Source organism: Dipteris shenzhenensis, chromosome 20, assembly GCF_047967505.1.
Source record: "Dipteris shenzhenensis isolate YYH24624 ecotype China chromosome 20, Dip_SZ_1.0, whole genome shotgun sequence".
In the NCBI taxonomy this organism is placed as follows: domain Eukaryota; kingdom Viridiplantae; phylum Streptophyta; class Polypodiopsida; order Gleicheniales; family Dipteridaceae; genus Dipteris; species Dipteris shenzhenensis.
This window is the reverse complement of record NC_141615.1, coordinates 18,079,187-18,151,275: the sequence shown is the minus strand read 5'-3', so window position 1 is coordinate 18,151,275 and position 72,089 is coordinate 18,079,187. Positions and strand designations below refer to the sequence as shown.

The following is a 72,089-nucleotide window of genomic DNA, read 5'->3' as shown; positions in this document are numbered from 1 at the left end:
TTGAATTTCATTCACTTATATAGCCTGATTTCTTCCTAGCTTGCCATGCTTATTAGAGCATTCATGACAGTCTTCATCAAAAGGCCAACAAATAACGAAGTCAAGGAATGGGGGATTGGAGAGTGTTTTGTGATTGATGGTAGCTAGTCTACAGGTAGTTGGTGTGCACAATTCTATCTCCCAAGCAATAGAACAAAAAATGGTCCACATGGCTCTTCATTCTATAAAACTTAATCCCATAGACTACTTATAGGCACTAGGATAGGTAAGGTATCGGTATATCTAGATCATAAGTTTCCTTGGCCATTTATATTTACAACACATGATTCAATAGTTCCTTGTAGTGCTCCCCTCTTCAATATTCCTATTGGAATGAGTCAAGCTTTTCTCAAATAGCTTGTTATTTTCCCAGGAATATGATGTCTGGAGTGTAAGAGAGTGTCAAATTGATCAAAATTTCCTCCTCATGATCATTTTTCCCACGATAGACAAAATCTATAAAAAACAAGGCTACACTTTCTCCAAATACCCTTGGCTCATTAGAATGGGGCATCAAATCTCTCAATGTTTTGGTTTAGGGTCGACCTCAAAGGCATAATGGCATTGGGAGCCCCATACCACATTACTAAATATGTGAGGCACATGAACTGAATGAAATGATTTTCATGCTAACATTGTAAATAGATTCAAAGAATGGGCCAAGTAGAAAAAGGAAACAAAATTGGGTACTGCACTCCAATATAGGATGTGATAGAGATGGGCATCATCCTCTAAAATGTGACAAACAAGCTATGAACCACTCATTGTATAGTTGGAATGCAATATAAATTAATGTTTTGTTTGTAGATTTGGTATATCAAGATTGATGAGTCCTACAAAGACACTAATGTGTACATGTGGTCATTTATACTAAGATTCAACACATACATATTAACTATAGGATCTTGATATCACCGCATTCATTATGTGAAATTTACATCAGTTACATTTGTGGATCATTAATTAAAGTTGAAGCAGAATCTCAACATAAAATGGTGGTATTTGCGACAACTTATTGGCCAACTCAGATTTGCCATAGTTTTTAAATTAGTTTTGTAGAGTGATAGAGTTCCAAATAGACGGCCTCTTTGGAATTATATGGTCTTCCTAGACTTATGAGAGCAATAAGACTTACTATTCACAAACCCTAACTTGTGACTGGAAAATTACTTTGTGAGAAGCAAGGAGCAATTCTATTTGAAGGGATTGCCAAAGGCCTGCTTTTCAAGGATCCATTCTCAAGATATTAGATCATATGTTTTAAGAAAAATGAATCCAACACAACAACTCATTCAGTGGTGTTGGCTTCACATGGCCAATAAAACAAAAGATCAATTTATATGTGCAATTTGAAGTTATGGGTCCATGCACACCCTTGATGTGCTCTTAGTGAAAGAATACAAAATGGCTGCGAGAGGCATTCCCCATCATAAATCGCATATCCAATGCTTCCATGGACATATGCGAACTTTAAGTTGCATGATGTGGATAAATTCACATAGCTGAATCGTTGTATTAATGACAAAAATAAATACCGTGAGGAGAAAATTTGCAAAATAGTAAACACAGAATAAAAGCTTTAGAATTGACGTCTGCAAGACAAGATGCGGCATGAGTGGGATGCTCACATTGCACACAAGCAATGTACCATTATTTCGGAGACTTGCCAAAGCATCATTCGAAAATCCCTAGATCCAGACATGGGAGGCGGTATAGGTGGCCTCTTAAGTGCGGATGCGAACAATTTTGCAGAGGATGAGCCGCAATCCGAGTGCCACCATCATCGGCGGGTGGCGCCACAGAGGGTGGTGAGGGTACATTGGATAAAGTCAAGGCGATAGCGGACAAGTTCACGGAGTAATGGGAAGATCGCTACAATGCCCTTGCAGAATCAGGAGCCCATGTTCTTAGAGGATGAACAACCCAAGTCAAAGCCCAAGTCAATCGACTGAAGGAGAAGATGCTGTGACTATGCTTCTAGCTGGAGTGCACCATGCACTCTTTTGCGCTTACCTTACTGCCTCAACCCCCTTGGGGGAAGGCAACCAATCTATTTTTGGAGGTACACTATGTGGATCAGCACATGCCATTCCCTGCGCTTCTAGATGCTCCCTCTCTCTAGCCATAAGAATTCGAGTGCTCGGCATCACTTCAAGAATGACAAGACCTCAATCTACTGCTAGGGGTGGTAATTCAAGAGCAACTCCCATGCAAGTAATGGTTTGAACCAACACAGGTGGACCCAACATAGAGGAACAACTGGATGCAGTGGCTAGTGGACAAGGAGGAGACACACATGCGAGAGCGATGCGAGCAGAGATGCAATCGATGATGAGCAGGTGTATGTGGCCCTAATGATGCAAAACTAAGCGATATCGGTGGTGTTTCTTTGAGTCAACAATAGAGGCATCACTAGAGAAAAGAAGAAGCCCAAAAAGTTGGGCTTATGAGCAACAACAATACAACCACCACTTTGTTGGCCGCGGTGGGGAGTCAATGGGATTAGAGAGTGTTGATCTTGATGCAATCATTAAAATGAACGTACTTTCTTATTCCACAGTGGGGAGTCGACGGGATTAGAGAGTGTTGATCCTAATGCAATCATTAAAATGAACATACTTTCTTATTTGGCTACTGATAAAATGAAGGCACTTTTTTAGTTGGTGCTGGATCAAGCTATGGTCTATGGATAAATCAGATTTCTACTTGCACAGGATCTCTACCTTGGCATAGCCCAAAATGATTGTAATGCACTTCACACCGAACTAATCTGACTTCTCAATCAAGTATAGTAGTCAGTGTGGATTCACACAATCCACCATCACTACCATGTGTTAAGGCATTAATAATCTACAGGGTTATCATGGGCTTAGTGTTGATTCCTAGAGGTGCAAGTACCCACAACCCTTCGGCCAACGGTTGCAACCACATGTTGTATATCCATGAGACCAAGTGTCTTTTGATCATTCTATGCAGATTCACGTATTCGGATTACACACTCTCTTTTTCTATCTTTCATATCACAGAGTGTGATTTGCATGTGCATGAGCATGCATGCAGCTTATCTTTCCATAGCTCCTTTAGCTTACTCTCACCCAACAAATCTATGGAAGAAGGGTTGTTGTTTTAACATAGAGCCCTTGGTAATATATTTTGGTTGGTTTAGGTGACAAAAAATGTTAGCTATTTGAAGTGAGAGATAAGTAATAATAGTTGTAAGTGTTAGTTAATTTGACAATCGTAGCTTCTTTGCAAATTTTCAAAATGTATTAATTAGCGTTTTGTTGTTGGGGTACTCATGCTCCATCACTTGTACAAATTTGAATCTACCAAGTACACACTATTTTGATAATATGGACAAAATATGTGATAAAAGTTGGGGGGTCACTCAACATAAGTAAATATAGAACGTGGTGAGGAACTATTCAATAGAAGGGATTTTTAAATAGCAAAAACTCATAAATTATTACAAAATAATACTTATAAAAGGCATTTTTTAATTGGAGCATTTAAAAAAAATGAAAGGGATAATTTTAAAGCCTTATGATAAGGGGTTTTAATAGCACCCCTTAAGAACATGTGATATGTAGGGTTTTCAAGTAGTGAACCCCTCAAGATTTTGTGTTGTCTCTTTCTTATATATAGACGTTAACAAATTCAAGATTCCCAAATAGACCTTAATTCTTTTGGTAATAACCAAATGGTTCTTTAAAGGAAAAATCACTTTGAACTAGAGATCATTTTCATCAAAGAAAATATATATGTAGTGGCCTTATAATGCATGTGATACCATATATAATGTTGCATATCTTGTCACAAATCCATTGGATAGAGAATTATTTCAATTTCACCAAAAGACTCTACTATTAATGGGGAAGGCATGATATGCCCATTGAAGTCCTTTCCTAGTATTAATGGGAAGTCCTTTTTATCAAAAGAATCTAAGATTAATGGGGAAGAAATTAAATTCCCATTAAATGCCTTTTTCTAAATCCAAACTCATTATTAATGATAGAATGCCAACTTCATGATGCAATAGTGGCACAAATTCTTGAAGACCATGTACATAATATATTCCAATGTCCAATAAAGTGCTAGCATTGTATAAAGTGCTAAATTGGTACAATCCCCCAATCATGGATTAGTGTGTAATACCCTTAGTGGGTTATAAAAATCTCCCTAGTATGGATTAGTGGCTAATAACCCTTAGTCTGCTATGAGAATATATTTAACGTATTGAAAATATATGTGCAAATTCGTATTCAATTAATGGTCTCATATCTTTGATCTCACTATCTTTCATATTCTTAAATACTCTTATGGATTTCTATCTAGCAAATAAATTATTTCATGGGCAAACTTCAAAAATAGCTCCATTAGTTAGGTCTTCGAGTGTAGAAACGATCAAGAAGGAGACCAATGAGCCCATGGGCTTGGATATGAGTGAGCTAGCCTCCAATCTGCTAGATTAGCTAGGCTAGTACTAGAGGATAGGAACCTCCAAGGAGACATTGAGCAACCCCCACTTGTTTCCATGAAGAGACAACATTTGGTGTGGGGTATGCAATGGCAACCACCCCTCCAATGAGTGTCCATGCCTAAGGGCAAGGCTGGCACTCTACTGCACACATTGCCATAGGTGGGGAAACCATGATACCTCCCAATGTTGATTTTTGATGTCCCTTCCCCAACCCATGTATCAAATTAGACCCCCATTAGCACTAACAGATCTGCCTAACCCCCTGAACACACAGGGTGGCCCTGTGGCCAGTTCAAGCCAGTATAGAGCTTAGCTAGAGCTCCATTACCACCACCCATATTGGGCCCACAATCTCCACTACCTCGTATAACTCCAGTCAATCAAGTGTTGGTGGAGGAAGTGCCTAATGACTGGGAGGAGATGTATCCAGATCACGGACCTCATGATTACTACCCCTACAAGGAAGGAAGTGGCACCCTAAGCCACTACCTCCCGCCAAAGGATCAATAGGTCCCTATGTTCTAGACTACTCCCATGAATGCAAGAGACCTAAACTCAATAGGTCGAAGGCCCCCACTCCAATGTTACACCTGATAGGGTCCCCACAGAGCAAGTGAATGCCCCTACTGAGGTACTTCAAACCCTTTGGTGTCATGCTTCAAGTGCCAAGGGCCACATTTCTTGAAGGATTGTCCCTATAGGGATCGTACCCCTGCCACTCCACCCATGACCAACCCCACACCCTTGTGTGTGGGGTGTGGGATAGAGCATCTATTCTAGGACTATCCCAAGAGAAGATCGACAACCCCAATCATCCCGCCAAAGAGCACCAGTCTTAACTTGCTTAGCATCGAACAAGGCCAGGTGGCCCGCAGTGCCCCTACGAGTCATCACAAGGCAATGAGGAAGCTGGCAAGGAAAGATGAAGGGCCCCTATCATTTGCTAGGCCTCGAGATCCCCCAACATCCCCTAACCTGGTCCAAGAAGGCCATTCGGGTAGGTGATGGCTCTGACTAGGTGCTTATCTATGACGGTTCCGATGAGGAGACAACCACTCTCGCCACCTCCTCTACTTCTAAGTGTGCTTCCACCCAGGGTGACCCTAAGGTGCCTGTGAGTCTAGAGGTAAACAATCCACTGCATGCCCAAGGCCTAGCACCCTCGCACTCCTATAAGGAGACCTATCCTAACCCGGTCTTAGAAAAGCAATACGTAAAAGATGCCTAGAACCTAGTACAAGACTGCCAAGAGAAGTTCAAGCATCGATTCAAAGCAAGTAGAGGGTTAGATACTATTCATCCATCCCATTTGATGGGCCATAGAGGGGTGAAATCACTCAAGGTGCTAGAAAGAGTGAAGGAAGAGGAACACCTCAGCTTCAATCAGTCAGAAGCTTCGGATCTGATGCAAAAAATGTTCTAGGAAGACCCATTATTGCAAAACCTCCAGGAGGAAGGATACATGTATGGCTTCAAGGACCTCTTATCCATGGAAGGAGAGGCTTCACAAGAACCCTGCAATAGTTTTGGGTTTGTTGCCTTCCTATCGAGAGAGGTAAAAATGCCAATCGCTTCCCTACTAAGAGGAAATCCCATCCTATGGTGCGATCTATCCAATTGGATGAATAGACTGCTCTTGCCCCTAGTCCCTGCCAGCCCTAAGCCCAACCAATCATTGCCGGAAAAGGGGTAGAACCTACCTGAGTTTCCCATCAACAAGCTAGGCCAGTACTTTGAGGGTGATGACATGAATGTCACTATCCCCGTAATCTATCAACACCAAAAGGTTGATGCCATCCTGGATGGGGGGGCGGGAGTGAGTGTCTATACCAAGGAATGCTAGATGAAATGTGGAAAATCCGCACTCGAGCAAACCCATCTGGTAGTAAAGTTAGTTGATGGGGGAACTGTCGAGCCCTTAGGAGTGCTTACTGGCATAAACATTAAGGTATTTGGATTCATGTACCCTGTCAATAGGTTCGCACTCATGGACTTCACTTGGTAGCTATGATATGAAGCTTTCCTAGGCAAGCCCTTCTTATGACTGTCTAGGCTCATGCATGACTGGCGTACTGATAACATCTACTTGCGGCACGAGGAGAAAATCATGCGAGTGGACTTGTAGGGCCTACAAGGCCTACCCATTGTCATGACACCTTTTTGTCGCAGAATCCAACACCATCGCCCAAACCACCTCCGTGAAGCTATTCCAACCCTCCTGTTGACAGGGAAGAGGATGAGAAGGAGTCTGATTAATTCTGGTATATGCACCTCTTCTCGAGCAAAAATTTTCTCAAAACCGGATGCACATCTTAGCCAATATAGATGCCCCAGAGAAGATAGGGTTTCAGATCACCACCCCAGAGCTCGAGAGTCTGCTGACCCCGATGGTTCCCTTAAGAATGTTTAACATGCTCGAACCCTAAGAGGTAAGCAAGGGAACCGTGAGGGTAAAATCAAATCTCCACTGGCTGTCATACGTGGGGGCCACGAGAGCTTCACGAGGAGTTCTCATCTAATTAGGGGACTAGGAGGGTGATAAGCACAATGGAAGAGCCCCCTTCAGGTTTGAAACTCCCTATACCCAAAAGGACCATTGATTCGATAGAAATAAAGGAGACTGAAGAAAAAGAGGTACTAGCCCATTACAAGGTCTACACAATTGAGGATTACAAGATCTTATACCAACAGGCCAAGAGATCTTGGGAGGACGGGTGCTCCCAAGGGTATGACGGGCCAGCCTTGGAGGTCAAGGACGTAAACCTAGCCCCAAAAATTGCCGATGATCTCACCCCCAATAAGGAGAATGCCTTAATAGCTCTCCTACAAGAGTACAAGGACTGCATGGCCTGGAAGTACACTAACATGAAAGGGGTTCCTACCAAAGCAACACACAATCCCCATGCTAGATGATGCTAGGCCGGTACGTCAATGCCCCTACCCTATGAATCCCAAAGACATACTCATAGTGAGGGAGGAAATTCAAAAACTCATAGATGTGGGTTTCATCTATGAGATTGAGCATATGGACTGGGTATCACCCATCATGATAGTCCTAAAGAAAAATAGAAAAATTAGAGTATGCATGGATTTGAAAAAGGTTAATGTTGCCACTAGATGTGACCATAACCCCTTGCCATTCATGGAACATGTTCTAGAAAGGGTAGCCGGAAAGGAAGCCTCCTAGATGGATTTTTAGGTTACGACCAAGTGTCTATCACCCCGCAAGAATATTTGAGAGACTTTGTGGAAGTCTTCTTGGACAACATCTGCATATGACCACCTAAAGTACCTCAGGCTCATCCTTGAGAATTGCCACTTATACCGCATATCCCTGAATCCTCTTAAGTGCCAGTTTTGGGTCAAACATGGTGTCATTCTTGGCCACATAGTGTCCTGGAATGGAATCTCTATGGACCACAATAAAATCAAACTCATCTTGGAGTTACCACCCCCCACCAATGCCGAGGGAGTCCAACGATTTATTGGCCACACGGGCTATTACAGGAGGTTCATCTTGTTCTACACAAATGTAGCCCGCCCATTATACAAACTGCTAGTATCCTTTGAGTGGATCGAGGAATGCCAGAAATTCTTTGAAACCCTCAAACTAGCTCTAGCCACCACCACACCGGTGTTGAGGTCACCCGACTGTAATCTAATATTCCATGTCCATATCAATGCCTCCAACTTTGCCATTAGGTGTGTGTTAGCCCAACTCGGGGAGCATAATCTAGATTACCCGGTATACTTTGCGAGCCGCCAACTAAAGGAGATCGAGATTAACTACACCACAACCGAGAGAGAAGTCTGTTGGCCATGGTCTATGCAGTCAAGAAATTCAGGCACTACTTGTTGGCTAACAAGTTTGTCTTCTTTGTAGACCACCAAGCATTGTTGTACTTGGTCAACAAGCCCTTTATGATGGGACGCATCACCAAGTGGATGCTAATCCTTTTGGAGTTTGACTTCACATTCGTTGTACATAAGGGGAAAACCCATGTCCTAGCTGACCACCTGTCGAGAATCCCAAATAGTGAAGCCCCATCAGGAGTTAAAGATGACTTCCTTCACAAACTGATTAAGGATGCAGGACCATATCAACTGATAGGAGGCCAACTATACCGCAAGGGCAAGGATGGCATCCTACAAAGATGTGTGTGTGGGCACGAATACATCTACGTGCTTGAAGAAGCACAGTCGCAAGAGGTCATTTTACCCATTAATGTTATAGCATGTAAAGTGTTGTAAGCTCGCCTTTGGTGGCTAACTCTCTTCGAAGACGTGGATGAATTCATCAAACGATGCGACCCCTGCTAGCATATCCGAATCCCACACAAGATGGACATGATGCCCTTGATCAGAATCCAACCCTTTGAGAAATGGGGCATCAATTTTACTGGACCCATAAGCCCAACAGCTAAGGGAGTCGGGGCCAAATACATCATCCTGACCACCGATTACTTCACCAAGTGGGTAGAAGGGAGAGCCACCATGAAGACCGATGTGAGATCCACCTCCAAATTCTTATATGAACAAGTCATCACGCGGTTTGGATGTCCCTTGTAGTTAGTCAGCAACCGAGGAACTCATTTCCTCAACGAAATGATAGCAATCTTGACTAGTGCGTTTATGATTATACATAGGAACTCAACACCATACTACCCTAGGGCAAATGGCTTGGCTGAGAGCTCCAATAAAATGTGTTGTAAGATTATAGTCGAAGCCAGTTGTACCTATTGGGAGCATAAGCTCATAGCTGTGTTATGGGCCATAGAACCTCCTCCAAAGTGCCCACGCACTGTACCCCCTCCAGCCTAGCCTTCGGGGTGGAGGCGGTGATGCCGATGGAGTATGTAGTGCCTAGCCTTTGCCTTATCATTAAGGAAAGACTTATAGAGAACGTGCTAGCAGAACAGCTAGTTGACCTTGAAAGGTTAGAAGAGACAAGGTTGCATGTAGCATACTCTCTCTGGGTAGAAAAGGCCCAGTGTAAGAAGTGGTTTGACCGCAACCTCAAGAACAAGGACCTGGCATAGGGAGATTTGACACTCCTATACAGTGTCCATAATACCGAATGTAAGCTAAAGTATCGAGGTATGGGTCCCTACTGCATGGTTGAGATCACTCCCCAAGGGTCGTGTCGAATAGCCACCCTTGATGGGACAGAAATGGATGGCTACCTTAACGGTAGCAAATTAAAAAGATACTATGGGCCACTCACTCTCTCTACCCTTCAAGCCATGCATAGAGAAAAAGAACTCAAGGCCAAGGTGGCCAGGATGAAACAATAGGCCATTGAGGAAGCCAGATCCTATAACGCTAAGCTCTCATGGCATAAGCAAATGACACTACTTAAGGCAACGATTGGACAGGTGGAATGAATGGATGAGCTAGCAGTAGAATTAGCTAGGTTGCTTGTCCAATTGCAGGTTCCACACATGCGCATCAAAGCACTCGTAGATCCAGGAGTGAGCCACAACCAACTCATACAAACCTTGGGTTTTGTGAATTTAAGTCTAACGGTTGTTCGTCATGTAGTGGAAATACGCTTTTATGTTCGCCCCACAGAAGCAACTAACAAACAGATTATATTGAGAAGTACTTGGTGCTACACTGTAAACTATCAAATCGATTGGTGTGCCTGGATTGCTTCACTCACAAATGGTGGTAGAACAGCAGTAGTCTCACTTAGTGGACCAATTCTTGCTCCTTTAGCTCCACCCTCACCGATCCATGACAACGAAGCTACACAAGAGGGCAGACCAGAAGCCACATCCACCTCCAACGCCCCAATAAAAGTCCAACCCCAAAGGGAGAAGAAAGCCAGTCGCAGTGGTAAACCGGTGCCATTGCCCATTTGATCGCCATTATTGTCCTCCACTCAGGAAATTTATGAGCAGCAAGTACAAGCAGGTATCCTCTGTGCCCAACGCCACTTCAATTGGACCCAACACCCAAAGGAAGTCCAAGCAACATAGAAGACCCCAGTCGCCCCAAGAACATCTCTTCTAAAACCATTCGTTCCAAGAAGAAGAACACACTGCCAACTTGCGCTTCGAGCTCCAAGCTCCAATCCACCTTCTCCACTGCAACATCCGCCCAACTACTATGTCCCTACCAAATACTTGGGAGATCGAGGCAACAAGGTCGCATGGATGCGAAAGATCTTGGTACAAGCTGTGAAAGTTTCGAAGGCAACAACACAAGAACTTGTGTCGACTTAATGTGCAGACGATTCGAATGTGGTAGAGCAACCCCAAAGTCTCAAATATGCTTTACTACCATGAGTAGTCCAACTCAACACAAATATTGCCAAGAACGGCCAAGGAGCAACACAAGAACCGACCCCTCCACTTGGGGTGTTACACAAGAACCTCCCTCCAAATCCAAAAGCAAATCCTCGAGGGTAATTGCAATCGTACAGTCTCTGATGGTACCATCCTTCTCACGAAAACAAGGATCTATGCTAAGGGCGATCACACAAGAACCCGCTCCCCCCATGACAACGGACCATGCTACGATAACTAGTCCCAATGCCAATGTGCCTCTAGCATCCAAGGTAAAACACAAGTTGGACACTTACTCTACATGGCTTTTAACACACTATGTGATAGCACGGCATCTGTTTGCACCGCATTCCTCATAATCATCAAGTACAGGTCTAGGTGAGTCAATACGATAGGCATCTCACCCTATGCACTCGCAGCCCATGAGTCACTACCAAACACACACATGCACACACATCCATAGTCAGCACTAGCTGATTAGGGTCAGTGCATCCTTTTTTGCATTTTTCCACCTCACTCGGCTCCTCTCCCACTCACCTTCCCACTCCTTCACACTTCTAATCTTTTCCTTCTCTACACACAATCAGTATCCCGCCAGTCGTTGTTATAGAATTATCCCGTCGACCATCGCCATCTCATATCCCATCGGTCGTTGCCGAAATATCCCGTCGACCATCGCGATCAAGGATCATGCCGATCGCGGCCCTTTTCATATCACGTTGGTCGCCACTGTCAACTTATCCCACCGACCATCGCCATCCCATATCCCACTGATCATCGTCGAAATATCCTGCCAACCATCGCCATCAAGGATCACTCTGCTTGCAACCCTTCTCATATCACGTCGATTGTCACCATTGACTTACCCCGTCGACTGTTGCCATTCATATCACGCCGACCATCGCCATCCTATATTCCACTGACCGTTTCCATCAGAAGATCCCACCGGCTGTGGGGATGCAAAATCTATATAAACAGGCCTTATGTTGTCGCCATAGCAGTTTCCCCTAGACTCATGCCAAATTTCCTGAGAATTCTCACAGCCTCATGCCCTCTTCCACTGCCATCCAAAACTGTCTGTTTATGTCCTCCCACTCTTCCTCTTCCACTGACTCCCTCATCACTCAACTGCGATCACCCTTCCCTATAGATCCTGAAAACGAATTCTTCAAATTCGAAACGGAGTTGGGACTCCACCCCCACCCTATGCCACACGCCACTGGCCCCTCAGATTCTCAAAGCACGCCTTCTGTGACAATCCATATGCCTGCCAAATTCCCCATCGAATATTTGCAAGGGGAAGAGGAAGTGTCCAAGATATAGGTCACCTAGGAGGGTACAATAGTAGCCGGTATGCCACCCTCGAGATCAAGAAAGTGCACCTCGGCTCCCACAGAAGGCGAATACAAGGTCATGCACTCCCAATCGCACTCACCGCTTAGAGAAGCCTAGCTCCAAGAATCGAACGCGTGCATCATGCACTCATGCTTCACCTACAAGGGGCATGACTACACCCTCCATTACCATACAGTGGTAGTGGCCTATGCAGCACTTAAGGAGCCAGAGGTGCGGGATGCACTCAGAGTTGCTCGCCTAAGTAGAGTGGTAGACCACCTCCCATGGAGGATTACCAAAAAGCAAGTCAAAAGAACCGAGCAAAGTAATTAAACCGAGCAACAAAAAATGAGCAGACCATCCATTATCAATTCATAAATTTAATTGAATCTCAATTAATCTAAACAAAAAGTCCAACTTTCCTCCTCATTTTCTCAAACATATAAAATCTTTATTGAAAGTTGTTGGCACCTCTCTTGCCTCCTATTGCCCATTGTAGCTACCTTCTTTCTAATTGTTGGATACATGTGATGGGTTAAATCAAATGTCATATGTTGATTTTTCTTGCTTGATTTTCATTGATCACTTCATGAGGCTTGCTCGGTTTTCACACTCGAACTATTGACTACCTCCCTCCCATGCACTTGGACATGAAACTTTTGGCAGAGTTCCTCCCCACGTACAATAGCAACACCAACATTGGCATCTTGCAAGATGCAATAGGCAATCCCCACCACTACCACATCAATCAAGATGTGATATGTGCCACCTTCGGTCTACCAATCATCGGCAAAAAGTACTCCACAAAGGACAAGTTGGAGGTCCTTAGCACAGTCTGTCACTATGACCAACAGAAGAGCAAGGGTCGTATCCACTTCATTCGCCATTCACAAGCCCGAGGTGGAAAGACCGGCAAGAACCTTGTAATGGCTAATGCAAGTGAAGCACATGGACCACCATCAGTCCGTTGTGCCCAATATCTTGCTACGCTTGGTGGAGCCCCAAGCTACAAATTGGGCTAACTATTTCTGCAGCCAAATGAGGGACGACCTCAAGATGCAAAAGGAGGTAATTGGCAACCCAATTCTCTACATGCCAATTCTATACTACTTGCGGCAGCAGCATCGACTAGTTGGCTATGGGTTGGTCGAAAAGTCCACCACAGGGCTAGCTCAGACGGAACCAAAAGAGATAGAGGTCAAGCCCAAGTGAGCAAGGACAACCCCAAGCGCCAATCCGGCCAACCATGAGCAACAAGACCCAAGCCAATTGTTCGCGCAATATGAGGACCACCAGATGCAAGAATTCATGAGCCGACAACATCGACTCCAACAAGCAGAACCTCAAAACAGGGACAAACGGGTTCAGCAGGAGCCCATCCTAATCGAAGACCTCCCAGGTGATGAAACAGTCACCATTGGCCTCTATCCAAGAGCTAAACCCATGCCGCCCACTCCCACTATGCCCTATGTCTCGGTCTCCACAATAGCCCAGGAGACCACCTCCTTTGCCACTGGCACATCCTCCTCTCCATGGGCAAGCCTAGCAAAGGCTCTATAGTTTTGCAGAGGGCCCCAATATAGGGCTCCAGGTGGCTATAGCCACATATCGGCCGAGCAACTATCGAGTATGGACTTGATGGAACAACACCTATTTGAAGCCATGGCACAGTTTCCACAAGTCACATGCACAATTTTGCAAAGGAGGCAGGAACAGGCCTCACAGCTCTCAGCAAGTCTCCTTTAGGCACAACTCTCTATGCACGATAGTCACACCATAATGGTTGTTGCCCAACAAGCCACGGGTCAAGCAGCCATAGACAGAGCAGAGGAGTATCGTGCAAAAGCTAAAGAGCTCAACCTAGCCCTAACGAAGCTCAAAGATGACCTCACCACAAGCGAATCCCTGGTCCAAACTCTCATGGACCAAGTCGACAAGGCGAAATCTGACCTGCAAACCACATTGTAACAAAAGGTGCAGGCAGAGGCATAGGACGCTAGAACACAGGAGCACCAAGAACGACAAATTCGATCTCTACAAGATCTCTTGGCACAAGAACGGGCACTTACTATGTCCCTCCAAGAAGAGAACGAATGATAGCGTGCCCCCGACCAATTAGAAGAGTCAAGTTTGGAAGACTGGGAGCAACAGGTGTTCTGGATGTATAGGGAGGTCTCCGCACAGCTCGCCACCTACATACTCACACCACACACCATCCCCAAACACTCCAAATGCACTTCGATGCACTCACGCACAAAACCTCATCTTCCACCTAGACCTCATAGCTCCCCTTCCTCCTAACACCCTCCAAACCATCCAACCCCAACCACTGCCACCCCATCCTAGCCATGTCATATTTTTTGTTAGATCTCCAACCCACTTCTCTCTCTCTCCTCTGCCCCTCCGACCTCTAGATTCTAGCCGCCCATCCTATCCTTCTCAATTTCTAGGCCTAGTACTACATCATCACATGGAGTCCCTTAGTTATCTAATGGACGATGAAGTGATGCAAATTGCACCCCCAAAATTCTACAAGCAAACATTAATTAGATGTAGACCTATGGCCGAACCTCTACAATCCAATCTCACGGGCATCTTGCGGCATTCCAGTCCACCACATATAGCCCCCTTGACATAATAATTTTCTTCAATAGGGTACTACAAGCTCTCCAAGACTCACCTGAGTCCTTGGTGAGCAATTTGGAAACAATCCATGTAGCATACCCGAGGAATTCACCAAGGAAGAAGGCCAAGAATCCATCACCCTCTTTAAGTCTACTGCCCCTCCTACCAAAGTTCCACCACCACCTCCTTTGGATCTCGCCCAACCCACCCAACATCCCCTCCCTCAAACAACACTTCCCGAGTATTCATCTAACGCCTCTAACACCACCACCGCACAGCACAAGACCTCCCCGTCCATCTCCTCTACAGCTCCAGTCGACCTTCCTGATGAGGCCTTCAACACGCTGCTCAACGCAATCAATTTTGTCCAGGCAACCAAGGAGACAATGCCAATAGGCACAACAAAATCGGAACCCATGCGCATTGCAGATGACGAGGCTCCTCCTGCCTCCCTCCCTGAAGATGTCCAATGGGCTCTGATTTGTAGTCATGTCAAGAGCTGCCAGATAGTGCGCTTATGCATCATTGGAAGCGCCAACTCGAAGGCTCCCACCTCCATCTATACGAAATCCTAGAGATGTGCCCCCTCACACAATTCATCACCTAGTCCTTCGACGACTAGCGACACGTGCATCCAAAGCGCACAAGAGGAGGATACAACCTCGCCCCCGATGCTTCAGTCCCAATGATCGATGCAGATGCTGGTCTACAAACAATGGAACCTCCCCTTCTTGAAGCTAGAGAAATTTTGGCAATACTACCACAGTGCCCACATCGATTGCCGAATCCACCTCCTGTATATGCCCATGGAACAACAATGGACTTTGGCCAAATTCAGAGGACTCCAGCAAAAGTACCCCAATATGTTGTACAACTTTTCAAAGTACAACTTCCCAAAGAGATGACTCAGGAGGGATTTTGCTTCCACCTGCAGTCATTCAACGATACGTACAGCTCCGTTCTCGATCCCGCCATCGTAGTAGTGGTCATAGCAGTGGTCCACTTCAACCGCCTCCTCCTCTTACTCCTCTACGATCTCCTCGCCCATAGTCACCCCATCGATGATCGCTTACACAATTTGACACAATAGATTGTCTTCAATCCCAACATCGGTCCTATGCAATTCTAGAACCTCCACCTCTACCTCCGCGTCCACAATCTCCATAGACACCACATCCGCACGTAAAAGGATATACATGCCATCCATTTTTGGAAGTATCACTCGTACCTCACTCGGCTCACTCCATGACATCTAGACTGCTATAAATGATTCTCACCACATACCTCCTCCAGTATGGCTGACCTGAGGTGGATTAGCAACAAGAAGGGGGACATGTTAACATTCACAAAGTATAGTCGCCGAATGCAGGTGATTAGAGGTGCCATGGAAGGAGTACAGCACAAGCTCAGGGAGTTTGAGCCCCAAATACCCCAAGGCTAAAGATTGTAGACAACGTGCACAGATGGAATGTTCCAGCTACCGAGTTATAGGTTCCAAGCACCACATTGTATGTTCTAGCTGCAAGCTACGATTAAGTGTCGCGGAAGTTAAGCCTCACCACTCTAAGTTTTGAGCCTCATGCATAGGGTTCGAACCACAAATGGCTTAAGGCTTGAGGGCACTTAGGGAGTTTAAGCCCCAAACAGCCTAAGCCTTAGAGGCTAACACAAGCGCTATTGGGAGCCGCTTAGGAACACCTCCTAACGCCAAGCTCTCGTCCCAAGCGCTCTTACATGGTTAACATAAGCGCTATTTTCACTAGTAGGGAGAGATGGAAAGAATAGCAATATGCCTTGGCACCCTACGAGCCCAAGAGCCTTTTATTGTAAAGAGAGGGAGAGTGCTAAAAGGAAAAGTGTTGGCCCTCCCTTCAAAAGGTGACTTGTATAAAAGGCCAAATGGTTGACTTTGGTCTTCATTGTTGTTTGCACAAGTTTGAATACAAGCTCCCTCTTCTCTTCCAAGAGTGTTTTGTGTGTTCTCTTGTTTCCATTGTAATGCCCTTGTGTTGCCACTACATCCCCCTTCTCCCCTCTCTTCTCCCCTCTCTTCTCCCATCTCCCTCTTCCATCTTTCTCTCATGGAAACACATTGCAACAATCACTTGAGTGACACTTGCGGACGGCTTGTGCCTTGCCTTGCTCTCACAAGGCGTAGCTTGGAGTGGAGGCTCCATCAGCATCTCTTCAACATCCCCACAACACATGAGTCACCGCTGAGCCCCACACATACCTTTTGAGTTGTTTTATTGGCATACAAGTAAGCCATAGTAGACCTAGCATCCATTGGCAGGTAAGCCATAATATAGACCTAGTATCCATTGAAAAAATAACTTGCAAAATAAGACGCAAGACTCCATGACATTGCAAAAGCTCATAAGCAGCACAAATAAGTACTTAAAATATAGTAAAACATATACTACATATAGAGATATGAAGTGCACATATATAGATTCTTAGTGATTCAGGATATTCAATTCCCAAAACCACAGTAGGCCCTCGATATATCAAGTGTATGACTCAATCACATCATTTGGCTAGGGCTAGATATCACACCATTTGGTTGGATATCAAGTGTATCACACATTTGGTTAGATATCACATTTGAATCTTACATTTTCACTTCTGCCACATTTTCCTTCATTCAAATTCCCATTGGTGGCAAATTTCTATTGACCGTGAAGTAATGGAGCAATTCTTGGTTGCCCCTTGAATGAGGATCTTTGGTAAAGCCTACCCCAAACAAGCCCCCATGCTCAAATTGAAACACAAGGAAATGCTTTGGCCTCTCTTCAAGAATCTTTTAACCCAAGAAAATGCAACTCCTTGGGAGAGAAAATATTATCCATTTCATCTTAATCTCCCACTATTATGACTAGTGCATATGGTGAACTCGCTCACAACAACATCAAGCTATGCACAAGAGACTAAGGATGGCATGAAGCTACAAAGAAGATGTATACTCCTACGATGTACATCTCACCATTTTTGCTAAACAAATGAACAAGTTGATCACTAAATGTAAGAAAATATGACAAATGAGAGAGGTGTATTACTAGTACATGTATAGGTTTTTAGATGCATAATTGAGTCGCGTGAGGGATCCTTCCACATGCTATAAGGTCAACTTGATTCAAAATACGTCATTGTCAAAAGTGGCTCGGGAAGCCAGTCTACTCGCACAGATCTAGCTAATGGAACATCACAGCATGGTACTGCCTCATATATTCCAACCAGAAGAAACGAACTAGGAAGACTTCTTCTACAAGGAGTTGGTCGGCCTCTGTACGCACGGGGAAAAGATAAAAAATCCAATGTTTATTATGCCCATCATCTATCACCTGCCCAATGACCCAATTCTAGATGGGAATGAAAATGTGGCAAGGGATGTTGCTTTGTTATCAGCCCCAGTTGCCCGATCTACGTCAACCAAGCCATTGCCCAAAAAGCGAAGGGAGGAGCCTAGCTAGTAGGAACATGAAGAAGCAGCCGCCGCTAAAAGGCAGCAAGAGGAAGAGGCCGCTAAATGACAACAGGAGAAGGCAAAAGCCAAGAGACTCTAGGATGAGGAAGTGGCCAAGAAGAGGCAGGAGGACCTCCTTCATCAACAACAAGCAGAGTTTCAAAGGATCCAAGAAGAAGAAAACAACGGAAAGGAGACAAAAAATACGGAGAGGCTCCGCCAAGAATGCCAACTCAAGAGAGCCATTGGGGACAACAATCTACAAAGAGGTCATTGATATGACACAGGAGCCTCAAGAGCCGAATCCTGCACTGCAGCCAAGGCCAACAGCATAGAGCCCTGTACAGCAGCCATTACAACCCCCTTATTTCCCTGACGAATTTTCTATCTCTAACTCATATCAATTTGTCGAGGGATACCACAAGTTGATGATGGAAGATAATCAGACTGGGCAAAAGGAGCTTGCCTTCCTAGAATCTATCAGGATCACGACGGTAGTTGCCGAAATCATCTTGGTGAGGAAACATGAATTTGCAGTACGCCAAAATATCTCCACAGCCAAGGCAAACATTAAAATCCAAGAATCAAAGAAGGCCTTGCAAAAGAAGAAGGCTGACCAATTGGTCATGGAGGCCAGCGGGTTGAAGGCCAAGGCCATCGAAATCGGAAAGAAATTTGTCCGGGAGCTTCTACAGACTCAAGAAGAGTTGGCCATCGGGAGCACTGACGTAACAACACCCTCCAAGCAGATTATGAGGCCTTACAATGACTAAGAGACCATGGATCAACAACAATATCCCCGGGTCCAAGAGGAGGAGGAGGCATTGGAAGCACGAGTGCAGCAGCAAGCCCAACTAATCAAACGGCTACATGCAATAATCCAACAATGACAACAACAAATTGTATCTTTACATGTGGCAAGGACATCAACTCTACCACAACAAGAGTCTGGGGACCTCCACGAGTGGCTACATTAGTTGTCATCCCGTGCCTCCACACTCTGCTTCACCTCACGCACAGTTGAAGACACCTTCAACTACTTTTTCCAAACACTCTCTACGAGTGTCCTCAAGCACAATATCATTATTGATAATGCACTCACTTTACACAACCTAGAAGATATCTTTCGCCGCTCCACCACTCCAGCCCATCCCCTTATCACCATGGCCTATTTCCATGAAGACATCATAATACTCTTCTATCACCCCATTGTATACAATTTTATGGTGTGAGTGAAAGTGTTGTGTGATACTCCTCTGCTTGAACTTATCAAGCCATTAGCCGTAGAAGACCACACTTGCAACCATGGTATTCGAATGGATACAAGGATATGGCCGAAGTGATGCTAAATTCATTTTCAACCGCCTTTTTTGAGTTGGTAGTGAATGGTATCCTCCTAGTGGCATAATAGTCTTATATAACAATATCCTCGAAGACCTGAAGAAACAGATTCAAACCGACATAAGCCATTTTAATGATTCTAACATGGTGTATCCCACTAATGTACAGCCAGAGGATATGGGACTCTTTTTAGTTCCGCACCCCAACCACCCCATCACATCCTAACACTGCACCTGGCACTGACCGAGATCCCATTGTCACAGGCACATGCCTTGCATCACAGCATCCACCTCATAGCATGACATTACAGATACGTAACAATGGCAGACTGTCAACCAATAGGGATCTGCTTCTAGACATACCTACCTTGGACCCATTGTTGGCAGAAGAAAATCATCAATAGCTTCGGGAAGAAATTATTTTCAACTTGAATGAGGGGCCCTTGTTCCCTCAAGTCATGCACCTATACATATGTGTCTGCAATCTTCATGATGATCATATTCAAACCCTTAAAAGATATGTTCAAGACACATTTTTGGAAGCCGCTCCACCCATTTTACCGCATCTCCCACAGAACCTTCCATTGGTACCAGATAATAAACAATGCCCTAAAGTCAAAAATCATGCATCGAACACAATCTAGGGATGGATTGTGAGCAGGAAGGGGGGAATGTTAACTGTCGCTTCCAACACGTGAGTCACCGCTGGAGTACACAACAAGGCACATAATATATCGAGAATGCCTAGTTAAGTGAAAGGATAGGCGTAGAGAGAGTTCAACATGTGAAAGGGTAAGGAATCTCTATAAGAGGTTTCCAAATTTTGTTTTTAAGAACATAAACATTTCTTTAAGGGAAGGGAATGCTATATAATCTATAATACCGAGACCATGATGTAAGGGAGAAACCAAGAGGGCTTGATAGTGTTTGCATCAATGGGACATTAATGGACTTGAACATTTAATAGTATAAAATCATAATATCAAAACGTTGGGGTCTAGTGGTAATAATCCTAGGCCTAGGCAATATTATGGAGTGCAATGCTAATGCCTAAAGGGGGCATATATGTACTACAGTCCATTAGCAGTCAAATATGTCCCAAATGGCAAGAACTAGGTTTAGGGGAGGGTTCTACATAGTTCTAAAAGAGATTGGTCATGAAAGAATGAAGGGAAGGTCAATGACACTAAAAGCAACATAATGAGGTGTGGAACCTATGGCTGGGTGGCAAGAAATAACAAAGGGGGAAGGAATAGCGGGCGGAGGGGTGTATAAAAGAGGAGTGGGAGGGGGGGGGGGTGAAGGAAGGGGCTCACATCTAACAACAAAGGAGTGGAAAGGGGGGGCTAGGTTGGAGAAGGGAGGGGTTCACACCTAGTGGGGGTGGTCACAAGGTAATCAAAAAATGCTACTTGGGGGGGTAGGGGTGCTACGGTTGGTCACAAGGCTAGCATTTAGTGTTGGCGATAAAAGGGTTCTTACTTTGAACTTCCACATCAAACAATGGCGGTGTGGAAAAGTTATCCCCACAAAAGTGGGGGAATAAGTAGTCCAAGCCATTAAACCATAGGCTTTATTCCCTTGATGATGATGCATCCTAGAGCCCTAATTGTGGTAGGGCTCCAAAAATATAAGGTTCAAGCAACCAAATACTTTCTTAAAGATATTAATTAAATGCTTAAGATAGAGCAAGAAGTTACACAAGCCCACTATAGAAGAAGAAAATGAGAAATTTTGGTGCCTATAGAAACCGTAAAGATAGGTAGATTCCAAAGTTATCTCCTAGGTATTGTGGGGGAAAAGTAGTCCAAGCACATTCCCCATACATCCCCCCCCCCTCCCCCCCTCTAAACATAATTGTATATGGGATTAAGAAACTTAAAGGGAGGGCTGCCATGTGCATATCCTCAAACACCTAGCTTAGCATGTCTTGTCATGTCACCATGCATGCATGTCGAATGTCCATGCATGCTATTAAATGACACATCATTATTGTGAGTCTCCATATCACATCCCTCAATGGAGGTAATTGTAGAACATATGCATTCTCTTGATACTTCGACTGAGGTATCCATGCCATGTGGATGATGTAGTACATTGGAAATTTCTCAATGAATCAATCATAGTATGTAATGACACATCAACATGCTTTGGCATGCATGTGCCACCCTTTACCACCCTTTACCACCACCACCTAGACCAACCTAATGTCCCAATCTAGGTATTGGTACTCGTGCCTTGATTGGGGTATGGAATTCCACCTTTTTTGACACATCATTAATCTCATTTCCACACTTTAATTCCTCACATGCCACCTCACATGTAAATTAGGCCATGGTAACACTATAATCAAGGTATATATTGAGAAATGAACTAACAACACACCTCCACATCATAATAGAATCAAGGTATGATGAGGTGGAAAATGAGACACATGTGCCACCTCATCATCCTTATAGGATTCCAATACCTCAGTCGAGTAATTTTATCCGTCCTATGGATGACCCCAATAATTTATACATTAATTGAGGTCTACCACCTAGGAGACTCAAGTATCAACCTCAGGACATGTGTCACGATGAATTCCTCAATTGAGGTAACGATGCCACTATTCATCTTTTGTATTACTTTGTGTTAGGGAAGTATTATTAAAGCAAACATGGACACCCTACTCTTTAAACCAACCACAAGCTACATACAAGTAGCCATTAAAGAGCCATTAACAACATATAAGAAGTCAGAATTTGGTCACGAGTTTAGAACTCTAGTTAATTTGCCTCCTAACAAGGTTGAAGTGTATAATGCTATCATTTTTTTCCTTTTTGTAACTAGGGGATTCAAATTATAGGTAACCCTTTGAGCTCTAATCTATGGTCCATTTTAACCAATATTCATTGACTACAATAAACATTTTTTGGGTGTTTGAATTGGAAAACCAAATTTCTAAGCCATTAAATTAAATGGGGATTCAAATTATAGGTAACCCTTTCAGCTCTAATCTATGGTCCATTTTAACCAATATTCATTGACTACAATGAACATTTTTTGGGTGTTTGAATTGGAAACCAAATTTCTAAGCCATTAAATTAAATGAGCCACTCAGTATCCTAATCACTTTTACCCAAATTCACTTGCTAGAAATTATATTTAAGGCTTTATCATTGGCCGGCTTTATCATTGGCCTCAATTGAGTACTAGAGCTACTTCCCAAAGACAATTCTATGAATGAAGAGAAGTGCTGGCCAGCTCAAGTTGTTTGTTACAAAAGCACATTTGCCTCAAGATAGGAAGCTCTTTCATAAATTTATGTCAACTCCATAATTCTTTCCAACCTTCCATTCTTCATGACATATCTAGCAAAAGGAATTCTCTATTCAATTTGGAATTTGACTTTGCCAAGTGACACAACGAGGTTGACTAGTAACATGACTATTTATAAACATATGCTAATTAGGTGATAAGAAATTTATGTATAAATACAATGCTAATCAAGTGAACAATTTGGCTCAAAATTTGTTAAGAAACAATAAGTTACCTTAGCCTACGTGTGGGCCATGTATAAAGGGGCACAAAGTTGCGACCCAAGAAATCAATTTACTATTGCTCAAATATACATGGTTAGTACTCATATTATGTGTGTGTGTGTTCGAATATACATGTTTAGTACTCATATTCTGTGTGTGTGTGTGTGGAAAGGTTATTCTGTGTGTGTGTGAAAAACTTTACAACACCTTTGCATAGTGAAATGACAAAAGAGCAAAGCTAGACAATGAAACAAGACTAATTGCATTAATTTAAAAGTTTGAACAAGATGGTGAAACCCTATTTATAAAGGAAACTAGCAATGGGCACTTTTGTAGAAATAACTTTGTGGAATATGGAAGTTGAGCTTGGATAAGCCCTGGCAAGCATCACTTTTATTGAAGAGGGGAGTCTGCCTATCTACCACAATCCAACAAGAAAACATGATAAGAACCAATTTTAACTTTACTTGGGAGGACAAGTGTCATGCACCCTCCTCCCTTGTTATCTGGGTCACAATAAATTAGAAGCTTAGCCATAAACTTAACTAGTAAAATGTAAAATATTAAGTGCAAAGGATGGGGTTTTTTTTTTTTAAAGGATTAGGTTGAGGAGTTAGATAGAAGGAAAAAATAGGGAGAGAGGAAGGGGGGGAAAATAGGGAGAAAAATATTTTGTAAGGATTGAAGATTAATAACGCCTATTAGAAAAAGTAAAGAAAGGGTGCAAAAAAAGCCTTAAAGAGAATTTCACATACGGCACTAAAGATGAAAAAGTATTAAAGAAAAAATGTAAGTAATCTAATTGAGGGAGAATAAGGGAGAGAATGAGGGACAATACAGGGAATGAGGGGCGTAGGGAATAAAAAAATTATGGGGGAAATAGGTGATGGCTATCTATCAGATAGCTAGCACAGTAAATTAGAGGGGGGAATGAGAGAATTCGGGGGAAATAGGGAAACTTATGAGAGAGGACAATGAGTGGGAATGATAACAAAAAGAAATTAACTAATACGAGAGTAATTAGTAGGGTAAAATTTCAAAAGGGAATTTTTTTTAAAGGGGAATTTTTAGGTGAGAAAGTAGGGGATATTTTAAATTAAATTTTTTAAGAAGTAAGAGCAAGAAAAAGGAAGAAAGAAGGATAAATAGGTATGAGGAAAAAAGAGGGGGAGAGGGGAGGGGGATTAAAAAGTAATACAAGGGGAGGAAGAAAAAAATAATGCAAGGAGGGGAAAAAAACATAGAAATGGGAAACTAAAAAAAGGAGGGGAGGAAAGAGAGTTAAAAGAAAGAGGAGGGAGTGTATTACATAACTATAGGGAAGAAAAATACTATATACGAATTATATGGGGCTTTAGGGAGGGGGTTTAACCAAAAAAAAATCGAAGAGACTTCGATGGAATCGTGTAGAAGGCAGAGGAAGGAACGAGGTTTACCGATCGTAATATTCATGTTAAGGGTCACATGTACCTGAGTGAGAAGAAGGCACAATAGACAAGAAAACCCAACCCCCAAAGAGATACTGCACAATTGAAAACAAGCGAATAGGAGGGACAAAAGCCCTACACCTTTTAAGGAACTGAAGGTCCTGGAGGCACTAAAAGGCACGAGGTAACAGGGGATTAAAAGAAGGCTCAAGGGGTGAACATAAAATGACTAGTACGAGTGACAAAGATCATTGCACAAGGTACGAGTGAATAGCTTCGCATGGGGACACTAAGGGAAATGAAAGTTTGGACAAGGGGAGGAAAGGCCTACCAACAGGAGCTCAACCTCGACTCATTAAGAGAGGAGGTGGGGAGTGTATAGGCCATGGGCAGAGAGCAGTTTAGCTTCCTGTCAGACAGAGAAATAGTTTAGGAGGTTAGGCTATATATATATAGAGGGAGGGAAGGTTAGTGGAGGAGTCAAGTGGCTAGTGATTAAGTTGAGAGAGGCCCAAAATAAGTGGCTTAAAGGCGAACGAGGGGTTTGGTTAGTGTAGGAGGAAAATTTAGTAGTGTATAGGTTTAGGGAGTTAAATTTAAGATTGCATACATGGTATGAGATTTAATAATCGTTTAGTAAAAATAAGGAAATAATTAGGAAAAGTTTTAGAAAAAATCAAGGAAAACATTAAGGGAAAATTTTAGGAAATAAATAGGGAAAATTTAAGGGGGATTAAAAAATTTTAAGAAATAATTAGAGACTTTAAAGAAAATAATTTAGAGAAATTAATGAAAATTTTATGAAAAAGTTAGGGAAAAAAAGGGAAATGAATAGGGAAAAAATAGAATGTTTTATGAAATAATTAGAGAAAATTTAAAGAAAAATAATTAGAAAAGCCTATGAAATAATTATGAAAAATAAATAAATTTATTAAATAATTACAAGGAAGAAAATTCAAAGAAAGATTAAAGAGAAATTAAGGAAAAATTTTTAAAAAACCAAAGAGAGAGAGAGAGAGAGAGAGGCCCAAAAAAATAGGGTAGGAGATACTTTGTAATGATGTAATGATGAGGAGATACTTTGTAATGATAAGGTCATCAAGGAAGGGGGGCAAGGAGAGGTTAGTAAGTGCTAGCATGTAGGAACTAGAACAAATAGAAAAGGTTTATTAAAAATATTTATTGAAAAAAAATAAAAAAGGGGATTAATATGAAATAATGCGAGCAAACAAATGAAAGTAAAAGAATTAATATGAAATAAAACTAAGGGGGGTTGTTGAGGGGAGCTCTAATGAGCAAGTGGCAAAACAAATGAAGGAGAGGATAGTAAGTGTGTGTGTGTGTGTGTTTCCTAAGCTGTAATCTATCCTACCGTTATCTGCACTTCCAAGTTATAGCCATGGCAAAGCAAATGCACTTTTTAGATTCAATGCTCTCTATAAATTTTATACAACACTCTATAAATTTTATACAACACTCCTTTCTTTTTTACTACGAGTAATGCATCACATCCATGCTACATTCTAGTGCTTTGTTACGCATGTCTCTCATAGCTCTTTCCCTTAGGAAATCAAGAACTTTATGATCCCTATCATACAATGTCATCACTAAAAGATAATAAGTCACTTCTTAACATGATAAATCTGTTTGAAGCTTCAATAGCTTATATACTTAATCCATTTTATATTGTGCTACCAATAAGAAGTTCTGCATTTTCCTATAATCTTGTAGACATATGAAAGGTAAATATCAGACTTTTGCAAGGTAGTTAACTATAGGGAGGTTTCCTTTTCAATAAATCTGAAAATAAGTCAGAAAAAAAATGGTCAAAATGATGCCAAAATGCCGCAGACTGTTCCAACATCAAGATGTACAGATCTCCCATGCTGGATGATAACTGGTTCTTCAATACATATGCTAAGCATTGTCAGCTATGAACCTATGGATAAAGCGCATCAACTCACCTGCATCCATCTATCAACACATGCATGTAAGAATATGAACATCATGTGAAGTGGGACTACAGGCTTCGATGCTAATGCGCAATTGTTATCTATGTCCTACCCATAGAAATATGACAACAAAACTAAGTAAAGAACTGTAGTAAATTATCCCATATTCTAGATCCAGAATGATCAAGCCGTACAATTTAATGCGCAGTAAAGACTGGGACAGATCTTTCCAAAGCTCTTTTTTCCTTTATCACAAGGTCCGAGATCGTCAAGTTTACTTACTAAATTGCATTATCTCAAATAATCCAGTGAACAGAAGATCAGTATCTCTACAGGGTTCAACTCTACAGTTCTTTTATCTCTAGCTTACGTATCTGGTCGAGCTACCTTCATATTCGCATCGAGGATCCATCAGAATTCTTTCTACTATATCCCACTAGTTTTGCCTGTGTATTGTGTATGGGGATGATCAAGGATGAGTTCCCTTTCTATTCGCGATGTTCCATTCTCATCTACTTCACTAGGAATCACGGGGACATATCGTAGGTGGCAGTGGGAAACTATTATCTTCAGCAGATTCCTTCCCAAAATAACCAGCATTCTTATATCGACCGATATCGACCGATCAAGCGCGCCTATATTCAATGGTTTCTATTTGAGGGCACGACAGCTTCATATTGATCATCGTAACCATCAAATCCCTTCCAGGATTATCCCATGGTTTCTAACAGAACCTGTCACCGTTAAACAATTTAAAGGAAGTGTAGTCATCCATCCGTAGAACATAGATGGTATACCAAGCGATTACTAGACAGTAAATCGAACAAGTGCGAGAAATGCATCGGCTCAGTAGGGGGTTAGCTCTTCAGAGCTTCGAGGTATAACTCAAATGCCTCTTCAGCTTCATTCCTCGATACTGTGCTACACTCACCGCATGCGAGGCGGTTGGAAGGGCCTCGAGGTTGTCTTGTCATGGAGGGGTGCCAGTAGGTAGCATCCACGGTTTTTTAGGGGTTCAGACAGATCAAGCAAGTTTGTAAACCGCTATCGCTTTCCTCTGTTTCGTTGCAACCATCAAATCCCTTCCGGGATTCTCCCATGGTTCTAAAGGAACCTGTAATTCGTAAATGATCCAAAAGGGTGCGTTGTCTGTCATGCGTAGAAGGCAGACGGAATATCGACCATAGTTTAGCAGAGAAACGAAAAAGCACGTCAGTATTTAGGGAGCGCAAACGTCTGTTCAACGGCTAAAAATAATGTACTACTCCTTTCACATGGGAAAGCATGAACACGCCCGTCACATTGCGTAGTCCCCTAAGGAAGCTAGCTCTTCAAAGCTGGAGAGTAGAGAACAAAAAGTATCCGCTGCTTCCATCCTCGTCCTAGAGCGAGCTTAACCTCACGTAAGGCATCACGAAAGGCCTTGAGGTAATCTTGCTTTTGGGGGAGTGGTAGTAGGCTACCTCCACGGTTTCAAGAGGAGCTCCTACAGATGCTGGGCTATGGAACAACCCGCCATGCTCCCTTCTCGTCATAAGCTAGTTTGAGTCTCCATCGTGAGCCATGGCAACCTTAGAAAGGCTTTGCTCTGCCAACAGCTCCTCAATGATCCTTCCGTTTTGAGGGGCGAATGACTGCGCCATTCGATATTCCTCTCCTGATGGATAAATGAGAGGGAAGCGTAAGGAGCCTCTCTTATCCCTCTACACTCGTGAGGCATTACCTGGAGGGTCTCCATTAAAGCTTCAAGCTGAAAGAGTGCCATTTAATGCCTCGAGCCCAACGCTGCTGGGGGCAGCAGCTTGTGTTCAGAACCTTGGGGAGAGGATGGGCTCGATGGCCGATGGGCTTGTAAGACTGCCAGTGTACATTCCCTGGTCTCTATTACTACCCCCAAAGGGAATCCAATGTCTTCAAAACGTTCAAAAATGGGGGGAACGGTGTCATTATCTTTTCATAATGTGTAGCAAGGCACGGGTGTTTCGTGCATGTGGGTTTACTCATATCTCCCTTTTCACGCCATCATTTTCAAGGTATTTCAAAAGAGGACTAACCTTATAATGTCCTATATTATAACATATACATATCATTGTAATGTGTAAAAATAAGGTCATATTATGCCTTAGCAAGCCATTGGTGGGTACCAATCTCTCCATAAGTTATTCCCTTATGGCTCTCCTCAAAAAACTAGTTTTTGGATTCTTGCCGAGCCATCTCCTTGACCTTATGTGATAGTGTTGGCTGTACCATTATTAGTCTGCTAGCCAAGGGCTTGGCAAGAGTATTCAAGGGGTGGAAAAGTGTGTGTGTGTGTGTACACGTGTGTGTGCGTGAGAGAGAGAGAGAGAGAGAGAGAGAGAAGAGAGAGACAGACAGACAGACAGATAGAGACTGAGAATCTCTCTCTCTCTCTCTCTCTATCTCTCTCTCTATCTCTCTCTCTCTATCTACCTATCTCTCTCTCTCTATCTGTTTGTCTCGCTTTCTTTCACTTTATGTATGTATGTATGTATGTATGTATGTATGTATGGATGGATGAAATTGACTATGATATGAGTACCATCCACATGCTGCTAAAAGAAAGGACAAAACATCAAGTTTTGTAATCATGAAGTTAGTGGTGTCAACATTAAAATTTAGGTTAGACATTTGATTTGTTTGGGGGTCAATGGTTTCCTATTTGGTTAGTGGTTTCTGTATCGTGTTAAACTCTAAGAAAGTAAGTTAGATAACACGATCCCATCTAATCTCCTCTTATTGTCAAGATGTCATATAATTGTTTTGGTTTGACTATCTCTATTGTACCCAAGACACAAATCACAACCAAGATAGCAATAAAGGAGAGACAGAGAGGGGATAGCAATAAAGGGGGGGAGAGAGAGAGAGAGAGAGAGAGAGAGAGAGAGAGAGAGAGAGAGAGAGAGAGAGAGAGAGACTGACTTGGATGAATAAGGAAGGCAAACTAGGGTGTGAGGTGGGGGGTAGGTGAGTATGATTTTATACCTTATTGCTTTTCTATTGTAGCTAATGTTTCTCCTATTTCAATACATGTTGCTTCCCACTATTTCCATTGATGCTCCTACTCCATGATTCCTTTTAGTACCCTTATGTTGCACGTCTCTTTTGCAAAATAGAATATAAGTGAGATGTGGCAAAATAGAATCATGGGATACTTTGCAAGTCCACGCCTAGTAGCACTAGATACAATATAGAGATTGGAGTACTAGCACTAGAGAAAGCGTATGGCATAGGAGAAGAAAAGGCATAATTAAAAATGTAGAGCTAAAATAGAAGGACATCATCAAGGACATAATGTAGGAGTAGGAGTAGGACTAGGAGCAGAGCAAGAGCAAGAGTATGAGCAAGAATGGGAGTATAAGACATAGTAAGAGTTGGAGTGGAAACATAAGCAAGAGCAAAAGTCAAGAAAAAGGCATAGTGCAAGAGCAAAGATGTAATTAAAAAGCGAGGAGTTGATTTATATCATGTGAGTAGAAGCACAAATTGGAGTAACAGAGGTGCAAGCAAGAGTAGTAAAGACGTAGAGAACAAGAGCAACATTGATGCAAATAATAGTAGTAAAAATGTAGTGTATGACCAATGGGAGCCCAAATTTTCAAATTTTGAAATCCTTGTGATCCCTTGAAAGACAATATTTGGCATGGAAAAAACTAGGCCCCCAAAATTCACTATATTATTATTGAACAAGTGTGATGTGCAAGCTTATGGAGCTCTCTTAGAACCTAACAAGGGAGAATTCCTCACCTAAACAACCTAATAAAAGGTCCTAACCTATACCTTATTTAGCACAAATCTCTCCACAAATTGGATAAAATCTTCCAATTTATCTATAATAAGATGACACAATGGTAGTAAGATTTTCTCTAGCTACCAAGTTGAGCTTTACGAACTCTTTTCTTCAATGAGGGCCCAAGTAATAAGAAATATAAGAATATGCACACTGATGGATATAAACATATCTTAGAACAAAAGATAAGCACTTAAAAAGCAATTTGTCCTAAGTTCCTCTTGATTCTTGCTACATTCTAGTTTAATAATAACATGACCTTGAATGTGTTGGATTCTTATGAGGTTTAAAGGGGTCATAACATAAACTCGAGATTGCATATAAAATAACAATTTTGTGTGTCATATGGTGCAAGGTTATTTTGTGTTACAATAGTTAAAACACATGGTCAAAAGTCATAGGTAAGGTTGTCCATGAGGGTTGCAAGGTGATTGGGTACAACACTTAGCGCAAGTTTGGCACCTAGTTCCAATTTAGACATGGGGAATGAGCCCAATTGACTAGGGTGTGATTGAGGACTCTAGAATGTGTGAGAGTCTTCACATTGGCTTAGAGGAGGAGGGAGTCTCACAAAGAAGAATGATGGGTTTTTTTAATGATGGCCATGTAAGGATTCTTATAGTGTGCGTGTGCATGTGCATGTGAGCATACATGCTCTGCATGCATGTTGTGTGAGTGCGCGCGTGCATGCGTACATGTGCATGTATGAGAGTAAGTGAGTGAGGTGATTCGCGTTCCAATAGACAAAAATTAGGGAAGTCTACAACATCAAAAAATTTTAAGACAATTGGAAATTCCATTCAATAGTAGATGTAAGTTAAAAGAAGCTAAGCAGCCAATCAAAATTTTACGACAACTCTAGGTGATCATCTAAGGTATGGTTCAGTAACTACCACTAGCCAAAAAAAACAACGAATCTTAGCTTTATTAGAACCACATGTTATCGCTGCTTAGAGAATAAATAAATGATAGCATATGCACATAGATGTCACACATGTACTTGTTCCTCCCTTGTTATTAGCACAAGTGTAAAAGAGGTAAATGGCATTGTGTCACTCATATCCTAGTCCTGGGTGCAATGTCATGAAATTGAGAGGGAATTGCATAATGATTCAATTATGCTTAAATAATTGATGCACTGCTAAGCATACATGTACATGTGCATAATCTAGAGCTTCTTTTAACCACCATGATAAAGAGTATAATTATCACTAATTTTGAAAGAAAAAGAAATATAAATTCAAAATATGTATACCCACATGTTGTGCCAATAACAAGGCATAATTAAGATATGAGTTTATTATGCCAACAAATGTACAGTAATCCACAAATCATGTCATAGGTGAACTCTTACAAAACACGTTGTATCATTTATAGGCTATGTAGCCTTAAATTGCTATCACATTTCCAAACCAATCGATAATCTTCAAGGTAGTGAATGTTGGTATAATTTAATGAGCTCCCTAAGCTCATTTTTGTGTGGACATACTTTGTGGCCATCTTATGTGACATCTTATTCACAAAATACATACAACATACATGACCATAAGGTCATAATAATATACTAACCCTAAACAAGAGAAAAGTTTCCATTCATTTAGTTCATATATGATACTATAATCTAGCCTTCAAATATTATTGAAAAGTGGAGAATCTACCTAATGTTTGGAAACGTTGATCAGACATTAAATTTTCATTTAGAGAATGAGCTACATTCGAAAGAGAGCAACACAAGACACTACAAGTCCAATAAATAAAGAGGGCTATAGTATGAACAAAGATGTCAATACCATAAATAAGTTCACATTTAAAGATCAAGACTTTTTAAAAATGAACATTACTACTAGTGGAAATTATGTTTGCTAAATCATTCAATTAGCATGAAAATGCAATGATCTACGTTCCACCTAGTTTTTACATGAACTTGAGATTGGGAATAGCCGCTTGACTGGTGAAGGTTTGGTCGTGCACAACTCATTCTCTACAATTCACAAAGAAACCAAGACAAATAGCAAGAAACCACAACGAGAGAGAGAGAGAGAGAGAGAGAGAGAGAGAGAGAGAGAGAGAGATGCCCTGGAGGAGCACAAGACCCTATCCTTTGAGAGCATGCACTATAAATCATGGAACTACTAAGGGATCTTGATGATCATGATTGGAGAGCAAAGTTCAGAAGGGGTTACATTTGTGAAATTAATTCTGAAGAAAGAGGTCCGCGAGAAGAAAGCTCTTGAATTTAAAGACAAGGCCTTCTTGCTAAAAGAGGAAGGCAAAGGGAGACCTAGCAAGAGCAAGCAAGCTCAGGGTTAGAGGTTTAAAAAAGGCATGTTTGGTTGAACGCACAAGACGTGGCTCCAACAATAGCAATAAGCAGAGGAGTCCTTTCTAGATTGCCTTTGAAAAATAGCTGCATCATTGATATTCCATGGCGGATAGCATCATTGATATTCCTTTGAAGATGGCAGATAGTATCACTAACATCCCCGATATCAGATTCAATGACAAACATATATACTTTCCTAGAGGTAACTGATGTAATGAAGCATTGGAAGACATGTAATATATGCATGTGGGTGGTAGATCAAAGTTTGAAAATCAAATGCTACTCAATCCCACATTCCAACATTGGAGTACAACTTGTCATTCAACCCCATGGTGCAAACAATACCAATTTGAATATGAGCATCGTAGTTTGGCTACCAATAAACACGTCTACACATGGCACAAGAAGCCCATAAAATCCCTAAAAATTTTAGAAAAGATCGTTTGTATGAATCTTATGTCTTTAAAACTACATAATAACCCTCTAGTGCGTGTGCACGAGTATTGAGGGCAACGCGAGGGTGTGCACAACGGGGTCCCTGCCCAATGCAACAGCTCGATATGAGGAGTAAAACAGTATCATATACAATTGGATACACTCTCCAACATGTCCATAGGATTTTCCAATTATGACACCAAAGTCTCTAATATCCACTCTGATACTCGAATTGGACCAAAGAATATCAGAGGATGCAATGATGAGTCTATAGGACCACCACCATGCATGATTTTATCATTCAAAATATCATCCTTGTATTGTGTAGGATGCACTGAGTGAGAGAGAGAGAGAGAGAGAGAGAGAGAGAGAGAGCATTTAAAAAAAAAAGACAATAAAGAATAAATATGTATTACACCAAGGGTTTATATTCCAAAAACAAATGGTCAATAGCCCTAACAATTCTTTTTGAAAAGTACCACATAGACATAGTACACTTAGTGAGATAATTGATCTATAAATTTAATGATGACTATACCCACCATGGGAACTAATTTGAGACTAGCTCATCAAAACATTGCAGTGAAAATGGGAGTCTAAGAAATGAACACTCATTTGTTTTTTTGGCTTGCTTTGTTCAATTTACAAAAATTGATTGGCAAGTTAATATTTATGCTCTGATCTTTTTTTTTTTTATGCAGATGATGTTACAAGGATATACCATAACATCCTATAAATCTTTACCAACCGAAAACATCAAAAACTTCTAATGTTCTTTCGTATTTCAAGGTTGTCAATGTGCTTAATTTCATCAAGTGATACGCTTTTTGAGCACAAAGGGCATGCTGAATCAACTCCTATAACCTACATGAAATTACATTTTCATGAAGACAATTAATTAATTCACAATTACATTGAAGAATAGACTTTGAATCTCTCTCTCTCTCTCTCTCTCTCTCTCTCTCTCTCTCTCGCCCCCCCCACATGAACATGTACTCTCATATAACAAATGTTTGTGCACAAATGCTCACACTACCATCACCCACAGTTGTATACAAGCACGCCTATATGTACACAGGTGCATGTGCACATGCATGTGCCCACACACACAAGTGCATGTGCTTGTGCACGTGTGTGCACACATACGTGTACACTACATGAGTTCACACACCTCCCTCAACTAATAACTTGCAAATACAACCATGCATGCACGTAACCCCCCCCCAACACACACACACACACACGGTGTGTGTACACAAACAGCACGCACACTCAAAAAACAAACACAACTACACATCCCCTACATGTGCATGCATGCATGCACTCACACATAGATGCACATGTGTAAACGTGCACAAGTGTAAGAACTTAAGGCCTTACAATGATGTTATTGACCTTCCATGCCTTGGGGAGGTTATTCACATGATTACACACGTAAGCTCATTTCTTACATGTGCTTAACAATAGATGTAAACTCTTTATGAATGCTTGAACAAGTAAATTCTCAATGTGGAATTACATAATTCAATGTGTTAAATCGAAGCAATTTGTAGACTTGTATAATTACATGGCAACACATCTTTCCAAACATGATGGAAATATTAAGGGCTTTCCAATATTTCTACATCTATCCAATTAACCTTTATTCTCGAGGGGGGGGGGGGGGGGGGAACCTTTACTATATTGAGAGTGGTTACAAAAAACATTATTATATTGAGATTGGAAATTGTTAAAAGCTTTCTATTATTTCTACATCTATCCAATTAAAAACTTCTACTATATTGAGTGTACTTACAAAACATTAAGAATTTCTTGCTTATGATGAAGGATGCCAAGAGGCGAATCCTCGACGACCGATCACTAACCCTTGGGGAGGTGTCTCACAGTGCTAAGTTGTCTTTTTCCTCCAAGAATAGAATGCATACTCTCATTCTAACCCATTGTCATAAATTGTTCCAATGGAGGGTCATTTGTGAGAGATCATCTCCAATCTCTCTCTCTTGAGGATAGTGTTCGATGTACACAAGTCACATGTGCACACTAGAGTCTCATGAAACCTAAGACAAATCAGAAATTTCCCTAGCATGGCATTTTCACTCCGAAAATTGAGTATGGTATGATGTGGCAATATGACCCTCCTATTTGGTTCTTCCTTGAGATAGTTCAAGGTAAAAACCATTATTATCAACTCCACCACCCGATGAATTTTCTTCATCTTTTCATGATCGTGTTGAGTTTTATTCTCAAGAAGTGACAAGGGGTAAGAAGGTATATAAGGGAGACATGCGACAAAAAAGGGGCTGGAAAAAGTAGAGGTCTGCACTGGTTGGGAGAGGGAACAAAGGATTACCTAATAGGGGCCACAGCAGCAGAGAAGACAAATGGAGAGCTGGCAGAGCGAGCAACATTGTAGCCAGCATCTCTCTTTCCTATCTTCTATGACTGTTACATTTAACTTCCATACTAGTCTGAGACTTTGGCCTTCCTATAGGAGAATTATAAAAGGCATACCTTAGCATCTAGAGAATCTCAAATTCTTATTCACGATGCAAGATGTACTTTCTGGTTATTATGTTGCAGGTTTGGGGACAAATCGACATATTAAAGTCCTCCCTTGACCGGTAGAAAGGTGAACAGGTTCAAGACTAAGATACTTTGATCATCAAGTCATTGTCTTCTTTCTATTCCACCCTCTTGTTTTGTATGCATTTGTTAGTTGAACTGGGTAAGTTAAACAAAAGGATTTACTGGTTCATAAGTAGAAGGGTCCAGGATTTATTGGTTCATAAGTAGAAGGGTCCTAGTAAACAAGAGCGTTCTTACCTTCGTATACTCAGTAGCAAGGGCAGGAAATTTGCAGTGGGGACAAGTAGTCCAATCACCTAGCACCATATGCCGTCCTGAAGCTATGCAAAACTGGGAAAGAAAAAACAGGAGTTAATGTTTTAATCCAAGAAAATTTCCATTAGTACACATCCCTCAAATATGTCAAACTCACCAAATTATGTTGTTCTTTTAAAAACTCATCAAGCAAGTAAAATAATACATTGAAAGCTGATAAGAAATTCATGTAGCCTTGAAAACCACAATATTTATGAGAAACGTTTGTGTATAGTTTTATGGAGGTTAACAACCAAGCTATACATCCCCAACCAAGGCTGATCCTTGGTGTATTTCTAAATTTAATTCCAAACAAGGAGATGCAAAGTGGACCAGACTTTTAAAACAGGAAAATTCCTAGAGAAACCTATAGCCCATGGCTTCATATTTATATAGAGTTTACAAATAATGTCCCCATGGCTGATATTTAACAAGAGTTTACAAATAATATCCCTATAGCTTGATATTTATAGAGAATTTACAAAGAATGTCCCCAAGATGGATTCCAATGTAGGAATCGGCAGAGAATGTAGAAACTCAATGCAGAACCAACATTTTGTGCCTGGATGGCACCTATCTCTTCCAGCCCGATGTTTTCCAGGATAGGCTCTAGAAAACTTGCAACAATTATGAATGTCCAATACCAGTAAAAACGTCCAAGCATCAGTTTCTAAGAACCTGTGAGCACAAAATTTCAAGAAATTCAGCCCATAAACTCTCGTGAGCTCAAACTGTCAACAAATTTGTTCAAGGCTTGAAGAGAAATAGGCTGATGATTGGGGTTAAGGAAGCAATCGGAAGATGCAGGGCTGGTTAGAATTTTGGTTGCAGCAGGAACAGCAATGGAGATAGGAGGCGATTTCAGTAAGGAGGCAAGAACTAGCAGCAATTTGAATTCAGGAAGGAAGTAGTTTATGCCAAGCATGAATGGGAACGGACTATATGAGGAGGACCAGGGGCAGTAACAACTGCCATAATCTAGAGACTTGGATATCAGAAGTATGGCTCATCATAGGGCAAGGACTGCCGCATGGACAGTAGTTAAGGATGCCATGTGGGAACATACGTAGCCTATAAGGGCTGCCACATGGGCAGCAAGATGGCTGCCATGTCAGCAGCACCAGGGCTGCCATTTGGGAGAAGGTCTGGACAGATCTGGCTGCCACATGGGCAGCCATGTAGATCTAGCCAAGTGGTGCTAGAAGGCCCATCAAATGGGCATGCAAGGAGGGAATTTATGGACGTCGAGGGCCCCAGAATGGACCTTTCTCAAAGCACATCTTGCACCAGGGGGTCAGCCCTTGTACAGGCCTGGTTAGCCTATTTTGTGGTCAGTCAAAAAAGAGACCTTGACCTTGGTCAGAGGTATGGGCAAGGTCGGTCACCTAAGTGGGACCGTCAGTGGCGGCGGATACCTACAAGGTCGGCCACCTGAGTGGGACCGTCTTTGGCTGATGAGACGGATACCAACGAGGATGTTCGACCAGCTAGAAGAACGACTTATAAGAGTTAGACATCATCTCGGAGGGGAGAGGGCTTCCGGCCATACCCTATCGATAGGGCAGATTGGGCCTCTTTGACCCTGTCCTCGAAGAGCCATTGATGTCCCTTCTTAGGGCATATGGAAAGAGATGGAGTGCAGCAAGTGTAGCAACAGACAGGCCTATTTTTGATACCAGATACAGCCTTGGGCAGTAGGTGTGGAGTACATTGAGGATCAATTTTGCTTCCACTTTTGGAGCATGATATATACATTGTTTGGCTGTCTACTTGGCCGTGTATTCTGCAGATTTTGTGTGTGTCTATGGTCTACTTGTGTTCACATCATTAAGGAAGATCTAAGGTAGTTTGATCCATGGGTTACAATCATTCTGCTGTGAGGCTTTGGCTACTGTAACCAAGCCCTATTATGTTTCACATTCAAGTAATTGCATGCCTCATATGGAAGAGAAGTTGAGTGACACTGACAACTATCCCACGTGGAAGTTCACAATAAGGAGACAATGCCTTTTTTAAATTAACAATGAGCTGCTCTCATGCTTGCCCACTCTGCTTGCTCGGAGGTGGATCTGTAACATTGAGCCATAAACCTTGGCCATCAAATAGCAGATCATAATAGTGCATTCGTTGCCAATATCCATAGGGTCTCCTACCTTTTCAATGGGAGTGATTGTGTTAAAGGTCCAGGATAATTGGAAAGCCTTTCCTAGAAGGCCTCAATGAAGAGCCTGGTTGGATTTTATGGGCAGTCCAAAACTCTACAGTGACGCACCACTCCAAGCCATGAGCAAGGACACATGAGCCAAAGCACTACAGATAGAGTAGGGCCATAGCCGAGAAGTAACCTGTGCCAAAAGCAAGTGAAAATATTGTCACTGCCAAGAATCAAGTTGAAATTTCGAGATTTCGAGTCCTTCAGCCATCTGATAGTTTCTACAGGACATGGTCCTGCAATAGTAAGAATGAATACATCAAATTTCCCTCTGCACAAGACCATGCAGCACTGGTTCAAGCAGAGCAGAGAAGGAAGATTTCCTAAAGTAATTTCACTACGAAATCAATGAAGAGCATGTCAGAATCAAACTAAATAATCCGAAACAGAACAAGCACAAATTTGTTGTGCTCTGAATGAGGGTACTCATCAATCAACTTAGAGTTGAGCCCACTGACAAGACCTTGAGAAAATAACCGGTTCCCTGATCCTTTACCATGTGTGAGGGGTGACAGGGGCCTAGAAGACATCTGGAACATTTGCGGAATGCCATGTAGGCAGAGCAGATCCCGGAATGCTGAGGAATGACCTTCCAGCATTTGAAAACATTTCTGGAATGCCTTTCCTTGGCATTCTGGGATCTAGTACTTGGCATGGCAGTTACAGGCTGTAAAACGACCTTGAATTGCCATTTTTGGCACTTTTCTCCCTCTCCTTTACTCCCTTCTCTCTAAGCTCTCTTTCTTTCACTCTCCACTCCACAAGTCCACTCAGGCCACTCAACTGGACTCTCCCCTCCACCATTCTTGAAGGCTAGTGCCTGGCATAGCAGTCTACAGGCTGTAACAGACCCATTTTTGGCACTTTCTCTCACTCTCTTCAATTCCCCTAGCTCTCCAACTAGCCTTCCATGGCAGCCTATAGGCTGTTAAACAGCCCTGAATTGTCATTTTTGGCAATTTCTCTCCACTCCCCCTAGCCTCTCCAACTATGGCGTCCACTCAACCCCTCCTCTCTAAGCTCTCTTTATTCCACTCTCCACTCCATGAGTCCACGCAGCCACTCAACTTGACTATCCCCCTAGCCTCTCCAACTACGCTTACACCCGCCCCTACACTTCTCTTTCTTCCACTCTCCACTCGATGAGTCCACTCAACCCCTAAACTCAACTCTCCCCTCCACTCTTCTAGAAGCTTCTACCCTCCATTCTCCTACCTCCACTCAAAGCCTTTCTTCCCTCGAGCTCTCTTCCTTGATCCTCTCTCTCTCTCTGTGTTTCTAAGTCATGATGATGTGGCATTTTTAACCCGGCTCCACGTTCCCCCTGTCGAAACATTCCCATTCCTTCATAACTAAAGGATGTATAATGATCTGTAGGGGGTAGCAAAGAGTTTCTCCAAGTCAGAGAAAATCTTGTTCTAAAGAAGACATTTCAAGAATTTGAGGAAAGCCTAGATCCAGTGAGAGAAATGGTACAGTAACGTAATTGACTTGGCCTTGTGGCAACCGTATGCCAAGCAAGTACTATGACATATGTGTCCAAGCCGGTCTCACGATGATAATGGTATCACGACACTGAGGAATGATGGTGAAAAATAACACAACAATTGAGGCTAACCAAGTCTCAAAAGAAGACCAAGAGTCCCAGAAATGAAAGGCAAGATCAAGGCAGAGCACAAGACATGGATCGCTCCCAAGATTGAGCACCTCAATGAGGCTACTAGGAAAGTGTTTCTTCTATGAAAAGAAGGGACATGTCAAGTCTGAATGCAGCTATGGCAAGAACACGTGAATGTTATGCAAAAGAATAGCGAAAAGCGGAAAGTTAAACCCAAACATGGATTGCAGAGTTGTTCTAACTAAGATTGTTGAGCCCTCACCCTTTCAAACACACACAATAACTAGGTGGCAAGCAAATCTCCTTGAGAGATTGAGGGAGGAACATCATGAAAGACACATCAATTGAAAGGGGCGGATAGAGAATATTGCTCTTAGGGAATTGAAGGGCAAGGCTCCAACTATTTAGATGCCCAAACAACATCTAGAGTCAAGACGAGAGAAGGATACGGAACTAAGGAACATGGCGAGGTGAATCCTGAACAGCTAAGCCCTGAGCCTATGGCTCAATTAGATGAACATGAAAGTATAGAAGACCGATGCAGAAGTGAAATGGCCGGAAAGACCTAGGAAGAGTTTTAAGCGCTTAAAGCTCTCTGCATCGAGCAATTGTTACAGCTGGCCCCTTATTGCAGACTCCTTTGCCGAGCAGCTCCAGGATCCTATGCAAACAACTACCACTAGCACAATGGATAGCCTGGTCAAGATGCTTGATCATGGAGACACATTAGTTATTTCATTGAAGATAAACAATACCACAATAACATGAGTCAATGTGGATGGAGGATCTAGAGTCTACATTATCTCTGAAGACCTCATGAAAAGGCTAGAGCTAAAGAAACTTAAACCCTTCACACACACTTTTTTGGTGAAAATTATGATGCTTTAAATTACAAAATAGCTTCCCCTGACCGGGGAGCTGAAGAGTACATCAATTGAAAATTTCAGTATATGACTAGTATACATTGTAATCTATGTAACGAGTTTGCAGGCAATCAAAGAGAGATTGCTGCAAAGATTGTCTGAAAAAAAGAAAAGTAGAAAAGGTAAGATCACCAAAGACTCTGTGGTTTCTAGAAACCTTGCTAGAGAGTCCAGGGTGCCCCAGTAGCGAACCCATTTGGCCGGACAATCCAAATGCCAAATCTGATTTTGCCCTAGTTGCAGCCCATGGTGGAGGCAATAGAACTTTATATAGAGAGGACACTGTAATATTAGACAGCTTGAAAGGACAAATGGATGAGTGTGATGAAAGAAGACTCCAGTCCTAAAGCCTGTCCTGAAGCTTTAGAGGTGGTACCGGCTGAAATGACAGGAGCATACGAGTATTCGCCTGCCATACAGGGCGATGATGCATCCCTAAACCATACTTTCCAGCAGCCAAAGGAAAGGAGACGAGAGTGCCATCATCATGAATGACATCCATATCCCTTTGGAATTAAGGAAATATGAACATTAGGGCACTTGCACGGCCAACGGTGGGGAAAAAATCGTGACCAATGGATGCTCTCAGCTCTCAAAGAGTTGCCTTGCAACGAGTCACGGCCATGCCAAGCCAAATGTAAAAGAATATGCTTCCAATCTGAAAACATTCGAGAAACAAGAGGGCAACCTCTAACCTTGCCTTCAATAAAAGAAAGTCCCACTGAGTAGGCCACCAGTAACCAAAAGCAGAGGTGGTGATTTGTAGAAGCAGAAAGCGTATCATAGCAGCCCAAGGGTGATCACCATGTAAGAATTGTAGCATCATTTTCCCCTTATGAGCAAGAATATGAACATGAATATTAAGAATATTTAACCCCCTATGCATGTTTGGTGAACACAACTATTGTACTGGAAGCATGAGCAAGCTTTTCCTACCATGTTTGGAACACTAGAAAATTTCCATGACGATGGACATAAAGGAGGAAAGATCTCCGTTGCTAAAAAAGATCAAAGGCAGATAGAATTGAATGTAGGCCACCAAAATGAATTGAGCAATTCGGAGCCAAACATGCAAAGGCCCAAGTGGCTAACTTCCAATATTCAAGCTTTTTCTTTAATTTGGCAAGAACCCAATCAGTCTGTTGACGACGAGTAATCATCCAACCCAAAGGATAACCAAGATGGCATACAAGCTGAGTAGGCAGGACAATTTCCCCCAGCCATAAAAAACCAGTCTCTAGAATGCAAAGGCAACAAGCGAGATTTCTGAAAATTCACATGAAGGCCAGCAGCTAGCCCATACAAAGAGAGGGGCCTGCATAAGTGAGGAAAGGTTCCTCTCAGTATTCTGTGACACGAAAAAAGAATCATTTGCATAAGCCTGAGCAACCATAGGACGACTTCCAAGATTCTCCAAACCATGTAACATGTTAGTCACCACCAAATGACCCATATATTGAAGCATGGGATGCGTGGCTATAGCATACAAAATGGCATTAAGAAGACAACCCTAACGGACTGAACAACGGAGGGTCCAAGATTCAGAGAGATCCACCGATGATATGCAAGCAGCTTTGCTGTCACTATAGAGCCAATAGATAATATGCTGCAATTTTTGACCAAAACCCAAGGCTTGCATGGTCTGCGCAATTAAATCCCATTGGATTGTGTCAAAAGACTTGGCAATGTCAACTTGCAACAAGAGGACATCCTACTCCGTGTATTTGGCATATTCAATCCCAACATAGGCATTTGCAATATTATTAGTGATATGCCTGCGAGGAACAAAACCATATTGCGCTGGATGTAGACCATCATGAAAATATCATTTGATGCAATCAACCACCATTTTGGTTATGATCTTATAAATAGCAAGCATAAGAGTGATAGGCCTCCAATCAGCCAAAGATTCACAGATGGACCACTTGGGAAGAAGCTTTACAAGCCTTTTCTTCCAAGAATCCAGCATGTGTTGATTGTTCCAAGCCCTATTTATCATTTCCAGCAAAGTAGACTTGAAAAAGTCCCAATATGCAAGAAAGAATTCAACAATGAGACCATCCCAACCAGGAGATTTCCATCTATCACATGATTTAACAGCATCACTTAACTCTCTTTTAGTGAAAGGAGTTTCTAATTCCAAAACCTGTGCCGGAGACACACACACACATCAAAATATATATACGTCAATGTCTAGTTGAACCAAAGGGTATGCTCTGGAATTACAATAGTTTGGTTTCTTTGCATTCTAAAGCGGTCCTTTCAAGGAAAAAGTTTGTGAAGTAGGTGCGTATCCTAGAGTCCTTTGGCAGCTACTATTGCCAAAGTTATTTATTGTTTGTTGGACTTTCAACCATTCATCTGCCAATGCTTTGTCTCCATATAATCTCCCCCTACAATGTTGTGCAAGTTGAGCTGTTCCTCATTTTTTGTATTACTCTGCGTGGCATTTGCTACCATTGTTGTGCAATGTAATAGTCATTCCATGCACAGATCAAATAAGCATGTCACCAGCAACCCTCGCCTTACAAGTTTGCAAACATTATGAATAAGATGTAGCTACATGAAGTAGACATTACAAAAAAAAAGGATCAATAAGCTTACAGTAGCAAGACAGCCAAAAGCTCCACATGAAAATCAAATAAAACAGCTTTCCCTTTACTGTTTCTTTATGTAATTCTTGAAAGAAAGAGATTTCCATTTTCTTCCTCACATGTTAGCAACATGCTTCACACAGATGCCACATGGTTTTATGTTCAACTGTGAATAGTTATAGCAAGCCATGTAATAAAATCAGTATCGTTTGTTTCTATGGACATAAGTGCCCCCGGTGTGATGCAAGAAAAGTACAGATCTCAGTGCTTACAGGGATTTTGCTCCTGCAGTTTTCACAGTCCAGCTCCATATTTGGTAGTGGGGATGCACAAATAGGACACGGTGTTGACAGTTCCTTTTCCTCCACTTTTTCACACTTCCTTACAATCTTTTCAACTTTGCGTTTATATGCTGGTGAAATCAAGTTCCTGTATAAAGTCTAGTTTACAAGTACATCAAATAAGCTCATTTATTGTTAGTCTTCTCACTCCCCTCCCCTGCCCCCAAAAGAAAGCAATACACCTCTTTTAGAGCCACTTTTGTGTTTCTCTTATTTGACTGTCAGCTATATATACACTCAATGTGCATGATCACCATTACTATCATAGAACTGGAAGCTTAAAATCTGTATTATTCAGGAAAAACAAATATGAAAATAGTCAAACCTGTATTCGGGGTGCATTAGCATGGATGCATACTCAAAAGCTGTAGTCTTTAGGCCTGAACGATGACACTCTATGACTGTTGAGGTGAGGATGGGAACCACATGAGAACTGAACTTATGAATATTGCGAGCAACTCTGATCAGCAATTGAGAACCAATGCTGGAAACAGAACAGCTATTTATTAATGAGAACTCTGCATGGAATCAAACATGGAATGAAAAGGAACTGGTCAAGTTGGTAGCGCATTGTTGATAACAAACTCCAATTTACCTGTGATCACCCAGCCGTATATGAATCTTTACAAGCACATAGGAATGCAGCAGCATCAACTGGTCTAAAATGTTTGAAGGCACTGCCTGTTCTTGAGCTCCCAATAGCAAGCAGAAGTCTAGTAGAAGCTGGTGTGCTTTTTTGTAGTTCCCCCCTTCCTACGAACAAGATACAAACTCAGTCCATATCAAAAGGAGAAATAAAATCACTACTTTCAATCCTTGTAAAGATACATGTTCTGAATCAAAAGAGGGACCATAACGTTCTTTAGAAAACAATGTTGCTCCAAATGAACCAAGTCTACAGGATGAAAAATAGAGAATGACACCAAAAAACTTGGACACGTGTCCATATGATCATTGATTACACCACCACCCTGCATGAACCTAACGGTTTTAAAAGACATAATCATAATCATAAGGGACGTATAAATGACAATTTATCTAAACCAGCAATATTAAAAACTTGACCAGAATGAACTATGGTAAGAAGAGGAAACTGACACCCTCATTGCACTATCACACACAATTTTTTCATGATTGGTAAGTTTCAACCTGCTCTTGAGTTGCAATGATGGAAACCAAGTTAGCAGCCTCTTCATAGTTTCCAAGAACCCTATGAAGCATGTACAGATATTGTGGCCTTTTCTCTGTACCCTGCTGGTCTTGATTCAAATACTCAAGGACCTGATCTGTAAGGGCATCATTCTTTTCTCTTCCAACCAACTCAATTGCCTGTATGAGAGAATATAAAAGATATCTATGTTATTTTATGTACTAACGTATCACAAAAATGCAGTCACATTATTTCCATGTCATTTTAGTGCACAAAGGGTACACCTGCTCTATTCCATCAGTGCTGCCCCACCAAAGATAGAGTTTCAGGGCTTTCTCACTCTCTCCAGAACGTTCCAAAAGCATTCCAGCCTTGCTGTATTCTCCCATAGTTTCATAATACCTACTCAACAGTTGCTGAGATACATGAAAAAGGTTCTCGGACTAATGAACTAGAAGCTCCTACTAACAGCATTTCCAGTCAACCAATTATCTCTGCATCATAACTCTTTTATCAAAAGAAATAAAAATGGCCCTTGCCCCTAATAGTTATCCTAACCTGGCCAGTTGAAGGCACTCATCCTTTGAAGTGTTGTCAACTACAAGCTCTGTATAAATGTCCATTTTGTCTTGTTGTTCTGCAAGTTCCTTGGCCTCTTGAGATCTAAAGAAAAAAAAGGATGCAGTCCAGGTCTTCAATAACGCACAAAGAAAACATGTAATGTAAAAAAATATTGTATATTGAAGATATTCACTAAGATCAAAGTCAATATGTGGCAACTGAAACTTGCAAAACACCTCTTTGCCAGGATAAGAAATTCGATTGCTTTCGCATAGTCTCCTGTATTCTTGCAAAACTTGGCTGCAAGAATAGCGCCTGAGACTGACTTTGTCTGTCATAGTAAACAAATATGAATTGTTGTATTATATACATATAGCAAGCTCTGTTAATACGTTAATAAAAAATTTCTTAGCTCTTATCAATTTGGTCACCAAAATGGATTTAAAAAAAAGATTTCAGAATTTATACAATGAGTCACATTTGCCTTTTCAAGATAATCACATAACTGAACAGAGTACTGATGCGGAGGATTAAAATCAAATGCTTCACCTTGTGTACGACTGAAAAAGCCTTCATTGGATTTTTTAGAGGCCCTAAGAGTAATCTGACAACATTTTCATGGTCCTGCAAGGGGGATTAGTATTAACATGAATTCAAGCATATATCCACTAAATGCAAGACAAAAAGGTTCATTGCTGGAACAAATTACCTCTGCTGACTCAAATGATAAGATGGCATCAGCAAAATTTCCCCCTGCCTCCAATGCTTTTGCATACTAAAGAAATCCAACAAGACTTACAAATCCATCGATAGTTTTTAGGGGAGCCAGTGTTCAATGAAAGTTGTTCAATGAAAGTTTAGGGCCTTGAATAAGTGCAAAGGCAAAATGGAGTTTTTTTGTACTAGAGCACACTGGTCAACCCTACCTCAACATAGAACTTTGGACTTGCCAACCGTTCTAAAAGAGGAAAAGCTTTGGCGTAACTCTCTGCAGCAATATAACATGAAATTGATTTTGCCAATTGCCCTCCCAATTCAAAAAAATCTGCAGCATCCTGAAGGATGAAATAAGCCGCTAATGCTTTAATGCCATTTTGCAAATCCATAAGAACGCGATATCAATTATTGCATTCAGCAGAAAAATGTTATTACCTCTAGCAAATTCAGCCCTTCAAAAATCTTAGCACATTCAGTATAAAGGGAACAATCATCACACAACATTGCCATCTGCCTCCCCTTCCAAGGATCACCACAGTGAATTGATGTTCGTGCAATTCCTGCCTGATCAAGGGACAGCACAAAAAGAAACCCCCAAATATTGCAGATGTTTAAACCAAGTTCATCATTAAAAATGGCAACAAGTGCAAATTTAAGGGAGCAAGGGTCATTTACTCTGATAGTGAACAACTGCTTGGAATTCAATCCAGCTTTCAAAAGGCTCTCATAATGTGTGAGGGCATGTCGATGTTCCCCACGCCTTTCCAACAGTTGAGCATACTCCCTTTTAACATCTGTTATGGAGGATGATGCCAATTCAGTAGCTAATGCAAGTGCCTGCACCAAACAGACATGGCTTTTGCATTTGAGTGCCCTATTCAGCATGAAAACTTGCTTGTCTCAGAAAAATCCATTGGAGATTATACTGACAACCAACAATTCTTATTTACCTTGTCCCACTGTTGCAGATTGCTTCTCATCTCCAATGCTGCCTCTGGGTGACAAGACTTCAAAAATGCATCCTGCATGAAATGACATTTAAGGAGAAAAGTTACCATTAACAAAACTGTTCAAGAATTGGAAAGACTTCTTAAAGTTCAGTAAAACAAGAGAGAGCGCACCTGGGCAGCATCATGATCACCAAAAAGTACAAAAATATGGCCAGCGAGGAGGGCACGATTTTCCACTTGCTCAAACTGATTGAGATATGACAGCATTTTTATATTCTTTGACTGCTGGCATGACTTTATTGCTATTTCCAGTTCCAGGTGTTCCAGAGCCTTCCGTGTAAAAGCATCCCATATCTGATACACTAATAAAGCACATGCAATTCGATGAACCCAGGAAAAACCGCTTCACATTTTGCAAATCTCATGCTAAATACGTTGAGCCTTTTAATGACTTTAAATATATACATTGTGATGAAGAAATAAGGGAAAAAGTGTCCATACTGGTGCACTTTCCCATGCCTACCTCAGTAGATTTGAGGACAAGAGCGTCATTCCAAGCATCTTTGAAATGCAGTAGGACTAGACTCTCATTAAATCTCTCTCTCATTTGCTCATTACTTTGTACAGCTTTCTGGGAATACGGAGAATCATATTTAAGAACCTAGCTGATTCACACAGCTCGCTTTAAAGTGTTTAGAGAATTTTTACGAGTGCTCTCAATGAGTAGTACTATAAACATGCATAATTAGATATATCATCGTAGGATTTGCTACTAATCTTACATGCTTCCATTGATGTGTTTGAAGAATCAACTTCTTTGTTTCGCCATTGTCAATCTGTTGCCAATATATGACCGTCAGCAGTCAATTTTAGAAGACAGAAATAATAAGAGAAGACGTTTCAAGTTCTTCGAATCAGTCTCAAAAGGAGAGAAAAATTTGATCTACTGAATATAGCGACCATTTCAATCAAAAGATTGATTATTACTAATCCCGGATTACCAATAGGCTTTGAATAGCAAAAGTAAGACTGCCTGCCTTACACTGGAGGATCCCATTCTGTAAAGATACTGGATGGAAGTCCACAGGTCTTGAAGATGATCCCAATAACGTCACATACGGACACCATATATTGACATTGGAATAAACATATACAAAGTTCTGAGTGTTTTCTACGAGCAAGAAGATTTGGTTGTCGCTTGCATCCCAGAGGATCATCTCCAATGTTCCACTAAAACCTGGTATCAGTAGTACCTGCACATTTTGTTTGTCGTTACGTGAGTTTCAATTCGTTACAGGAGCATAAGTAATACAAGCATGAGTACGTCTCGTTGATCTGAATGAGGAGGAAACTTCAAAACCAAAATTTTATTTGCTATCCTAGATACAGAATTTACAAGGCTCGATTAAATCTTTGGTAAGTAATGTGGGTCGCCAATAGAGCTATAGAGGGTCGGGGTTGCATTCTCTCAGAGCTATTCTGGGGTCCACGACACGTATATCGTTTATGTTCAAAAAGTAGGATACGAATGAATCGAGCTGCATGATACAGTAATACATCGTGGATGGAAGGGGAGCTGACTTAGGCGTGCCTGATCATCCAACGGATTGTAGAGGTACACAGAATGATGGTCGTCTTCAAAAACCAACCGAGATCCGGATAAATTCAGCCAAAGCCTGTTCAGCCCGACAGGATGCAAGTAATCAAATGAATCAATGCATCCGCTATTCCAGTCTTGCAAGAGAATTGCGGTCAAGAATACCTCGAAATTCCACAATCCACATGACGATACTCGGTAACTGGGAGAGGACTCTGCTCGTGAATGTAGAAATAGAGTATGCTTCCGCTTTTGTTCCCGTAGGCTAGGAAGTCTGAAGTCAAGCCAATGCACGTTATGTCCGCCACTGCGTACCCTTTCTCAGGAAACGTGTGCGTAATTGCTGCCTGCTTTGCAGTGGCGAGTTTATCCCGAGGCAAGCATTCTAGTTCGACTTTTCCTTTATGCAAGGTCGCTTTACAACGCCCGTTTTTGAGCTGCATTAGGCAGAGGGACAAGGAAAACGGCAGAAGAAGTCATCACAAAACACGAGTGAGCTGAGAAAGGAAGGAGGGAAGAGATGAGAGAAAACGGAAGCGATTAAAAGCTGGATTTGCAAGAAAGGTTGAAAAAAAGGAAAAGAAGAAGAGGAGTACAGTGAGGGAGGGATGAGGCTGAGGCGTGATGAGCTCGGAGCGACGGACCATGGTGCGATGAAGAAGATGAACATGAAGAAGATGGGAAAGAATGAAGAAGTTTTGAAGGTGGTTATTCACACCACAAAAGTAGAGCAAGAAAATATGACACACACATTGCCACATTACTACAACATCATGAGTTTCTCCAAAGGCGGCCCACATCCCTAGCCAAGTGGGGCGGGAACAGCGGTGCCCCATCTACCTAGCCAAGTGGGGCTAGGGACAAGGGACAGGTGCGGGGACAGTCGCCCCCCACGTACCTAGCCAGGTGGGGCTAGGGACAAGGGTACGGATTTTTGAAATCGATCTACGAACGGGAGAATATCGAATACGCACAGTTGAAGCCCTCGGTAGAGAGATCCCTCTCATACTTCCATGGTGGGGGCTCGAATGATCTGTTGTATAACAACTTCCTCACTGGCCTAGAGAAATGGTTGAATATGGGTAAGAATTTTCACGAGGATATTCCTATTACCCGTAAACCTACAGAAGTGAGTACAGGAAAGGGAAAAGGGCCATGTCCGTTGTCCCTAGCCCCACCTGGCTAGGTACGTGGGGGGCCACTGTCCCCTGTCCTTAGCCCCACCTGGCTAGGTACGTGGGCAGGGGACAGGGGACAGCAACCCTTGTCTCTTGTCCGTAGCCCCACCTGGCTAGGTATATGGGCCTCCTCTGTAGAAACTCATGATGTTGAATACTTCATGGAATACTCATGATGTTGAATAGTGCATGGAAAAGGGCCTCTTTCCCAAATGGCAAAACTTCCAAAATGTCTTGTGAAGGGGACATCAACTCCGTCAAAACTTTGCTTCACTTTCATGGGAACACAATACTCTCTTACCCCCCCAGTTCACACCTGGGTTGTGAATGTATCAACCCAATGTATCGAACTCTGATAGCATTATCTAGTTTGTAACTTGTTTATAGCCATATCAATCCCTGCCCATATCTGGGTTGTATAGCCATATTGATCCCCTCCCAGCTCTAGCCTATCCTATCTATTTCGCCACCCCATGCTCACTCGCTCCACTGCACCATCAGGCCTCCACTCCCTTTGTCTTTTTTCATCTGCCCATGCCTTGGTCAACCTTAGTCAACCCCCATCAAAGTCCACTTGGTGAGATTCTGGTTGACTCACCAGTTTTCCCAAAGTCCACCCTACCACTCACACCCTCACATTGATCAGCAACATCATCGATATACTCAATGTTCACAAGTCTTGTGATTTGCTGAGAAAAATGTTCTCTTGGGGTTTGAAATTTTAGAAGTTTTTTTTTTGGGAGAATTTGCTAATTTCTTAGCTTAAATATAAATAAATTGCCTAAAATTTTGTAGATTTTATAAAATTGAGAAAATACATTTTACAGGTAAAAATGAAAATGTTACATCATATGTAGTTTTACGGGTTTTCTACGAACATTGGCTATATATTTCTCCCTTGCTCCTTCCTCACGCAATAAGGGTGCACTCTCTTCTTCAAAAGTGAGACGCTTCACTATCACTCTTGTCACCACCCTTTTGAAGCTACCTTGAGTCCACACTTTGCTACATTGTTTGAGCTCATAAGCTTGCCCATACAGTGACCATAACAATGCACATGGAAAGCACACCACATTGATGTGGATTATAACAATAGTGATGTTGCTCTCAACCCCTACACAAATTGAAGGAGGGGGAAATGATGGCAACCCTATTGTCATTTTTATCACATGAACACGTCTACCTTCCTTTAGGCCCATGCCTATTCCACCCATGCTTATGCAACAGGCATGATGATGTCTCCTTTCCCCAACCTACTTCCATAAGTTTTAGGACTAGTATGTTATTATAGTAGTCTTGGTTTGTATGGTCTTATCTACATCCCATCATCAAGCCTACTCTACAAGCTCCAACATTGAATAGTACACATACCTTTGCTTAGACTAAGTATATTTATGACGAGACAATTAGGTGCATGCATCATTGCAACACCTTAGTGTATATATGATGAGAAGATTGTTTCCTCCTGGATATAAGATGGATGTTCCACAATGTGCATGCATACACATTGAGCACAATTCAATCTCCAACCCAAACTTTCATGAAGGTGAGGACATATGCGTTGCATGGTTGAAACTTCTGGCAAAACCTTTTGTGGATTGCTTGTCTAGGAAAGGGTACTAAAGTGAGTAGTTGCATGGCGAGTTGCTAGTGCAGTGTTATCATGTTTGGCATCCCACCCACTAGCTTTGTGCTTACATGAGCAAGCTAATGATAATCATTGGACTACATGTCCCTTGCACAATGACCAGTAATAATCATGATTATGATAATCATGGTCACTCGATGCCTTTGTTATATCAAGCATAGACATTGTTTTATGACATTTACACTATCTCTAACTCCTAAAAACAATGGGAAATTTGGACAAAAAGAAAAGAAAGGTGGTTATGCCTAGTATAGGCCCTACTAGGGTGAGCGTTGGTCTGGAGATTTCTATCATTGGTTACTTAGTGTGAGGATTGGAAAAGCATACTAAGGAAGAGACCAAAATTTTCAGCTAGGTTCGACCTACATGCTCACATTTATAGCAATAAAGTCAGCCCCACCCTATACTTTTGAGAAAAAAAACCCATTTAGCTAAGAAAAGCCTCTCAAATTTTGTGCCATCTCACACTTGTCAAGTACTAATCTCACCTTTATGCTTTGTAAGGACTCACACAACCATGTCTCATTAAAGTTTCAAGACCTTAATGAATGAATATATCCTCAATTGTATCAAAATTCTACTCACGTGGCACCTACCAGATTCCCAATTGGACACATTGCTTGGCACATGATTTAAAAATTATCACCACTAGCACAAGAGCAGTGGTAGTCAACACTGGCATACATTTTCAATGCTTGTAAGTGAGACTTTAATGATAGCAACACCATGTTGATGGAATGTAATGTTCAATCCTTCTTGGATTCCCTAGAATCATCATCTTGAGGGAAGGCCTACTTCATGGTGTTGATCTTACTTAAGGGAAGGTGTTGAGGAGCCATTGAGATGGTTCCTCAACACATGTTAGGTATGTTGCACCATGTGAGTGTACACCTTGGTTAAGCTCCTTGATTGCACCCTTAGCTAGCCAAAGTTTGCTAATTAGCAAGCCCTATTGAGAAACCATTTTTGGATAAGCTCTTAGCCAAGGTTGGAGAAGCATTGGCCTAAGAATAAAAGCCACCATAAGGAATAGAGGTCAAAAAGGGCAAATCGAGGAAATAAGAAGGTGATTGAATGCATACTAATTGATAGAGACCACACATGATTTATTGCACATCTAACACTAAGAGAGACAACACAAGTTTTATTGAATACACAACTAAGAGAAACCACACAAGGTTAATTGTACATCTAACAGTGCATTATCCACATGAATTGCTGAAAACCCAAACCAAAGGGCTTTAATATGCATGTGCCACTGCCAGCCCACTAATGTGGTGGAATTGGTCTACTACAAAGGGCTATATAAGGAGGCCACTTCTCAAGCCTCAACATCGAATGCCAATACCCCTACCTCCAGTCCTTCTCCATCCAAAGTCTGTCTATATCGCCATCGAAGCTCTATTGGAGAGAGCACGGGTGGACAGCACCATCCGTTGTATCTGATATAAAATTTTTATGCTGCTCTATTGTGTCTAGTCTTTGGTTATTGTACTATCGTTGTTATCAAACTTTTGCAGAAGTCATGGCATTCGAAGACAATTCACTTGTGTAGATACTCCTCAATAGAATGCAAGAGCTGATGGAAGAATGGTACTTTAGCAGACAGTTCAGTGAGAAGCATCTTTCGAATCAGTATTGGGGAGAAGCAATAGCCACTACAAACTACTTGCTTAATCAACTTCCTACCAAACCGATTCAGGGTATAACACCTTATGAAGCATTCACTAGACACAAGCGACACCTCCGCATATTTGGTTACATAGCATATGCCCACATACATGACGATCATCGCAGAAAATTGGATGCAAAGTCATGTAAATGCATCATGGTTAGCTATAGTGAAGAAAGCAAAGCATACAAGTTATATGATCCCATCAACCACAAGGTCATTATCTCCAGAGATGTAATCTTTAATGAGGAATCTGAATGGAAGACCTCAAATACACAGGAGATAGACACACCACTTACTCAGTCATCTACAGAAAAGGTTGATGAAGAAGAGCAAGAATTTACAGAAGCACCCCAAGAAGAGCCACAGCAACTCAGACAGTCTACTAGGGAAAGTAGACCTCCAACCAGATTGACATATGCTTAGAAAGGCAAAGCAATTCAGGTTGAAACCATGAACTATGCTCTTATGACTACCATCATGGCTATAGAAGAGCCAGTGTACTTCAAAGGTGTAGTTGACAAGCCAAAATGGCAAATTGCTATGAATGAAGAAATGGAAGCTTTGTATAAGAATAATACTTGGGAATTATGTGACCTTCCACCAAGAAAGAAGGCCATAGCAACAAATGGGTATACAAAGTGAAGTACAATCCAGATGGAAGTATTTGAAAGATACAAAGGTAGACTAGATGCAAAAAGATTTGCATAGCAATATGGTCAAGATTATGATGAGACTTATGCTCTAGTAGCAAAGATGGTTTCCATACGGTTCTTGATATCACTAGCGACACTTAGCAGATGCAATGTGTACCAGCTAGATGTCAAGAATGCTTTTCTCAATGGTTAGCTAGATGAGGATGTTGAGATATGGTGTCATGAGCACATAATTAGAGGCAAAGGATGGTATAGGAATGTATTAAAGTAGCCACCCTAGGATGTGGACTACATGATGTGCGGATGTGGATCGAGGACAGCCACAAGGAGAGATGTGGATCAGAGGATCCCACAAGTGTTGACTATTCTAAAGGCTCTCTCTATATAAGAAGCCTATCATGTATTGTTGATTACATATATATTGCAATAGATTAAGTGTTTGCTACCTTATGTCTATCTCATGGTGCTTTGATCCTCCTTGATCTCTCACTTTAACATGGTATCAGAGCTCGCTTGTCTTCCACTGAGACATGGTGATCCTTGCAAGAGATTGAGAGGTTCTTTTAAGTGATCATGAGTTTGTTCAGTTCACTTCCGGTGAGAAAAAATTTTCATCATCCATTCTATGAGTTTTCTCTTTAGAGTGTGAGAGAGATTCATTGAGTTTATGAGAGAATTTAAGTAGTCCCGTTCCTTCCTTTGGATTTGACAAGAGAGAGAGCCCGAGAAAATACTCGACACACATCAAGCACTCAAGGCAGAAATGATCGAGGCAATCTTGTATCATTTCAAGTGGCTCCTTGGCAAAGATTTACTTGGGCGACAACTCCATCGCTCAAAAGTTCAACAATGATGAGGCTAATGTCAGGTGACATAAAGTGTTTTGAGCTTGGGTTCCTTGATGTTTCTGTGCCTTTTTTTTTTCTTTTTGCTAGCTATCAAACTATACAGAGATTAGTAGCAATGTATGTCTTACCAACAATGTTAGCCCGGTGCGTGGTGCATAGCCCATAGAAATAAAGACGCCGTGGCAATTCAAGCAAACGCAATGTTGCTAGTATCCAAAGTTTTTCATTGTCTACAAGGTAGCCACGACTTCAAAGCTTCAAACAAAGCTCCCAGCGACAAGCTCTTGGTTTTGGTGCCTCCAACAACAGCAGCGAACGGCTAGCCCTCCAACACAATAGCAACAAGACGATGCGCTAGGAAGATTTGCGCACCCCGATGACATTCTTGTAGGCGACTCCTTCATGGTGGCAGCATCCCACAAGCCTCCTTCATTTGCACACTACTCGACTCCAAAGCCACGATGACTGCATCGATGCGCTGCATACGGCCTTTGCCCAATACCGACTCGAGTTCCTTGTAAAGTTTTTTTATTTCTAGGATTGAACCTTACAACACGTGTTTCTTACTAAGCCTAGGTCAACATTGATCTTGGGTTAAACCTATGGTTAGTATGTTGGCTTGGGTTAAGTTACCTCACCCTCATCTGCCACATCATCCATGATAGGATTAGATGTGACCATGGTTAAGTTTGCTTAGCCTTGGATTAACTCAGTTGGGTTAAAAGATTACCACATGGCATAGTGCCACCCAAGCACAATCTGTAAGCTGCATGTAAATAGCCTTTGTCACATCATCAATTTCCCCTCTACTTCATAAAACCATAACTTGCAATCCAAGAAGAATTTGCACGTGTGTTAAAAAGGAAAAGTGATCCCCTTTTTGAAATCTGCATGCCTACTATCAAGTTAGAATCATTGTTAGCAATTAGACACTACCAGCAAAACAAAGCTCATGGTAAGACCTTTGCAATGGCAATACGTACCCCAACTATTGAGAAATTCACTAGGGAAGGATTTCACACCTTGTCTAAATGAGGTATCTCTTGATGCATCAGAAGCTTTGGAAGACTATAAAAGAAGACATGCCTACTGCACAAAATGAAGCCTGGAAAGAGAAAGACGAAGCAACACTATCACTCATTGGCTTGCACTTGGGTCCGAATATAATTCATCATATAGACTCTAAGGATCATGCCAAAGATGCATGAGATGAGTTGAACACAGTGTTTGGTGCAAAAGCCAAAAACCAAGAAATTCATCTTAAGATTGAATTCTATGGTTTGCACATGAGCTTCAATGAATCCATGGCACAATTTGTCAACAAGATCAAAATCATTATGACCCAACTAGAAGGCATAAATGCAAAAGTAGGAGAAAAGAATGCACTTGCAATCCTCCTTAAAAGCATGCCTAAAGAGTATAGCGCACTAACAACCACTTTGAAGAATCTTTCAGATCCAAAGTTTGAGGAATGTGTATCGTCTCTTCTTGAGAAAGAAAGAGAGTTGAAGGCATCGACATCGATATCTACATCAATACGCAGCAGTAATAATGAAGAACAAGCATTGTTCAGTAAAACATCAACGAAGTTTTATCATTGTGCAGAAGGATGGGTCACTATCAAAGTGATTTCAGACTGAAGAACAAACCAAAGTGTCACCATTACAAGAAGCTAGGACACAAAGAAGAAGACTGTAGATTGAAGAACCAGCAGGTCAATTATGTGGAGTCATCATTAAGACATGAGCACAATGACAACAACAACATGTATTGAGAAGAAAAAGCCTTTCCACCTTTAGCCTATATTCTTGTAATCAAACCTAACCACCTACAAGTATCCATGCAAGCACTCAGGGGAGGTATTGACATGTAAAAACCACACTTGACCACCTTGAGTAGTAGGTATGCACTAAGGGGAGGTGATGGATTTGTAACTAACATCTGACCATCTTGTGGTTGCCAATGGATCATAGCACCAAGGGGAGGTGTTGACATATGGTGCCATGAGCACATAATTAGAGGCAAAGGTATGGTATAGGAATGTATTATAGTAGCCACCCTAGGATGTGGACTACATGATGTGAGGATATGGATCGAGCACATCCACAAGGAGAGATGTGGATCAGAGGATCCCACAAGTATTGACTATTCTAAAGGCTCTCTCTATATAAGAAGCAGTAAGCACCCAGAAGTTAGTATAGTAGAATCAACAAATATTTTGCTAATCTGGGATACATGAAATCCAATGTAGATCATACTCTCTTCTACAAAGTTCTAGGGGAAGACTTTACTATTGCACTTTTGTACGTAGATGATTTGATTGGTTGTGACTGGAAGTAATGATAGCTTCATCAAAAAGTTGAAACAAGACTAATCTGCACAGTTCGACATGAAAGACCTTGGACTTATGCACTATTGTCTTGGAATTGAGTTCTAAAGAGATTCACACAGCACCTTCATGAGTTAGCTGAAATATGTCGACAGTCTCCTGAAGAAGTTTCATATGGCAGATTGCAAGATTGTAGCCACTCCCATGGAACACAGTTTGAAACTTACAAAAGATTCAGAAAAGCCTACAATCAATGACAGGTACTATCAGCAGCTCATCGGATCTCTTATATATCTGACTATCACATGGCTAGATATTTGTTATGTAGTAAGCTCACTCGCACAGTTTATGTCAAATCCAAAATAGTGTCATTGGAATGCATCCAAAAGAGTCTTGAGATACATCAAAGGTACAAGACAACTTGGAATAGAATACACAGAAAGTCATCCAAGGTTGCATAGATACTGTGACAGTGACTATGCCAGAGATCATGAGACCAAGAGATCGACACAGGGATATGCATTTTTCCTTGGTCAAGGTGCTATATCATGGTTGTGAAACAAACAGCCCATTGTTTCTTTGTCTTTAACTAAAGCAGAATATAGAGCACTCACTACACGTGCATGTGAGGCTATATGGCTCAGAAGACTATTGTCAGAAACAAATTACTTTGATGAATCAAAGGCAACAACAACATACTGTGATAATCAATCGGCTCAAGCATTGGCCAAGAATCTAGTATATCACTCCAGGACAAAGCACATTGATGTCAAAGAGCACTTCATTAGAGAAAGAGTGTTACTTGGTGACATCACACTACAGCATTGTGATAGCAAACAGAATGTTGAAGACATCTTTATCAAACCACTCGATAAAGAGCTTTTCAAGAAGCACCGACAAGCTCTTGATTTGACCAAGAGGAAGGACATTCCCATTAAAGGGGTGTGATGGAATGTAATGCTCAGTCCTTCTTCGATTCCCTAGAACCATCATCTTGAGGGAAGACCTACTTTATGATGTTGATCTTGAGAAACCATGCTCAACATCATGTGATCATATGTGCATAGCACTAACCCAATAGAGTGCTATAAAGGAAAGGGATGGATGCCCTAACCCTAACCCTAAAAGGGTTTGTATATATTCTACAATTTCAACTAAATCTTGTGTATAGTTAGTCATTTGTAATGTGCTCTCTAGCTATGCCCTCACTCCTCATCTCCCCTCTTCATATTTTGTCAATTTGCTCCTATTCTACAGCCTTTGGATTAGGAATTATCTTTCCATGTTTTTGTAGATGCCTCATAGGTAGCCATTAAAGTAGTTTTGATGCAAACAGAAAGAGAAGGATTATGCATTGTCTATTCCTTGAAAAATTGGAAACCATAACCCTATACTTCCATGTGGATCATTACGCATTAACTTATTTGGTAGACAAACAACAATTATCAAATAGACTAGCGAGATGGAAACGAGTTTGAATATTGTCATTCATACTCTTGGTAGGCAACATGCTATTGCAGATTGTTTGAGAAGGCTAGAATTGAAGGAAGCATACAAAAGATACCTAAAGGGACTTGTGATCAGTTACTGGTGCTTCTAATATTCATATTTAGCCCCTTAATTCTGATAATTGGTATGATCAAATATTGTCATTTGCCTGTTTCTTGAAAATTTTTCCAAAGATCGAAGAAAAAGGTTGGCTCTAAGGAGTAAGTCGTTTTTGGTAATTGCTATTGTTTTATAGAACATCAGTATTAATTAGGTTATTTGAAGGTGTGTTCCTGGTTTTGAGAAGGATTTATTGCTTTCAAAAACACACTAAGCATTTTTCAAGGGAAATAACTAGCAAAAAGATCATGCAAGTGGCCTTGTGGTAGCCTACACTCTTAAAGGGTTCTTAAAGTTATGCTAAGTGACGTTTGTAGTGTCAAAAATAAGTGAAACTAGCTGAATCAAATAGAATGCCACATCTACTTAGAATCAGTACATTTTAGTGGCAATAGATTACTGCACAAAAATGGGTAGGGGTAGTGGCACTCATAGATATTAAGTTAAATAATGACAAAGTTTCTTTATCAAAATATCATGACCAAATAAAGGTGTCTCATTGAATTGGTTTTTTATGAAGGTGTTATTTCTTGAACAAGGCACTAAAGAAATAGACAACTATGCATATGGTTGTCTATAAAATATCAACTACTTATTCTTCTGGAAAAATTTGTTTAAGTGAATAGGAGTGACTGGGATCAGAAGTTGCATCCTACATTGTGGGCCTTTAGAACAGCATTCAAGGTTACTACAAGGATGACACCATTCAAATTAGTATATGACCTTGAAGCCATACTACCCATGGAGTTTCTCTGGAGTTTATAGTGCCAAGCCTTATGGTGGCTATACAACATAAATTATCTCTTGAAGATTCACTACATCGTAGGATGGAAGAGCTCCTACAACTAGAGAAAAATAGAATTTAGAGTTCTTTGATTTTTCATATAATTCATAGATGCAGGCAAGCATGCGTGAGCAGGAATATCAAATTTAAACTATTCAAAAGAGGCGATTTGTGTTATGATGTACAATTCAAAGTTGAGACTTTGGCCAAGTAAGATGAAACTCTAATATGATGGCCCTTTTCAAAATTTAATATCTTGGGAGAAGGCACATTTAGAATTGTAGACTTGCAACGGTAATTAATTTGACAAACCTATCAATGGTTTTAGACTTTAACCATACATGGGACCATAGATCAAATGATAGTATACTAGGTGGTTGGGTCAATTTACTTAGCCCACTCGGAGATGATATATAGCCTCTTTATAGCCTATAAAAGGACACTATAAAACTCATTTTCCTGCATGTGTGAAGTCACTAGTTGGGACTAACCGTGTGATTTTCTTTGTCATTTACTCATTGCATGCACTATTTTATGTACTTCTTTTAGATATCAAATCACAAAGCCTCACTTTCGACTAGGCTCAAGCTCATGTGTTCATTTCTCGAAGACCTACAAAATGTGCAAAAGAAGACAACCACTCCAAAGGCAATGTAGCCCTCATAAGGTGATGCTATCTAACCACATTTGATGAGTGAGTTTCTGATGAAATCACGAATCCTAGGAAGAATAACAGGTTAGCAAGTAATCTTATGCTTCCATTTCAAGATTTCAAGGTTTCTCTAGATACTGGGTTGCTAGACAATTAGTTATAGCTACAACAAGTTGCGTTAATGGAATATGATGAGCTATCATACAATGGAGAACAAACATTCATGCTCTTGCACAGTTCAAGGCATTGCAACATAAAAGGAAAAAGTGAGTACTAGAGTATTCATCACAATTGATTTAGTGGCCTAGGTTTTGAAATTGCTCTTAGTACAAGAGTGTTAGTGAAAAAATCCTTGGATGCTAACATGGCAACAAATTCAGAGCTCTAGAAACATCTCAAAGTTATTATGTCATGAAGGATGTCATAGATACGAAGAGGTGAAATCAACTCACCTAGTTCTTGGAAAGAGTTCTATAGTTAGTGAAGATGGATAAGGACAAGTCTGCACTTCTTCATGCAGTTGAGCTGGGCAAGCTATGTGCATGCCAGGGTCATTAGAGAACTAATTCACAAAGATAAATGGAAGCTAGACTCTCCCCCAAAAAAAATTTGGTAGCAAAACCATATTGTCCCTTCTGAGGCTAGTACCCAAGTCAAAGCCAAAGGCTTGGGGATACATTTGATGATGAGCCTCCTTCAAGACTAGATCCTTCCAATGTTTTTGAAGATTTATCATAGGTAGGACACTTTAGAGGTGGGTCTAGAGAAGTAATCCAAAGTTTACCTTAGGGTTCACTGATGACTAAGTTATGGTCAACACCCATCAATGTGATCAATGAGGCATCAAAGATTCAATGTTCACATTAGCTAGTTAGCAAAAGGGTAACAAAATTAGCGCAATATTGTTAGCAAAAACCATTCTTTGCCTTATAAGTTGCTCATAAGTTGTCACTATAGATCAAGCAAATAAAGCAATTGGTGTTTTAAATGCACTTGCAGAGCAGTAGCTCAATAAGCAAGTTTTAACAATAGAATAGAAGCATAAGAAGTTACAAGAGCAATAGACTCAACAATCACAGCAGTAGCTAGCCCACCATAACTAGGAGCATGAAATAAAAACAATCGAAGAAGATATTGGCACACCTGAAACAAAGTTTGCAAGTATAAAGCCAGCAATACCTTGATTGAGATACAAGAGATAACACTCACAAGAAATCCAACACCATCAATGTGATCAAGGGATGGTTGCAAGAGATGCAAATAGAATTCTTTCTATAATTAGATCTATTGACATAGGAAAATCTTTTGTTACAGGCAAATAATAGTCTTCTCTCACAGTAGTTGTCAGCCCTTGAAGGGACCCCCAAAAAAAAAAAAGATTGATTAATGCCTAAGAAATTGATCTAGATAGTGTCTTCATCACTAATGTTGGACTACAAGACATGAAGACCAAATTGATACAAACAGGCCAAGAGATTTGGGACAATAATAGCTCGAAGGTTGCACCACTTAAGAACTCTTAGGTATCACGTGCATTCAAGGGGTGTTAAAAAAACCCCTCAACTAAAATTCCCCCCCAATAAAACCACCCCTCCTTACTTATAAACTAATGGATTTTTTTCTAAAGTTGAATTAAAAACCCCCTCCTGTTATTGTAAACCTACTTAAATTTTTCCAATAGTGGAATTAAAATACCCCTCCTTTTGAATGCATGTGGTACACTAAAATTTTGGGAGGTGAACCCCTTAAGAATAGCAAAACAAGGTTATTTCAAATTGCACAATGCCCTTATGAGGTCTATGCAATAGAAGAGGTTGATGTAGAGTTGAGGCAAAGATTGAGGAATTAAAATATGAAATTCAATAGCTCACACAAACACACTCTCTATTTCTCACACAACTAATTAGATGTGGTAGCATCTCAAATACACTGATATAATAATAGAAACACTACAAGAGCTACAACTAGCCATTAAGGAAATGACTATAAAAATGCTTGACAACATCAATGAAGCAACTCAGTATAGCTAAATGCAAAACAAAGCATCCAACCTCACAATGATGTCAAATGATTCAAGTTTGCCAATTTCAAGTGGTACAAAAATATGAGCCTCAAGAAGGTGCTACAGTTCGAGCATGCTTCTAGTTTCCACGGAGGATATGATGGGGAGGCCGAAGACCATGCACATTACCAGGACTCAGATTATGGCCCCCCCAGCAAGTCGAGAGTACTTTGCTCTGAAAATATTGAGGCCTTTGTCTCAACATCTAGGGGGAACCCATATAGCACAGCCATAAAGAGGCCCTCTGTGAGCATCTTATATAAGGTGATGACATTCAGATGCATGGGGAATCGCCTGTGGGAACAAAGGGTCTCCACTAGTGCTAGCATTTCTACTCCAGGTGAGTGCAACACAATCACATTATATGAGAAGGCAAATATTATTGGGATCACAGAGCATCGGGGGGGGTTGGAACTAGGCATGCTGAAGATGAGTGGTGAGCAAAAGATGAGCAGGGGAGCAGATGCAGTGTGATGAGAGTTGGAGGAGGAAGTGTGGAGCAAAGTAGAGTAGGGGCAGAAAAGAGCTAGAGGGGGGGTGTGGAGCTAAGTAGCAGAGCATGGGCGGATCAAAGAAACGTAGTAAAATGCCAAATGCCACAGATCTTATATATATTATAAAGTTCGAGCCACTACAGTGGTTGGAGCCCGAGGTTCCATCCATATTAATTGTAGGCCACCACGGTGGAATCCCCTAGACGGGGGTTGGTAATCATGAAGAAGCTGCCATGTGGTGCCACTATGATGGCAGGTAATTAACTACCAGCCCGGTGGAATCTTAGGCATGATGGACATGGCTGATGAGAGCCACCACCACCAGTCAGTAATTCTTGTTACCATGTCTAATCACTCCTCATTACCATGCACTCTAATTCTCTACTGATCATGCGAGCCTGGTGACTAGTAATTTTTACTACACTCGTAGTGATCATGCATGCTAAAGCATGATGGTGGCACAGTGGAATCATAGCCAGACAGATGTGGCTGATGACAGCCACCACCATTGGGAAGTAATTCCCACAAAAGTAAATCATGAAGCCAAATCACCTCTAATCTCTCATTACCATAATTTACTGCACTCATAATAATCATGCATGCAAGCCCGATGGTGGTAACTAGAAGCTGAGTAATTGCGGGCCACTGCGGTGGCTGGTAATTAATTGACAGCCCGGTGGATCTTAGCCACCACCACATACGTGGCTGGGAATTTTAGATGCCGCCACCTTTAATCATTCATTACCATGCAAGTCAGTACTAGTGCCTTGAATTATTCAAAATTTGAGCCAACCACTGTGGTGGCTCTCACCTTGACAGTAGTCAGGCTACAACCACCATGGTGTCTCTCACCTTCCTTGACAGTAGTCGGGCTACAACCATCGCAGTGGCTCTCACCTTGATAGTGTAGTCGGGCTACAAACTGCTATTCCATTCCCTTAACCGTTTCCTCTTCTATCCCTCTCAAACATTTCATTCTCCCTTGCAATCTCAAGCCTCAACTATTCCATTTCCTTCACTGCTTCATCTTCTATCCCTCTCGACCATTTCTTTCTTCCTTGCACTCTTCCTGCAACTTCTATCCCCTCTCGTAATGGACCTTGCACAATCTGGGAGCTCCTCACACAATGTTTCCTCCCCCTCTGCAGCACAATGCGAGAGCATTAGTAAAGATGGTAGAGTCAAGATTTTGAGCTTGCCAACAGACCTCCAAAATGTGCTGAAGAAGACCATTCACTTCTTTCTTGATATGAGAGGAACTTGCAAGTTCTGGCAGGTTCAAGAAGCAGTAGAGCAACTGAAAGGACATGATGTATCTTTCTCAAGGGCAATCTCCAAGAGCGTGTTAACCAACTTGAAGAATTGTGTGGATGGCAAATCCCAATTGTCATCTCCGTCCGTTGGAGTTGCAATGCACCTAATGGCATCTACCCTTAAAGGAATTTTTGAGCAATACGAGAAGTAGATGTCTTAGAAGGTGACATTTCTACAAGAGAAAGCCACTTATGCATCAAAGGTAGCACAACTTGAGAAAAGTCTCAGGGAAGGTGCAGAAGCCAAGGTAGAGGAGGCACAAGCGAGGGCCTTGAAGAGGCACAAGAGCAAGTTGAGGCCACTACAAAATTGGTCAACATGGAAAGGCATAGAAGAGAAGAAGCAGAGAAGTGCATGAAGGAGCTCCGAGATAGGCTCGAAGAAGTGAGAAAGGATGGGGACATGGCAAACAAGGAGCTAAAAAAGATGCTAAAAAGGAGGGTCTTTACAAACAACTCTAGAACACATTGAACATTGAAAAAGACAAGATGATGGAGGAGCTGGAAAGGGAGAATGGAGAAACCAGAAAGGTGATGCAAGAACTACGAGAGAGCTTCAAGGCTAGGAAGGATGGGGCAGAGAGCAGCCAATGTGGAGAAGACAATGAGGCAGCTCCCTAGGCCAGGAAGGATGCAGAGAGTAGCCATGGTGGAGTAAGTTTCAGCCACCACGATGGAGCTAGTTCTAGTCACCATGGTGGAGCTAGTTCCAGCCAACGTGGTGGAGCAATTTGCAGCAACCATAGTGAGGGTTATTTTTTCAAAACACTATTGAAAGTACAAAGAGCAAGCTACAAGATCCTGCAAGAAGATCAGGATAGATGTTTGCACGATCTTGTCGTGGCTTTTGACAATTATAAAAAGTAGTCCATCATCCTGCAAGATTTCCAAACTAGAGTGGAAGTCTTGGAAATTACCCATTTAGATGTTTTTCAGCAATTTATGCAGCTTCAACAGATGCTGAGGGATTTAGATGAAGATGTTGCACAGAGTGAGCAAAAAGTGGACGAGATGAAGGAGAACATTTGCAGCCTTAGGATGAGGGAGGAAGGAATCAAGAAGCAACTTCATCATGTACACAACAAGACTGTGGTATTGACTGCCGCAATAGTTAAATTGGATGCCTATGCTGCTACTGCTATGCAGCAGGGTCCGAAATGCATATTCTGCCATACCCCTATCATAAATGATTGCTGTATCCGATGGCCTGCATGCTACCACGCTGTGCATGTTTTTTGCTTTGGAGTGTTTGTGCATACAAAATCGCTCTGTAGGAAATGCCATTTGCCATTGCCCAGGTCATGGACATATCAAATGTGCCTGCCTGCTATAGCTATCTACGACGAGAAAGTAGATGCTACAACTCAATTTGCCATTTGGGCAAAAGATCTTAAAGACAAGGAGCTCAAATTGAAGAAGGCCAAGACGAACCTGACCGTGAGGAAAAGGAGTCTGAAGGGAGGAACCAGCCCCCTTTAGGAAAGGAGCAAGAAGGGCCGAGCCTGCAACCAAGAAACTCAAATCAAGGAAAGAGGAAGTGGCATGAAGGGAAGGGACGGGCCCCTGCAGGAAGGAACCAGCCCCATTTTGGAAGGGAGCAAGGAGGGCCCGAGCCTGCAATCAGGGAGCTCAACAAGGAGTCCTTGAGATGTAATATGAAGTAAAGGAGTCTTTGAGATTGTAATCTATGTAATCTGTGTGTAATCTATTGAATTGTTAATCTTCTCCAAAGTTTACTTGGGCAATGTTTTCTTAGCTAAGTTTCTCAGCTAAGTGACTAGATAGTGTCCTTTGATCCACGCCAGTGCGGTGATAATAATGAGACAAAATATTTCAATTTGACAAGTAATGTGAGACGAAAGATTTCGATTAGATCACTAATGTGAGACTAAAAGATTTCGATTAGTGAACTAATGTAAGAAGAAAGATTTCAATTAGACAACTAATGTGAGACGAAAGATTTAGATTAGACAACTAACATGAGACTGAAGAATGAGAAGGTCAAGCTCAATGAACTCTCTCCCTATTTAAGTGTAGTGCAAACACAATTAAGATCCCATTATGAAATCTAGTCCTAAAACTTTGTACACCGATCCACCTACTGTGAATCTATGGCATACCCAAAAGACTTTGGAATGCTTTTGTTCTATCTAAAAACGATGTTGGATGAAATCCTCGTAGAAACAGACCCAAAAAAGGAGGAAAATAGCTTCAAGGAGGACATGCTTCGATGGTGGGTTTATTACTTGGAGTCAGCACAATATTAATTTCGCTGGCTATTGTTTTTCCTGCTCCTTTAAGGTACTTGTCAAGCTCATGATGTAGATTTCTTTTGGCAGGACATGATAGAGGCGCGGAGATGTATAGATCGCAAAGACCAGGATGGAGAGGATCCCCAGCGAAAGGAGGAGTTACTATGGGCGTATAAGTCGGCAAAGTCAAGCAAGCAGAGTGTAATCCGAGTGTGTGAAGAGGTCTGCCATTGTGCAGCAGACTAGCCTCAAGAGAGGTTGATAAAATTGTTGGGAGTCTAGAATTTCCTTGAAAAAGCAAAATGTTGTTGTGTTTTAAAATAATAAAAATCTTGCAGACATTTCTTGAACTTGTGGATATTCTCATGGTGCTCGTAATACCTGATTTTGTATCGATATGCTTCCATGTTAGTACTGAAATGTTTTAAGTAGCCCGGTGGTTGAAATCTGATGGTTAACTAGACCCAGTCTAAAGGGCCCATTTTTGAATTCCACAATTTAACAGTGGTATATGACCCGAATAGCAGGAAATTAAATTTAACGAATTTAAGTACTAAGAAACACAATAATTTCAACCACCGAGCTGGTCAATAACTAATGTCTGTTCAACCACGCTAGTTCAAGACAATCACATAGCTGGTGATTGAGATGAAGTAGCCACGATTGCATGATGTTGCAACCACCGAGCTGGTTTAGTAAAATAACAATATATTGCGAAATATATTACTGTTAATTTTTGCTCAACCATGCCACCGGGCTGGACAACAACTAATATTTGTTCAACCACATTGGTTCAAGACAATCACATCACTGGCGATTGAGCTAAACCAGATGTTCCAACCACCAGGCTGGTTTAGGACAAACACATTTAGTCCAAACCTAGTTTAAGAAATGAAACAAGTAAACTATCCCAAAGCTCAATCACAAATAACCACCGGGCTGGTTTAGGCACCACTGACCTGCATTGTATCTAGCATGTGTATGATGTGCTCCTCAAACACCTTGTATCCCGTCCGCTTCTTACACATGTCCTTTCTATTTGGAGAAACTCTCGTATTTTAGTGCTAAAATGTCATCATTATAGTAATGACTCCCGCACTTAGGCTATCTCTCCTTTTCTTACGTTCTGTTGAAGCCCACAGACTTCTCAGATTGGGATGATCGTGCATTGCTTCTGCTCTACGTTCAACTGCTGGAGCCACGTTGGTCCTTCTGATTGACAACATCTTCGACATTGTGCGCCCAAGCCGTTTCTCCTTTGTTTTAGGGGACACTAACATAGCTAATATCGCCCTCTTTGTAGCTAGTTGATCTAAGTTGTGTACCCCTTTCACTTTCTATAGGCCATTTCTCAGGTTAGAGAGCATCGCCTCTTGGGCGTGCATCTCTTGAGGTATTGGTAGGGTTGTTACTCTGCCAACTTTAGGGTACAAGCTAAAGCTTGCGAAGAATCGAGACTGGTAATCACCTGAATGGCCTGATATTGCTGCCTCAAATGCTCCCACCAATCGTGACACCACATCTCATGTTCTTCGCTCGGATGGCAATGATCAAATGCATGCATCTGCAACCGCTTCTTGCTGCTGCTCTACAAGGAGTCTTCTTTGTTCTCGTTATTTCTCTCTTCGCAGATGTTGCAAAAGTGTCTTCCGTTTGCCAATTTGATACCGTGCTAGTGCTTTCCTCAACCCACACTCTGTTCCTTGTGCATTGCCTAGCTTTTCGGCTTTCTTGTCTTGCAACCTCTATCTACAGAATTGGATATTCCCAAACAAGTGCAATGTGGCCTAAAATCCTTCAAAACACAAATAGGCCAAAGGACATGCTATCGGGTTTGATGCTGTGTATTATTAAATACAATGACCTTTGGCATACTTATGAGCCATATAGCAAACAAGTGCATGAAAAAAGAAACAATTCAAAATTGTAAATGGTGTTGGATTTATTAAAATATCTTTACACATGCACAAATTGCACTTTTCTAACTTCTTCCATTTTAGGGTGAATCTAGATAACAATACCAACAACTATCAATGTTTTAAGACCACCATGCACTAGTCTCAATAGTTTGGATTTCAAATTTTCAATCCATTTTGGTTTTCAACAAATCAAAAGAAAGTTATGGAGCATGCCCTCAAATGGGTATGCATCACTTTAGCAAACATTAGAGGCCCATTAACCCATGCATTATGTATGCATTATGTGTGTCCTTGGGTTGAGAAGAATCTCACGTAGTGTACTTTAGAATGATTACTTGGTTGCATGTATGTATAGAATAAAATTTTGACGTTTTTGAATAAATTGCTATATCCTATAGTCTTCAAGATACATGCTTCACATGCAACATAGCACTTGTAATGCTTTAATGGTCTCGTTCCAAATCCTTATTCCATAATTTTTTGCTCTCGTGTTCAAGGTTGGAATGTGTACAACTTGAAGATAAAGTTTGCCGAATTCTGTTGAGCAATGCATAAGTTATGGGTCATGCAAGATACCCATATATAGAAAAGTTCCTGAACCTCACCAAAAATGGCTACACCCAAGCAAATAATGACCCTTGTGTTAAAATAGAGTGAAGTGTTTATGGACTATAAAACCCCTTGCAAAATTATTACATGATATCTTGGTGGCCCTATGTCCCAAAGATGCATCATACAAAGGCTACAACAAAAGAGATAGATAGATAGATAGGTAGAGAGAGAGAGAGAGAGAGAGAGAGAGAGAGAGAGAGAGAGAGAGAGAGAGCCAAAATGCTTGTCTTAGCAAGCAATAAATGACTAATTTTTATCTTTGTTTTGAAAAAGACAAAAAGTCCCCTACTATAACAATTAAAAGTCTACAGCAAGATTGTGTGGCATCTTGGGTGCATCTTCACGTACATGATACAATATGGAGACAATATGGAAGCATGAACAAGCTAGAAGCTGAAAAACAAAGGGTAACTTAAGCATCTACACTTTATGGGAGTAATGAGATGAACAAAAAGATGTAGTGTGATGATTGTATGCGATCGTTAATATCATAACATGATCGAGGACACCTAATTAAAACTCTAATACTCTACTTAGAGCCTCACTAAAAGTGAATCAATTGAATTGTAACATTAGGGATCTTTGATATTAAAGTGTAACAACAAAAATTTGAGGATGAGTTATTCTGGAATATATCCTTATGATTTAAAATGTCAAGGCTTATTTTTAGGAGGATACTCTTCTTCCCCTATGTGTGCATATGGAATGAGCTACAAGAAATTTCAAATCAAATTTTCATTCCAACCTAATTAACAAAAGAGTTAATTTGTACGAGATTAGTACTTCCTTATCTATTTCATACTATCCATAACCTTTGCAAAAAATTGAATCATTCCCTCTATAAATCAAACAATTTATCATTACCTTGCTAAGTTCTTTGGGAGAAGTCCACTTATGGATATAGTTGCATGTAAGTGCTTAAAATGGAATGGACTAGGAATTGGGATTTTCACACTATTTTGATGGAGTCTTTTTAAGTGTTTTAAGTACTCATAGTTTCCCAAAACAATATAAGCATTACTATGTTTCTAGGAGAGTATCCTAGACAAGACTTCATGTGTTTGTTGGAGCTTAGCAAGCTAGTAAAAAGAAATTGTCAATATTCATATCAAACTTGAACGCTCGTATGATCTGTTTAAGTTCAAATGTGAGGGTAAGAGTGCACAATGGATTACATTCGTCCAATACAGCTGATCATGCATATACTTTCCGGCTGATAATAACCAGCTCAAACTTGGATTAGTTGTTCACTATTGTGCCTCGAACCTAAAAGCCAGCTGTAGACGGGGTATCAAACATACTCATCCAGTACAATTACACTAAACTCGTTCGGCTCTTCCTAGCAAATTAGCAGACTTTTCATTCGGTCACATTCCCCTATCTATGGCAGCACAAAGCGAGATCGGAGCTTCTCGATGTCATTTTCCACGGATTTCATCAGCTCTGGGATTGCCTTTCTAGTATCTGCGCATAAGTATCTTATTGAGCTTCCAATATCGAAAGTTTTATATAAGTAGCTCGCAATATGAAAGATAAATTGGTCACTTACAGTGCGATGCAGCATTTTGCGCCCTGGAAACAAGTTCTTCACAATCAACCTGTCAAGAATTGGGAATCAACGAAACGAGGCAAGCAATCAATAGAAAAGACCTGCCGGAGCATTAGCAAGCGAATAAAGTATGCCGAGCCAGCATGCAGCATGCAGCATTTTAAAGTATCCGTCCCCTACACAACCAACAGATGAGAGCCCTTGCACGTTCCACAGCTTTTACCTTAACTTCGTCCATGTCTTCTTTGAAATCGGCTGAAAAGGCTTTCCACTCGCGGTCAAGTTCATCCATATTTTGAGCGCACGATTGTGTCTCCAGCTGTTTGATTCGACATTATTCTCCAAGAGCATTTTCAAAAACTAGTTTACAGAGCCAAACGTGATTCCGGAGGAAGTACACAAAACGGTTCCAGCAAGAAAATACACTGAAAGAGAGCGGTTTGTCTGGGTTCTAGATGTGCCATTACACAAGACCGAGGTCGGCTGAGTGTAGTCCGAGAAGATAGGGAACGGAGAAAGGTATGAAGTACAAATGGAGGGAGATTTCTTGCCAAACCTTCAGTCGCTTGGTGAGGCGGGCCGCGGCGGCCTCGACTTCCTTGACGAGACAAGCATATCGTTGATCGGCGTCTCTTCGCAAGGAATCGAGGCGAGATGAAAGAGAGATTTTGAGCTGAGCTATGGAAGGGGGAGGAGAAGCAATGGGCAGGCAGGTGGGAGAAGGGAGCGGGGATAGGATAGGAGAGTGGCGGTTTGCCATGGAAGCTGTCGCAGAAGCTCGTCTCTTGCGTCGGCCAACCTCGGAAACCATGGCACCTCAGATCGCAGCTGCTATACAAATTAATAAAGGCAGGAAGCAATGAACGCAAAACCGTCCGATCGGTCACTTCTAGCACAACCTCATCAACAGCAGATGCTAAGTCTACTAATCGACGTAGCTTTTCAGACAAGATTACGAAGGAAGCATTGAACCTGAAATGGAGTCCTGTCCCGATCGATAACAGCAGTTGTCTGTCTGAGAACAGGAGACGATAAGCTAAAACTTTCCGTCAGACATTATATCAATAAATCACAAGTTTCAGATCAATCGATTCCACAAAAGAGTCAGGCATGCTAAACCGAAATGTCACCACAATGAAACGCTAATAACGATTTCCACAAAATTCAGATGAGACATTTCATTCTGCGATTCAAAAGTCACTACCATGAAACGAGAACAATAAATTCCACAAAATTCAGATGAGACATTTCATTCTGCGATTCAAAATGTCACCACAATGAAACGAGAACGATGAATTCCTCAAAATTCCGATGAGACAATTCATTGGATCGCACAAACATAAGGTGGCAAAGGTGAGAATGTGGAAATACCTGAAATGTGCGACTCCGATCGATCAGTAACAGACTCTGTCCGTTTCAGAGAATGAATGAATTCCTGATGAAGGCCTGAAGGCATATCAAACGGACACACAATGATCGGATTTCGCAATTCTCCGATTCCAAAATGTGAAGACGATAAAGTGAAGGTCGCTCAACTCGAGCTCGGAAATTAGAACTCTCTTGTTTAAATAAATCAGTTCTAGTTAATCACTTTTAGTCATTTTACTAGTTAACCTAATCACTTTGTTAGTCCTTACTAGTTAATCTAATCACCACAAGTTTCTTTAATTACGAAAAAACTCACTATAAGTTCATCACTATCACTTTAGCAAAGTTAATCACCACCACTAGTTAATCATAAGATTATTTTGCAAGCTAGACGTTGCATGCTTCCATTGGTAGACTCCCGTGTTGTGCAAAAATAGAAGCTCAGCCAGTTGGTTTCCTATTCAATTGCAATCAAACCTCAGCCACCCCGTTCCTACTGAATGGCAATCAAACCGACAAATTCGAAACTCTAATCGAAAGTTTGACGAGTAATATAACTAA

The 72,089-nt window shown here is 41.4% G+C and overlaps 2 protein-coding genes across 2 annotated transcripts; both read right to left on the bottom strand.

Annotated features, from left to right (window-relative positions):
- Positions 1-33,507: 33,507 nt before the first annotated feature.
- LOC147889375 (uncharacterized) lies at positions 33,508-49,294 on the bottom strand. The gene is made up of 22 exons (XM_087391952.1): positions 49,181-49,294; positions 48,750-49,021; positions 48,579-48,663; positions 48,025-48,240; positions 47,770-47,823; positions 47,511-47,618; positions 47,159-47,341; positions 46,988-47,059; positions 46,713-46,874; positions 46,473-46,601; positions 46,247-46,375; positions 46,030-46,095; positions 45,870-45,944; positions 45,557-45,651; positions 45,318-45,422; positions 45,044-45,161; positions 44,759-44,938; positions 44,205-44,362; positions 43,935-44,093; positions 43,541-43,697; positions 35,865-35,957; positions 33,508-33,905 (listed from the first exon to the last, which is right to left on the bottom strand). The coding sequence occupies exons 1-22, from the start codon at positions 49,229-49,231 to the stop codon at positions 33,798-33,800; spliced, it is 2,775 nt and encodes a 924-aa protein (XP_087248078.1). The 5' UTR covers positions 49,232-49,294; the 3' UTR covers positions 33,508-33,797.
- Positions 49,295-69,884: 20,590 nt separating this feature from the next.
- On the bottom strand, positions 69,885-71,591 carry LOC147889374 (uncharacterized). Its single transcript, XM_087391135.1, has 5 exons — positions 71,532-71,591; positions 70,717-70,988; positions 70,384-70,479; positions 70,161-70,209; positions 69,885-70,075 (listed from the first exon to the last, which is right to left on the bottom strand). The coding sequence occupies exons 2-5, from the start codon at positions 70,969-70,971 to the stop codon at positions 69,993-69,995; spliced, it is 483 nt and encodes a 160-aa protein (XP_087247261.1). The 5' UTR covers positions 70,972-70,988; positions 71,532-71,591; the 3' UTR covers positions 69,885-69,992.
- Positions 71,592-72,089: the final 498 nt, after the last annotated feature.

Excerpts from the sequence above, each read along its gene's own strand:
- LOC147889375 (XM_087391952.1), bottom strand. The coding sequence starts at position 49,231 with ATGGTCCGTCGCTCCGAGCTCATCACGCCTCAGCCTCATCCCTCCCTC. Across the intron at positions 49,022-49,180 it reads AGCCTCATCCCTCCCTCACT|CTCAAAAACGGGCGTTGTAA; the intron begins GTACTCCTCTTC and ends TGCCTAATGCAG. Across the intron at positions 46,376-46,472 it reads AAGGGCTGAATTTGCTAGAG|GATGCTGCAGATTTTTTTGA; the intron begins GTAATAACATTT and ends TTCATCCTTCAG.
- LOC147889374 (XM_087391135.1), bottom strand. The coding sequence starts at position 70,971 with ATGGTTTCCGAGGTTGGCCGACGCAAGAGACGAGCTTCTGCGACAGCT. Across the intron at positions 70,480-70,716 it reads GCCTCACCAAGCGACTGAAG|CTGGAGACACAATCGTGCGC; the intron begins GTTTGGCAAGAA and ends CGAATCAAACAG. Across the intron at positions 70,210-70,383 it reads AAGACATGGACGAAGTTAAG|GTTGATTGTGAAGAACTTGT; the intron begins GTAAAAGCTGTG and ends AATTCTTGACAG.